Here is a 65,355-nt window from a genome sequence, read left to right on the forward strand (position 1 = left end):
TGCCAACCACATTTGAGGAATTTTCTAGGGTCAATCTAATTGGCGCATAGTGATCTAAAAATCTTTAGTATATGATTTTAGGTCTATTACACTTAGGAATATAGAATTTATGGCAAAATGATCAAAATTATCAAAAATGGCAACTAAGGCTAGAATTAGGTATTTTCTATACCTTTATATGCTATTTGCCTTATATTTTTTGTCATATGCCATGTCATGACATCATATTTATTTTATTATCATTTGAAATGTCATGATAATACTTAGGTTAGTTATATGTCATGTCTTATTTAAGTTTCATACTTTATGACATGACATCATGACATTGGCACATGTTTTCACTTATGATATTATTTTATGTCATGTCATCATCTCTTGCATTTATGATCAATTAAATTGATTTAAGGATAAAAACTCAATTTGATATGGAAATCAAATTGTTGTCTAGAAAATGCATGAGAACTTAGCTTAAGATGACCTAAACTCATATCTCACATCAAAATTGACTTGGATGTGTTTGATACACCTTAGATGTGTGTGAGATATTAGGATTATGAGTTAGGATCAAGGTGCATAGCTCTTGTACCTAGATGAGCCTAATTCTAAATTGAGGATCATAGGGAAAACTTGTGTACAAGTCATGTACATTTAGCCCTAAGATTGTGATCCTAAATTGAATGGTTTAAAATCATTTCAAAATTGATTTGAAAAACCTTGATGAAGCTTTTCTAGTGATAGCATTCATCATTGAGCAAGTTGATACAAAGATGGATTAACCTTGAACTATTTCAAAGTCTTTCGAACTTTGTATCAAGATTTAAAAATGGAAGTTATTTTCATAGAAAACTATTTTTCCATGATAATATATGTTATGAGGAATGTATCCTCAAAATTTTATAATTTTTGGAATTTTCTGTGATTTTTTAGGGGTTTCTGAATTTCGGGAGAAAAATCAGAAATTCCTATCAGAGCTTTGTGGACCGATCAGAGGGGATGCTGATCGGTCTGGATCGGTCACTGGACCGATCTAGGGAAGTGTGGATCGGTCTGGTGACCGATCCAGTAAAGGGCTGAGCGTGCCAAAATGCTGATTTTCGACTGATTGTTTGAAATTTCAGCTGGAAGTTGGTATTTTAGATTTCTAAAGGATTGAAACTCTCCAAGACATTGTTGGTGCAATGGTCAAGGGGGAGTTGACCTTTAGGGGGAGTTTTACCTATTGGTCAAGCGGGAGTTGACTTTTAGGGGAAGTTTTTACTCGTCAAGATTAGTGATATGGGGATTGTCACTATGTTGATTGTTGTATTTAGTATCAAGGGGGAAATTAAGGGTTTCAATGAAAGGTATGGGACTTTCATTAGGAAGAAACTCTTGACCTTGATTCACTCTTTTTGATGTGTGTCAAAAAGAGGGAGAATGTCTAGAGAATGTTCAAGGAAGAACATTGGAATTTGGGGAGAATGCTCAACGAAGAGCATTGGAGAACTATTGGAAAATCTAAGTTAGGTTATCGGGTTAACCTAACTTGATTATGGTTTTTGTCAAACATCAAAAAGGGGGAGATTGTTGGTGCAACCTTAGGTCAAGGTTGACCTGGTTGACCCGACTCGAGTTGACCTGACTCGAGGTGTATTTTGATATTTGACGAGAATAGAAAAGTTGTATCTTGATGTTTGACAAGAATACAAACTTGGGAGATTGTGGGTGCAATCTTTGGTCAAGGTTGACCTGGTTGACCCAACTTGAGTTGACCTGATTCGGGTAAAGTCCAAGTATGGAGACTTGGCACGGGAAAAGTCCAAGTATGGAGACTTGGCACGGAAAAGTCCAAGCAGGGAGCTTGGCACGGAAAAGTCAAAGTATGGAGACTTGGCACGGAAAAGTCCAAGTATGGAGACTTGGCACGGGAGAAGTCCAAGCAGGGAGCTTGGCACGGGAGAAGTCCAAGTATGGAAGCTTGGCATGCGAAGTCGGAGAGGGCTCGGTAGCTCGTTCTCCGGACTAGGTCAGAGAGGGCTCGGGAGCTCGTTCTCTGGACCGGACGAAGTCGGAGAGGGCTCGGTAGCTCGTTCTCCGGACTAGGTCAAAGAGGGCTCGGGAGCTCGTTCTCTGGACCAGACAGAGTTGGAGAGGGCTCGGTAGCTCGTTCTCCGGACTAGGTCAGAGAGGGTTCGGGAGCTCTCTGGACCGCATGAGTTGGAGAGGGCTCAGCTGCCTCCTGACTAGGTCGAGAGGGTTCGGAGCCTGCTCGGACCGCACGGGAGAGGGCTCAGCTCGTTCTCCTGACTAGGCCGAGAGGGCCTGGAGCCTGCCTCTGGACCGCATGAGCTGGAGAGGGCCTGGCTCGTTCTCCGGACTAGGTCAGAGAGGGCTCGGTAGCTCGTTCTCTGGACCGGATGAGGAAGTCGGAGAGGGCTCGGTAGCTCGTTCTTCGGACTAGGTCAGAGAGGGCTCGGTAGCTCGTTCTCTAGACCGGGAAGGCTTTAGGGTTTAGGGCTGGGAAGTTCTAAACCTACATAGGCATTGGATCGGTCTGTTGACCGATCCAGTGATACTTTGGTTTATCTGATCGGTCTGGTGACCGATCAGTAACCAAACAGAAGGTTACTGTGGGTTATCTGATCGGTCTGTAGACCGATCAGGAAGCGAAGGAATTCAGAGGGCAATAGGAGGGGATCGGTCTGTGGACCGATCCACCTACAGTCTGATACCAATTGTTGGTTGCAACTCGGAAAACCTATAGGTTCCACTGTACAAAAATTTTGTACAAAGGTCTGAACCTTTTCCTAGCTACCATGTGTTCTTTTAAATTAAATTTTGGATCGCCTGCGGAACTTAACACGTTTGATCCAAAACTTAATCTATTTGTTCTTTTAGGTTTTGACTTGGATCTCCTGCGGAACTTAACACGTTCGACCCAAGTCTCCTTAAGTTATTAATTCCATTAAATATTAATTTCCATAAAAGGTTCCCAGTACTGACGTGGCGAGGCACATGGCCTTCTTGGATATGGGAGCAACCACCACCGACTAGACAAAACCTTTAATAGAAAGCTAATATTTAATTTCCTAAAATAACTTTAGGTTAACCAAAGAGAACAATCAAATCACAAGGAAAAGAAAGAAACAAAAGAACACAACTTGAAAAACATATTCGAAATTCTAGAACGTAAGCCTCTTGTATTTGGTATTATTTCCATAAATAACTAGCATGATGCGGAAATAAAATTTACTAGCTATACCTTGTAGAAAAACCTCTTGATCTTCTACCGTATTCCTCTTCTAACCTCGGACGTTGTGTGGGCAACGATCTTCCGAGACGAGAAACCACCAATCACCTTCTTCTCCTCCTAGCTAGGTTCGGCCAACAAAGAGGAAGCTTCACCAAGGAAGAAAACAAAATACTAACCAAGCTCCAAGAGATGCTAGCTTTCTCCTTCTTCTTCTTCTTCTCCGAGTAGTATCCGCCACCACAAGAGCTCCAATATAAGGGTAGGGTTCGCCACCACAAGAGGAAGAGAGGAGAGGTTGGCCGCCACACCAAGGAACAAAAGAGGAGAGAAATAATAGATGTTGTGTCTTGTGAAGGCACCTCACCCCTTCTTTTATATTCTTGGCCTAGGCAAATTAGGAAATTTAATTACAATAAAATTTCCTTAATTTCCTTGACATGATTTAATTGAGAAAATTAAATAAAATTTCCCAATTTAATCTCTAATGGCCGGCCACTTCTTGAGGAAATAAATTAGACAAGTTTTAATCAACAAATTAAAACTTCCTAATTTGTTTCGGAAATTTTAAAATAAAATTTCTCTTTAAAAATCTCTTCATGGTTGATAAAGGAAATTTCTATAATTTTAATTTTATCAACATGTGGATAATTTTTAAAGAGAAAATAAAATAACTCATCAATCTACAAATAAGGAAAGAGATCTAATCTCTTTCTTTAATCTTTTGTAGATCTTTTACAAGAGAGATATTTTAATTTTAATTCTCTTTAAAAAATTATTTCTTCCACATAATAAAAACTAAAATTAAAATCCCTTTTTAATTTAATTTGGCCGGCCCCACTAGCTTGGGTTCAAGCTAGGGCCGGCCACCCAATAATATACCTAGGTCGGCCCTAGCTTGGTTCCCAAGCTAGCTTGGCCAGCCCCTTATTAGTGGGTATAGAAGGTGGGTATAGGTGGGTATAAAACTTCTACAAATAAGAGGCTACGATAGGGACCGAGAGGAGGAATTAGTTTTGGTCTCCCGATAAAATTAAGCATCCCGTGTTCGCCCCGAACACATAACTTAATTTTATCAATGATAATTCATTCCACTAGAGAATTATCATTGAACTACCGCACCAATCCCAAATTACATTTTTGGGCTCCTTCTTATTATGAGTGTGTTAGTCTCCCTGTGTTTAAGATATCAAATGTCCACTAATTAAGTGAGTTACTGACAACTCATTTAATTAATATCTAAGTCCAAGAGTAGTACCACTCAACCTTATTATCATGTCGGACTAAGTCCACCTGCAGGGTTTAACATGACAATCTTTATGAGCTCCTCTTGAGGACATTATCAACCTAGTATCTCTAGGACACAGTTTCCTTCTATAATCAACAACACACACTATAAGTGATACCATTTCCCAACTTATCGGGTTTATTGATTCAACGAACTAAATCTCACCCATTGATAAATTAAAGAAATAAATATCAAATATATGTGCTTGTTATTACATTAGGATTAAGAGCACACACTTCCATAATAACCGAGGTCTTTGTTTCTTTATAAAGTCAGTATAAAAGAAACGACCTCAAATGGTCCTACTCAATACACTCTGAGTGTACTAGTGTAATTATATAGTCAAGATAAACTAATACCTAATTACACTACGACCTTCCAATGGTTTGTTCCTTTCCATCATGGTCGTGAGCTACTGTTTATAATTTATAAGCTACTGATAACATGATCTTCTGTGTGTGACACCACACACCATGTCATCTACAATATAAATTAATTGAACAACTACATTTATCATAAATGTAGACATTCGACCAATGTGATTCTTATTTCTAGATAAATGTTTATACCAAAAGCTAGGCTTTTAGTATACACTCCAACAATCGGTCCACAGACCGATCAGGCTTCGAAGCCAACTCTCACAGAGAGTTGGTTGATCGGTCTGTGGACCGATCAGCCTAGGGCCTGATCGGTCCACAGACCGATCAGGAGACTCCCAGACCGATCAGGTTGGAGCCTGATCGGTCCAGGCCTAGCCGTTACGACACAACGGCTAGATTTCTGTGTTGCTCTTTGTCTTCTTCGCAGGTGCAGGATATAAGGCTGCTACAGGAGAAGAAATAAATCACTCGATACAACTCTTCTTCTAGTTCCTCACTCTTGCGATCTGAGCTTTGCTGAGCTCCCTATTCCTGAAGCTTCGTGTGAGCTTCCCTCGACTGGGTGATCAGCTGCTGTTGACATCGTGAAGTTGCTGCTTCATCGAACTCCAGTCGACGAGAAGGCAAGCAAAGTGTTTTTACATTTATATTGTTCTTGTTTTCTTTCTCTATTGGTTGTACTCCATTCTTGCTGTTGCAAGAGAGATTGTGGCGAGGTTTCTCCACCCAGAAGGAGTTCATATTAGCCGGTTATCCGGGGTCTCATCCACCGACGGATTGATAGGCTTCGTCCACCTTACGGACACGCCGAGGAGTAGGAGTATCATCTCCGAACCTCGTTACATCATCGTGTTTGAGGTTTGATTTTCTCCACTTTCGTTTCTACATTGTATTTCCGCTGCGCTAACCTAAATTATAGGAAGAAACGATAATTTGAGGTCGGCTATTCACACACCCAACTCTCTAGCCGCATCCGAAGGTCCTAACATGTAGGAGCGTTATTTAGAAAGACAACCTACTTGCCTAGAGATCTTTCTCAAGACTCATCAGATAAAGGATGACACATATGTTGATATTCGATCGAAGAACATTGGAGTTTGAATTATTAACTTTATTACATTTAATCATTGATAATGATTAATTAGCTATAGTAATTGTGTACAAGATATAAATTGTATATTTTTTTCTACACAAGAGGAAATGACAAGTAGGGTTGCTCAGACATCTCAACCACTAGTAGAAGGGGGGGGGGAGTCACAGATATATCCATCCAGCAAATAAATGAAATTTATTATGATGTTGTGGGTGAAAGGATTAAGAACTCCTCCCTATACGGTCTTGGCTTACAGGCCAAGATGATATTGTAGGACCGTTAGATTCGATAGATGGGGGGGGTGAATATCGATTCGAAAATATCGAGTATAAGCGCAGCGGAAAAGTAAAGTAGACACAAGGTTTTTTACTTCGTTCGGAGCCTGTGACGACTCCTACTCGAAGGCCCGTACTCCTTGAGTACTTTCGTTGGGCAATTCACTAGCAATTCGGATAATTACAATTTAAGTACAAAAAGATGCTAATGAAAAGAAAAACAAAGCTGTACCGACAGACAAGGAATTTAAAAGAGCGGGATCGTGTCGTCGGAGCTTTGTGAGCGTCGTTGGAGCGCAGAGCAGCAGAGCGAGTAATCTCAGAGTTCTCAGATGTGAAAGGTTGATTCTGAAGCTCCTGCCTGGGGCTTCTTTTATATGTTGCTCCGGGCGCCTGGAATGTGACGTAGCTGCTCAAACCGAGATGCTCCACGTGGCGACGACTTGACCTGGATATAATTTGCTTTCCGGGCGCCTGGACCTCCGGGCCCGGACCACCTTGTTCCAGAAAACTCCCTTTTCCTGCAAAATAAAGTTAGTCCGAGACAATATATATCCTGCAAAATAGATTGTTAGCACATTTTATAATAGTATGAATTAGCACAGATAGTATGACTTAGATTCCGTCTTTCCGAGATCGAAATCTAGTCACGATCTCGACTTAGACATCCGAAATGGATCTAAGCCGGATCGACGCCTAATGTTCCCTTCCCGGGAACGCGTCCTCGCAGTCACTCCCCTCTAGTGACTTACCTCACTTACCTGCCAGACGTCCGGTCAGCCCTTCGACCCGTCTGGACTTCTCGCCAGCTATCCGGTCAGCTCGCCGACCTAGCTGGACTTCTCGCCAGCTATCCGGTCAATCCGTCGACCTAGCTGGACTTCGTGCCAGACATCCGGTCAGCCCGTCGACCTGTCTGGACATATCCTGCACACTCGATCAGAGTGTTAGATCAACAATAAACCTAACTTAACCTATTTGTCATTCATCAAAACCTGGGTTAAATCGTTAGTGCTAACCGCACCAACAATCTCCCACTTTTTGATGGAATGACAACCTGGTTAAGTTAGTGAAGACATTTGCAAGAAAAAAAACAGATAACATCATTATGTGGAGGTTTTTAAGTTGGTTTTAGTGTTTTCAATTTGATTTAGCTAACTTAACCACCTAACCCTCCCCCTTTGGCATTCATCAAAAATAGGCAAGGGTAAACAAGCATAGTGTAGAGTTACTGTAAGAAACAGCTAATTTTGGAAAATATCTAAGTTTGATTCAAAATTCAAAGATACTGATAAAAGTACAAATTTTTAAACCAAGTTAAAAAAATAGTCAAGTTGACTTGGGGGAGTCAAGTTGAATTAAAATGGTAAAAGTTTAAAGTTAATCAAGTTTAATTTTTCAAACGTGTAAAGTTTTCAAATCGGGTTTTTCAAATTAAGATTTTAAGTAACATTTACTTTTCAAAAGGTAAATTATAATTTTCAAGTTCCAATACTAGGTTAATTTTAACTTTTTGAAGACTTTGTTCAAAAATAAGTTAATTTTAAAATAGATGTACAAAAATATACAAAATTAATTTCTCCCCCTGAACTTGACACTTAAAATTAAACAGCTGTCTAACCAATTATTTACTAACTAACTATCAGAAGATAGTAGCTTTCACTTGGTTAGTCAGATTAAGTTGATTATAAGCAGTCAGTGTTTGACTTGACTGATTAACTTAATCTGATTAATGTCTGATTTGTATTTAACGTCCAGACTTATGCTGATGCACTGAAATAAGCATCTTAAGTCCAGACAGTTGGCCTATGCATCTCACCGCTTTCTATGTTTGTCAAACACAAACAAGGTAAACCTAAGGTGTTGGTGAGATGCTCAAAAACTAGTCCTATGGGTACATGCTTTCTAAGGATTCAAAACTAGTCTAAGGCCAAAATTATTTTTGAAAATCTAAAAATAGGGAGGTTTTAAAAGCTGACACATGTTTGAACCTATGAGTTAAAAACAATCATCTTTGAAAATATTTTTGAAATTCAAAATTCCTAGGCTACCAAGATAGAACATAATCAATGCAAGTCTGAAATATCACTAGATAGATCAAAAGTATTTTACAGGTAGTGTAGCTACAGAAGTGAGTCATAACTAGAACTACTGAGATGATGAAGGGGGTGGTCCAGATCCCAAGGATCGGAGAAGCGCCATCAGCTCAGTGTGTCGGGTCTCCCAGGCAGCTCGTAACTCGGCAACCTCTCGCCGTATGTCCCGATGAAAAACAGAGTTCTCCTGCTGGAGACTCGCCATAGCTCTCTCTAGTCCGGTCATACGGTCGGCTAGAGTGCGGGGAGCGTGACGTGGTGCTCGAGCTGGGGGTGGTGGTGGAGCTGGTGCGGCTTCCTCTGGAAACAGTGCAAGCATGAACTCGTCCCCCTCTGCGTCTGGATCGGGCTGGTGCTGTGCCCCCCTCCGCCAAGACATAGTCCCGTTATCCCTATCTACGTGGATACCAGCTAGGGAGAAGTTCCTAGCTGCTATGACATCGAACTCGGTCATATAGGCAATGTCTCCTCTAGTGACATCAATGTGCAACGAGGACATATATGCTGTCAAAATGTGACAGAACGACATGTGGACTCGTCTATCAGTCACGTATCCAGCCGAGTAGATAATGGTGGAGAAGATATGTAGGCTGATGTCAATCTCTAACCGATGGCTCAGGGCATAGAGTAAAAATGAATGGAATGGGCTCATCACAGCGATGTCCCGAGTAGTCAGTGGTAAAATGTAACAGACTAAGACCCTATAAAGAGCGTAGTCCTGGACTCGAAGTTCTACCGACCTAAATTGGGTCACAGTGGGATCTCGCTCTCCCCAAAAAAAATACGAATAAATCGTATCGAGAGTAATATGTGAGTAGGGATCTCCGAATGGTAGATCCCTGGGAGGATAGCACAAGAAAGAACAAGTAGATGGACGTAACTCTAAAAACTCTCGAATAGTCGTAGGGGAAAACATGATATCAGTATCCGCTGCCCTAGTGGTATAGGTGAGATCGTCTACTTTCACTAGGTTATTGCAAAATTCAGCACACAGACTTATGTTTACTGGACTGGTACATTCGACAAGGTTCCTTAAGTTATAGTGGTTTATAACCTCTATAACGGAGGCACACGAACCTAGAAAGAACAATCTATTTATACATTTAGTCCTAATGACCTTATAAATGGTTGACTCAAACTTAAGCCTTAGTTCATCTGTGGGAAATCTAGGGTCAGTGCTAGCATTAGAGGGTCCAGCACCAGTATTTGTTCGTTTCCTACTGTATATAAAAAAAATATTCTAAGAAAAAATGAGAAGACAAATTTAATAAATTTTCAGATAGGGGAAGAAGATTTACCGAGGAGCCATCGACAAAATATAGATCTGACGACCTCGGTTGAATCGCAACAGCGTCTTCACCGCAAGAAAATTTGATTTAAAATACTCTCGCACTGAGGTTCGGAGTGAACCTTGGCAAAAGTGAAGTTTTTGTGGGGCAAGGATTGGGGGCGCCTGCTGCCCCTTATTTATAGGGAACTACGGGCGCCCGGAGCCTTTCCGGGCGCCCGGGGTTGATTTTGGGCGGGGCGCCCGGATCCCCTCCCGGGCGCCCCGGAGGGGAATACCAGGGGCGCCCGCCCCTGGTGTTTAACCTTTTTTTTTTTTTTTTTACATTAAGATTTAGAGAAAAAAAATTTTAAGTTTAAATTAAAATTTTGAAATTAAGTTTTAAAAATTCTAAATTAATTTTTAAGTTCAAAATTTTGAAATTAATTTTTAAGTTTGAAAATTAAACTTTTGAAATTAATTTTTTAAGTTTAAAATTTTGAAATTAATTTTTAAGTTTAAAGTTAAAATTTTGAAATTAATTTTTAAGTTTAAAATTAGAATTTTGAAATTAATTTTTAGGTTTAAAATTAGAATTTTGAAATTAATTTTTAAAATTAAAATTAAAATTTTGAAATTAATTTTTTAAGTTTAGAATTAAAATTTTGAAATTAATTTTTAAGTAAAAAATTAAAATTTTGAAATTAATTTTTAAGTTTGAAATTTTTAAGTTTGAAAATTAAAATTTTGAAATTAATTTTTTGAGTTTTAAAATTAAAATTTTGAAATTAATTTTATAGTTTAAAATTAAAATTTTGAAATTAATTTTTAAGTTTAAAATTAAAATTTTGAAATTAATTTTTAAGTTTAAAAAATTTTGAAATTAATTTTTAAGTTTTAAAAAAATTTTGAAATTAATTTTTAAGTTTAAAAAATTTTGAAATTAATTTTTAAGTTTTAAAAAAATTTGAAATTAATTTTTAAGTTTAAAATTAAAATTTTGAAATTAATTTTTAAGTTTAAAAAATTTTGAAATTAATTTTTAAGTTTAAAATTAGAAATTTAAAATTAATTTTTAGGTTTAAAATTAGAATTTTGAAATTAATTTTTAAAATTAAAATTAAAAATTTGAAATTAATTTTTTGAGTTTAGAATTAAAATTTTGAAATTAATTTTTAAGTTTAAAATTAAAATTTTGAAATTAATTTTTAAGTTTGAAAATTTAAATTTTGAAATTAATTTTTTTAGTTTTAAAATTAAATTTTTAAATTAATTTTTAAGTTTAAAATTAAAATTTTGAAATTAATTTTTAAGTTTAAAAAAATTGAAATTAATTTTTAAGTTTTAAAAAAAAATTGAAATTAATTTTTAAGTTTAAAATTAAAATTTTGAAATTAATTTTTAAGTTTAAAATTTTGAAATTAATTTTTTGAGTTTTAAAATTAAAATTTTGAAATTAATTTTTAAGTTTAAAATTAAAATTTTTAGATTAATTTTTGAGTTTAAAAAATTTTGAAATTAATTTTTAAGTTTTAAAAAAATTTGAAATTAATTTTTAAGTTTAAAATTAAAATTTTGAAATTAATTTTTAAGTTTAAAAAATTTTGAAATTAATTTTTAAGTTTTAAAAAAAATTGAAATTAATTTTTAAGTTTAAAATTAAAAAATTTTAAAAAATTAAAATTTATTTTTGAGTTTTGAAATTAATTTTTAAGTAAATTTAAGCCTTATTCATCTTACCCGATCTATATTATCAATCAGGGAATCCTATGATTTTGTGAGATGAAATTGGATTTTTTTTTTTTTTTTAATTATGGAGTTTTGGTTTAACTTGTGTTAGATTCAGATTTAGCTTTGGTCTCCACAAATAGGCAATTTTTGGATAAACTTCTAAGCTTGGTGAGTCACATGGACGTCATTAGTAGTAACCAACCTTTCGAGGTTTTCCGAATAGTCCTATCCACGGAGCTTAGTACTAAATCTTGGTCTAACTGGTTAGGATTCATTTAAGGGTAGCTTCGGTCAGTTCCACTTGGCCAAATGCACCAGATCGAAACCATATCTTTCTAGACATGCGATGCCCAAGTTTCCCTAACGTACTATCATCCAAAAACTTCACTAGTACCATGATTCAAGTTAAACTTGGTCTCTAATCCTAATTACCCTGCCCAATTAGTTTGTTTTAGGTTACCCTGTCGGGTAAGTTAGTTTTGGAGGTGCCAGCTATTATGGAGCCTCCCCCTGAATTATTGGCCATTAATTTAAATTTTGGATTTAGGTTTGTGTCGATTCCTTTTATAGTTATGGTTAACTTGGTGATAATTTTGTTGATTTTTAAAGTGTTTAAATTTTGAATTTGATTTAGGTTTGTATTTTGGATTTTGGTTTGGTTTATTCGATTTTATATAATGTATTTTTTCTTTAGGTATATAATATTGATTAAGTCCTATTTGCGTGGTTAAGCACGCTTTCGGAACCCAAGCTAGATTGGTTGATTTGTATTGGGTTATTAATGATTTGAAGGTTTTATTTGAATTCGACTTATATCCTAGTCCGGTTTTATTATAGCATGCTTTTTGATTATTTAGGATTAAGTCTAGATTTTTTGATCTTGTTGTGAATTTTTCTAACATTTCTTTTAAATTGTTAATCTCATTTTTTAATGATAAATTCTCCTCCTCAAGTGTTAGATCTTGAGTTGGATTTGTATTTTCTTTTTGTTCCTTGAGGTTTTGATTTTCCTCAAGAAGTGATTTGTTTTCATTTTCTAGTTTAATCAATTTACTATTTAAACAGGAAATAATTCTAAAAAAAAATTTGTTTAAATTAAAATCTACCTCATTCGGGCCTTCGGAAACGAGTACGGGCTCGTGGCTTGTTTCAGGTTCAGACCCGTTTTCATCTTCCGACTCGTCTTCTGTTTCAGCTTCGCGGGCCATCAGTGCGAGGTGGCTCTGATGTTTCTGCTCTTCTTCCTCCGATTCGTCCGAGGAATCGTCCCACGTTGCTTTGAGGGCCTTCTTTTTGGTTGACTTCGGATTGTCGAACTTCAGTTTTGGGCATTCGTTCTTGTAGTGTCCCTTTTTATTGCAGCCGAAGCAAGTCACGTTCTTTTGTTCTGAGGGAGAGCTGATCTTTTGAAGGTCCTTTTTGCTGAAGCTCCTTTTTCTCCTGGTGAACATTTTTCTTACCAAGTTCACCAGGTGTTCTTCGTCTTCGGAGTCTTGGTCGGAATCTTCTTCATATTCAGGCTTGCTCTTCTTTTCCTTGGACGAACCTGTAAATAAAGCTATACCTTTCTCGGCTCCAGCATTAGTTTGTTCATGTAATTCTAATTCACAGAAAAGCTCGTCTAATTTTAACTTAGAAAGATTTTTAGAAATTTTGTAGGCATCTACGATTGATGCCCACAAACTATTACGTGGAAAAGCATTTAATGCGTACCTTATTAAGTCTCTATTTTCCATCTGGTGGCCTATCGCATGAAGCCCGTTGAGGATGTCCTTGATCCTCGCGTGGAGCTGATTTGCCGTTTCGCCTTCCTGCATTTTTATATTAAGAATTTTATTTAAAAACAGGTCTCGTTTTGTTACCTTGGCGTCGCTCGTTCTCTCGTGCAGCTCGATCAATTTGTCCCACAACTCTTTAGCGTTTTTGTGTGGACCGACTCTGTTCAGCTATTTAAAAGAAAGTCTTCTGCTGCTTGCTCTGCTGCTCTGATACCACTTGTTGGATAGTGAAACGTCGATAGAGGGGGGGTGAATATCGATTCGAAAATACAGCATTAAAAAGAGTTAAGCGCAGCGGAATAAAAAAAACTTAAACAAATGAACACGATGTTTTTTACTTCATTCGAAGCCTGTGACGACTCCTACTCGAAGGCCCGTACTCCGTGAGTACTTTCGTTGGGCAATTACTAGCAGTTCGAAAATGATTACAATTTAAGGTACAGTAATGCTAGCAAAATAAAGAAAATACCGACAAGAATTAAAGAACAGGAAAGGAGTATATCGTCGGATCTCTTGTTAATCCGCACTGTAGAGTGTTGATCGCTTTATTTTCTGTTGACGCCTTTTTCTTCAAATCTGCTGTCCAGTCTTCAGGATCCAGTATATTCCCGGAAGTGTCCGCTGGAATTTTATAGGGTCTCATAACGCTCATCCACTGGTCGAAGTCTGTTTTGAGGTAAACCTCCATGCGCTTCTTCCAGTACGGAAAATCGTCCCCGTTGAAGAGTGGAGGTCGTACTGTGCTGAAGCCTTCTTGTTGGGACATCCTGTACACAAGTAAATAACCAAAAAAAATATCCCAAGACTTGGTCTTGGATTAGTAGTGCGGGAAGAAAAAAATAGTAGAAAAATCTATATTGGTGTTGCACCAATTTAGATTTAATTGCAAAAAAATATTCAAAAAAAATGATAAACCAGTTTGGAATAAAGTGTAAAAGTGAAGACCGAAAAAAAAAAAAAGGTTTCACCCCCAGTCTGATTGGTGGTTGCACCAAATCAGAGCGGTACCTGCTCTGATACCACTTGTAGGACCGTTAGATTCGATAGAGGGGGGGGGGGGTGAATATCAAGTATAAGCGCAGCGGAAAAGTAAAGTAGACACAAGGTTTTTTACTTCGTTCGGAGCCTGTGACGACTCCTACTCGAGGGTCCGTACTCCTTGAGTACTTTCGTTGGGCAATTCACTAGCAATTCGGATAATTACAATTTAAGTACAAAAAGATGCTAATGAAAAGAAAAACAAAGCTGTACCGACAGACAAGGAATTTAAAAGAGCGGGATCGTGTCGTCGGAGCTTTGTGAGCGTCGTTGGAGCGCAGAGCAGCAGAGCGAGTAATCTCAGAGTTCTCAGATGTGAAAGGTTGATTCTGAAGCTCCTGCCTGGGGCTTCTTTTATATGCTGCTCCGGGTGCTTGGATTCCTTCCGGGCGCCTGGAATGTGACGTAATTGCTCAAACCGAGATGCTCCACGTGGCGACGACTTGGCCTGGATATAATTTGCTTTCCGGGCGCCCGGATCCCCTCCGGGCGCACGAACCACCTTGTTCCAGAAAACTCCCTTTTCCTGCAAAACAAAGTTAGTCCGAGACAATATATATCCTGCAAAATAGATTGTTAGCACATTTTGTAATAGTATGAATTAGCACAGATAGTATGACTTAGATTCCGTCTTTCCGAGACCGAAATCTAGTCACGATCTCGACTTAGACATCCGAAATGGATCTAAGCCGGATCAACGCCTAATGTTCCCTTCCCGGGAACGCGTCCTCGCAGTCACTCCCCTCTAGCGACTTACCTCACTTATCTGCCAGACGTCCGGTCAGCCCTTCGACCCGTCTGGACTTCTCGCCAGCTATCCGGTCAGCCCGTCGACCTAGCTGGACTTCTCGCCAGCTATCCGGTCAGTCCGTCGACCTAGCTGGACTTCGTGCCAGACATCCGGTCAGCCCGTCGACCTGTCTGGACTTATCCTGCACACTCGATCAGAGTGTTAGATCAACAATAAACCTAACTTAACATATTTGTCATTCATCAAAACCTGGGTTAAATTGTTAGTGCTAACCGCACCAACAGATATTTGATCGCTTGAGGATTCCTAGGAGTCGTGCTAGTTCCTCTTCTTCTTCTTCAACTGAGGTGGAGCCATTAAGAAAAGAAAATCAAGAATTGAAGACTCAGATGACTACCATGGATCAGAGGTGGGAGGAGAGATGAGCTGCTCAGGAGCAGACATTGTCCCAGATGCGAGCAGCCATTGCTAGATGGGACTGATCACAGCAACCCCAGTCATAGGATCCCCAGTCACAGCATGGTATTGAGTCACAGGAGACTCGAGACCCATCAGACCCTACTGATAATTAGATTTTTTTGAGGTATATTCAATTACATTTTTTTTAAATTTATCATACATTAATTAAGTCAAATATAATTATTCTATTCAAATATTCTTAGATATTTATCTTAAATTGTATTATATTTTTCAGGAGTCCATATTGATACATTTATCATCGTACTATCATTGAATATCTAAAATATAATTTAGGTATTTTTTACATGTAAAATTAGTTATATATTACAATTTTTGAGTTATATATTACATTTGTATCGATTCATTCTGATTATAATATCTTATATTTGACTTTTACAGGATTATATTTGGATATATGTGTAGGTGATATATCATATGGTAAGTATTTTGGATATTTTGTATTTGACTTTCACTTGTCAGTCACTTTTGGAAGCTTATGATTGTGAGTACTTGATATTTGGATAGTTATGCTTTATTTTGTATTGAATTTTGGAGATATGACCACTTATTACTATGTTTTGTATTGTATTTTAGATAATTTTGTCATTTGTTTGTTGTGAGCTTATTGTATTGTATGTTGTGAGTTGGTTGTATAGATTATGATTGATGTATGAATTGTGTTTGTGTTACCGACGGAAACTAAAAGCAGGTATTTCAAATTTTTATTGAATATTACCGACGGAATGTTTAATTCCGTCGGTAATATAACTACAACAGGGAATTGCGATACAATGCCGACGGAAGTTGTACTTTTGTCGGTAATTACCGACGGAAGTTTTGATTCCGTCGGTAACATCTGTTTCCTTCCGTTTGTCCTCTGCCGACAGGATAAATTTTCTATCGTTAAAATATACCGACGGAATGAAATATTCCGTCAGTAATTACCACTACAAAAAAAACCAGCATTACCGACAGAAATATCCGTCGGAATTCCGTCACTATAGACATATAGCGACGGAATTCCGACGGAATAATTTCTGTTGGTAAAATATCCGCCAGCTTCTATTCCCGACAGAAACAGAATTCTGACGGTATTTTATACCGACGAAAATTAAGTTTCTGTCGGTAAACGTACCGACAGAAAATACATTCCGTCGGTATAATTACAATATTCTACATCACCGATTGAGGTGACAATCTCCGACGGAACAGCATTTTCCGTCGGTATCTACCGACGGAACAGCCTGTTCCGTCGGTAATTACCGACGGAAAATGATGTTCCGTCGGTAGATACCGACGGAAAATTATGTTCCGTCGGTAATTACCGACGGATCAGCCTGTTCCGTCGGTGGTCCCGAAGGTGCTCTATCGAACTAAAAGTTCGATACTTACCGACGGAATGGATTCCGTCGGTAATCCGTCGGAATTTCAAAAAAAAATTTGCCAGATTGTTTACATTTACATGTTGTTCCCATATACATTTTCCACATATATAAACAAACCATCACAATCGATGGTTTCATACAATCCACACAACAAATACAATCCACAACAAATATAATCTACATCAAATATAATCTACACACATATATCTATCATATGATAATCACAAACTAATAAAATCCACAAAAAAAACCATATTCCATATAATCCAGCTAACTAAATCTACAGAATATATATTCTACACATATCCATATCTAAAATCAAGTTTACATAACACATACCGAACTAAAATGTAGTCCCAATAATACAAGAACGGGAAATCATAGAGAAAATCCTGTAAAAAGGCAAATACAAAATGATGTTTAAATAAACAGTTTGCATATTTATATATTAAGAATTTTATATGAAATAATACCTAAACAAAAAGTGAGCAAATGATGTAGTGAAGAGCCAATATGTATATATGACTGAACGTGACTCCTGAAACATATAGTAATAAAACCTTTAGAAATAAACATGTTATAATATCAAAACAGGCTCACGTTCTATATAATAAATAAAAAACTAAAGTATAGCTGAACAAACCTCAAAAAGCTAACGACCACCGTCTGATAGATCTTGAGTCTCCTGTGACTCAGATCCCTGTGATGCTTGGGTGAAAGAAGCCACGATTGCCCGCATTTGGGCCATGAGATCTTCATTACTCTTGTCACATTCAGCTCTCTTCTTCTCCTCATCAGCTCTCCACTGATCCATATCGGCCATCCTCTGATCCATTGATTTCAGTTGAGACCGCAGTTCTTGATTTTCATGTCTTAAAGACTGCATCTCACCAGAAGAAGAGGAACTAGCACGGCCTACTGGATTCCTCAAAAGATCAAATGCCACTTTGGCCTGAGAGCCAAGGCCGTAGAGGGTGGAGTTTTTTGTCCTTCCACCGACAACATCATAATATATCTCATTTAGATCGTCGGTGGATAAAGACTGTGACTCTCCACCCTCTGCTGATGGCTGAGATGCCTGAGCCACCCGTTCTGTCATTTCTTGCTGCATAAAAAATAATATAATATCCAATTTGATATGTATTACTAATTACTAATCAAGATATAAATGAACAAATGTAATAAAGTTAATTATCTTACATGTAGAGTTTGAGATCGAGAATCAACAAATGACCCATCCTTCTTCTTGTGGGTCTTCAGAAAAATCTCCATACATGTAGGCTGTCGGGCAAGCTCACGTTCCTACATTTATAAATTAAGGAAAAAATTAGTATGCTCAACAATACAAGGTTGGTAATAAATACAAAATTTGTTATAAAGTATAATTTTAAATTATACTCACCAGATCAATGGTATGCTCAACAATAGATCTGGATCCTGACGTATGCCGAGCGGTTCCGGTGCTCGGGCCACCTGGCTCTGTATTCCTATTTGCTTTTGCCTTTTCGGCATTAGCTTGCCACCTTTCTGCAGCCCAGGTGGCCGTCCATGCACTCCATATCGCCTCCGAAACATACGCAGGCCTAGTGCCCTTCTTTCTCATGTAATACATATGATCTCTGTAGAGTTTGGCACAATAAGTATTCCATGTAGCTTTAAATTGATCTTCTTGCCCGTCCACCCATGTATATCTTTTCTATAATTATAAGTTAAACATTTAGTTTAAATGATATAAATGATAACTATATTATAGAATGTGAATTAAATATATTAAATTTATTTACCACAAATTCATTATAATAAAATAGCTTCATCTCCTGGTCTACATGCCTCCATGTAGTACCAGACGCGCTCCTTAAATTTTACAGTGATATATGTGGCAACTCTGCGCCCATCCGGAGTGAACCTGCACAAAAATAGACCTTTAGGTTATGAGAAATATATTATAACTAATGTTATATATAAACTTGAATAATTAATAAGACAATATACTTACGAGTCCCCGACAACGGTAAGGACTTTGTAGCCACGGGGTGCCACAGCTTGCTGCTCTGCCATGATAATATCTGCAAAATAACATTGCAACACATCATAAAAAGGTCTAAAAACCTGATAATATAAATACAAAACATTAAGGAAATCTACTTACTGACGGAAATAATAATGTTAATATTTAATCATCATTAACATCTGACTAGTCAACATTAACAGTTTCTATGTCCTCATTGCTAGATGAGCTTAGTTCAACTTCATCCTCACTGTTGGACATCTCCCCATCATCCATCTCTTCGTAAATGTCATTAGCATCTACAAGCAATTGAGAAGTAGATTGGTGTTGTAAATCAACTGAATATATCTCCACTTCATTATTCTGAAATGCATCATGGTTTTGAGCAGTGATTGTATTCGGCATCTCTATGGTCGAGCGAGGCTTGATTCGACAAACAGACAACCATTCACTAGATCTTCTTCTCTTCGTAGGGTATTCAAGATAGAAACTTGACCCGCTTGTATTCCGAAAATAAAGGCTCAAACTTGTTGAATCTTTTATTTGCATTAACCTCAACTAAATTATAATTTGGATGAATTCGAGTACCTATTCTTGGGGTCGGATCATACCATGAACATTTGAACAACACACACTTCTTTATTGGTAATGCAGGATATTCAATCTCTATGATTTCATCAAGTCTACCATAATAATCAAATTCAGTGTTATTGTTGTCCACATATCCTTTGACGCAAACACCATAATTATAAGTTAATCTTCGTGAATCTCGTTGTGCCACGTGGAATTTAATACCATTAACATAGTAACCAGGATACACCTTTATTTTACGAAGGGGTCATGATGCAATATTCATTATCCTATCATCTTGCACATTTGATATTCTACGATCTTTCACCTATAAAAATAAGTAACATATATCTTAGTACACTTCTTAATAAACATGAACTTAAAAATTTCACAAATTTTCTAACTTACATATATTTGAAACCACAGTGCAAATTCGGTCTCTAACTTTGTAGCTACCTCACTTGCACCAATTGATGGGTTTTGGAGATATAATTGTTGTTCGTATAAGCTGAGAAAATAAGTAATTATATTAAAATTGGGATATCAAGCAAAATAATTAAACAAAGGATAATTGTTTGATTTAAGAAGTTTACTTACTTTATGTATGGTTTGACCTCTTCACAATTTAAGAGTATATATGTTCTTGCAACATGATATTCTTCCTCGGTTAACCATCTAGCAAACGATGCACCCATTAACTTACCAGGAAACTTAAAAATAGAAAGCATAGATGGATCTATCGACTGACAAGCATCATCAGAATTTCTAGGACACCTGCGATGTCTTGTTTGCACACTATCAACAAAATAATATGAGCAGAAAGAAGATGCTTCTTCTACTAGATAAGCATTGCATATTGACCCTTCAACTCTTGCTTTGTTACGAACATTATTTTTTAATTTCCTCAAAAACCGTTCAAATGGATACATCCATCTGTACTGCACAGGACCTGCTATTTGTGCCTCGTATGGTAAATGTACTGGTAGATGTTCCATTGAATCAAAAAAACTTGGTGGAAATATGCGCTCCAGTTTACATAATATGAGTGGAATGTCTGTTTCTAGCTGAAGCATATCATCTATCGTAATACACCTTGATGTCAAATCTCTAAAAAATAGACTCAATTCAGTGAGTGCTTGCCAAACATTTTGAGAAAGTAAGTCATGGAAAGCTACTGGAATAAGTCTTTGCATAAATACATGACAGCCATGACTTTTCATTCCAAACATCTTTAATCTATTCATATCCACGCATCGACCCATATTTGATGCATAACCATCTGGAAATTTGATTTCTTTCAACCAATTACATAAAGCTTGCTTGCCATCTTTGTCCAATGTATAACAAGCCTTTGGAAATCTATTAGTTATTTCATCTTGATGCAACTCTGGTCTATTGACTAGGTCTTTTAATTTCTCGCGTGATTTTGCAGTGTCTTTAGTTCTTCCAGGCATATTCATCACAGTGTTAAAGATATTATCGAAGAAATTTTTCTCAATATGCATAACATTTAAATTATGTCGACTAAGCAGATACTTCCAATACGGTAACTCCCAAAAAATACTCCTTTTCTTCCAACCACACTTGCACATCCTAACAATATATTTATTTTTCTCATCAGAACTAGATTGTGATACTGGTAGAAATCCATAACTATCAATTTGCTCAATGATTTGTTCACCTGAAGCATGGAGTGGCAGGAATTTTCTGACTACAACATTTTTTAAGAAATTTTTCTTATTTCGCCTAAAAGAGTGATCAAGTGGTAAAAATTTACGGTGATTATCAAACCAAGACACCTTCCCACTGTAAGGTAATGAAAATGCATCAGAATCAGTCATGCAGTGTGGACATGCTAATTTTCCAGCTGTGCTCCAACCCGATAACATTGAGTATGCTGGAAAATCACTGATCGTCCATAATAATGCAGCATGCAATCTAAAATTAGTTTTGCTTCCAACATCATAAATCACCGACCCTACATTCCATAATTCATTTAACTCTGCAATAAGAGGTTGTAAGAAAACATCTATCTTCTCTTTGGGATTGGTTGGACCAGGAATAAGTACTGTAAGGAACATAAATTCATCTTTCATACACATCCATGGCGGTAAATTGTAAGGTGTTAATATAACCGGCCAAGATGAATATTGTTGTCCTGACTGTCCAAATGGTTGAAATCCATCTGCAGAAAGTCTCAATCTCACATTACATGGTTCCATTGCAAATGAAGGAAATACAGCATCTAGATGTTTCCATGCAGGTGAATCAGAAGGATGACACATTATATCTCCATCGTGCTCATGCTCATGATGCCACGTCATATGGCAAGCTGTAGCAGCAGATGCATACAAACGTTGAAGTCTAGCAGTTAACGGAAAATAATACATCACTTTCCAAGCTATTTTTTTCTTCTTCTGCCCAGGTATGCGAGTACCATGCTTATAACGAGGGTGTGTACAGATTTTGCATTCACGCAGATCATTGTCTTCATTCCAAAATATCATGCAGTTATTTATACAACAATCAATCTTCTCCACAGGCAAACCTAAACCTCTGATCAATTTTTTTGTACTGTAAAAACTATCCGTCATTATGTTATCAGCAGGAAGCAATTCTGACATCAACTGACAAATGTCGTCGTAACATCTTTCTGAAAAATGATGTTCTGGTTTCATATTTAATAACCTTGCAGTAGCTGATAATTGAGAATGACCTGAGGGAATGTCTTTCCACACTTCTCTTTCACTAGGCTTTAACATTTCATATAGTTGCTGATATTCAGGTGTTGGTGTTTCATCTATATTAGAATAATCAACTGTAGCATTTATCGTATCATGAACCATTGATTGCATTGCGATATCAATATTAATTGATGCTTCAGGAGCAGTAACTGTTGCCCTGGATGACGAACCACCAGAAGGTCCAATTGGTTCATATAAATAAGGTTCTCCGTGACAGTACCAATTGTAGTAATTTGACACAAAATCATTTCTACATATATGCATTTTTACAATATCCTCATCACGGAAAGCTCTATTTTGACATTTTTTATGATTGCATGGACACCGTAACTCAGCACCGTTCATACATTCAGGGTGACTTTTAGCAAAGTTCACAAACTGTTCAACTTCAGCAATAAAATCATCTCTGATAAATCCTTTTTCTAATCGATTGTACATCCAAGCTTTGTTCATAGACATTTTCACCTAAAACTAATATATTGAGAACTAAAAATTAACATACATTAAGATACTAACACAAAACAAACAAACGGACTATATTATGCTATAAATTAACATACTAACATAACCTATTTCTAACTTTAATCATGTTAAATGACATACAGTATAATTTAGTAAATTTTACCTGAATATGTGTAGGTCAACTGGAGAAGAGCAGCAAATGCTACCTGTTTACAAAATAAAAATAATTTAGCTAAAAAATTAAGACAAAATATTTTTCAAATTTCTCGTGGCACCAGCAGCCAGCTGCCGGCTGGCACAGCAACCAGATGTCGGCTGGCACAGCCGCCAGCAGCCAACTGGCGTCCGACAACAGCCGGCACACCTGCAGGTAGGCGCAGGCGCCCGCTGGCCGGCGCAGAAGGCCGCAGCCGGCCACTGGCGGGCGCAGAAGGCCGCAGGCAGCCGCCGCCGACCACTGGCGGGCCCAGCAGGCTGGAGGCGGCCGCCGCCGGCCCCTGCCGGGCGCTGGCGGCAGCAGTAGGCCGGAGGCGGCCGCCGCCGGCCCCTGCCGGGCGCAGAAGGCCGCAGGCGGCCGCCGGCCGCTGGCAGGCGCAGATGCTCGCAGGCGGCCGCCGCCGGCTGGCGCAGATGGCCGCTGGCGGCCGAAGCCGAACGCCGCCAGCCGATGGCGGGCGCAGAAACCCGCTGCGGGCGAGGAAGCCCACTGCGGGCACGCGCCGCCGCGTGTGGGCGAAGGCCGGCGGCAACTGCCGCTCGCCGGAAAAAAAAACCAAAAACTAACCTGCGATCGGGAACGGGAGAACGAAGCCGTCGGCCGCGCGCGCGTGAGGGAAACAGGAGGTTAGGGTTTTTTTAGGGGAACTTGCCGACGGAATTCATATTCCGTCGGTACACTTTAGGTTTTACCGACGGAATTACTAACGGAATGGATTATTCCGTCGGTAATATCGTTAGTTCACCGACGGAATTAATATTCCGTCGGTATCACACGGTTATACCGACGGAATGATTTATTCCGTCGGTAAAAAGTAGAGTTTACCGACAGCATATTAATTCCGTCGGTAGTCCCGTCGAAAACACTGGTTTTTTTTGTGGTGTACCGACTGAATATAGTTTCTATCGGTAAATTGAGCGCCGACTTAATCCATCCCGATATCATAAATTCCGTCGGTATTCTATCGAAAACCGCAACTGCCGACAGAAAATTCAGTCGTTATTCTTGACTATTTTTGTAGTGCGAGGAATCGACACATGATCAACCGAAACGCCACGTCCCAGCTTCTATCACCTCAACTATAAGATAAGAGAAGAAATTATTTGGACTTTGGAATAATTCCGGCTTTAACAATTTTACATATTCGATCTAATTAAATAATAGCGGAAGCGATTACGCAATTTTATATATCATAATCACCCATATAAATATAAACTGATATGAAATTAAATTTATAAAATAAATAATTTGTAGAAAACTAACCTCTTGTAGTTTTCTTCCCTTTTGTGAATCTGAAGTGCGTAGAAACCACACTCTTCCAGTATAATCCTTCATCCCTATGGCAGTGTGTGGCATTCCAAAATACAATCACTAGAAATCAAAATGTGTTTCCTCTACGTAAATTTCAATACATGAAAACATTGATACTATATATATATATATATATATATATATATATATATATATATATATATATATATATATATATATATATATATATATATATATATATATAGCAGATGGATTTTTTATGGTTATATGGTATAGGATTTTTTTTTATACTTACTTCAGGTTCGAGAATTTTTTCATCAATTTCATAAAAACGTTTAAGTACAAGTATATGAAATATATTAATTTCCCTCAATCCTTACTTTACATTACACGAATTTATAAACATATATTTCTCTAAAATTTTTATTTTAGATATTAAATAACGTATAATATATTCTCAATATATTATGAAATTATTAATATCTATTTGGATATTACCATACTAATTCAAATTTATAATTATTTCATAATTATGATTTAGATTAGGATATTATTAATATCTATTAAGATATTACCATAATAATCCAAATTTATAATTACCTCATAATTATGATTTAAATTAACATATTAGTAATATATATTTGGATATTACCATAATAATCCAAATTTATAATTATCTCATAATTATGATTTAGATTAGGATATTATTAATATCTATTTAGATATTACTCTAATAATCCAAATTTATAATTATCTCATAATTATAATTTAGATTAGGATATTATTAATATCTATATGGGACATTATCATAATAATCCAAATTTATAATTATTTCATAATTATAATTTATAATATGATATTATTAATATTTATTTGGATATTACCATAATAATCTAAATTTATAATTATCTCATAATTATAATTTAGATCTAATCATATTTAATTATAGTTATCTACAAGCCTTGACATATGGAAACATTTTTCCATTTTCATATTTGATTTCTAAATAGTATTTCTAATCCATCAATTATTAAGAAGGTTTACTGGAGACCATTGACCCATAATTAAAAGATCCAATAAATTAGATAAATAATTAAACTCTTTGGTTAATTTACCTAACTTATTAATTCCATTATCACTCCACTAAAAATATGGAATTGCACTTTTTCTCATTATGAAATATTTTACTCTACTAAAAGAACAGTCCATTAATTTAATCATTATATATGGATTAATCTTTTTATAAACTTCTAAAACAACTTATAAGTTGTACGAGTTTATAAGCTATTTTTAATAAATTTAGCTAAACACCCTCTTAGAGCTAATAATATTCCGTTTACCTCTCCAATTACTTTTTATCCTCATCTACTATTAATTCACTAGTGAGTGGTTTAATTTTTAATATAATTATAAATTAGTTTGGCCTAACCCTTAATTACAGAATTAACAAATAAGGGAATCGTCCTTCTATCTCCCATGGGAAGGAGTGAACTCCATGTATATGAATTCATATTTTTAGCCAATTATTTTAAATATAAATCTAAAATGCAAGGGTTTGAGAATGCATAATTTCAAACTTTAAACAAGTAAATTAAAAATCATATTAGAATCAATAGGAGTATATAATTATGATCATCTTATGATTTAATTAAAATTTCACATTAATAACAATTTATTATGAAATAAATAATTAAATCAGTCCAAGTCCTATATAATATCATTATATATAAATATATCCCTAGAGTATAACACAGACGGTAAATACATGATATCTTTTATGTAATGGTAAGGAATCGATTCTCATGAACTGACGATTTGAGATTTATTCCATCATATGTCTAATGCTTGTGTACTTACATTTACTTCCCTCCATATTTGTGGGGCTGACATTAGGGGACCATTAAGATAACGAATTTACTTTTTTTTTTCATTATATATAAATGCTCCGATCTAGATGTCTCCACATCAACATTTTGGATAAGACGATCGCATTCATAATATTCATGGGCCGCATTAGTGATGTTTTAATTAAAAACATTAATTTCATCACAAACTCGATTTAAGTTTATTATCCATAATTTTAACCTACTTGTATATATGACTCTTATATATACTAAAATTATAGTTACATTCAATAAACTAGGGATTTTGCTATGATATTCAAGATAATGAATTTCAAGTAAAATTGTTTGATAATAAGCGTCACATTTATTAAAAATATAAACATAGTATGTTTACAATGTTTTAAGGGCATTATGCCCAACACCTCATATATTATTCATCCAAGACGTCCTCGCTCTATTGGAGACACCTTTAATCCGACGGTTGGCAAAAGCGATTTTGCTCATCCGAGATGCCTCTACACATATGAGGCGCCTCGGATCTTGAAGACTCCAAGACTCAACTTTAGAGTTGACTTTTTCCGACTTTCTTCTCGTGGGTGATGCTCCATCCGTCTAGAGTTGAGATCATCTGAATTCAACTCCGATCTTCTCCTCGAGTAGGTTTCCTCCTAGTTTCTCATCCCTTGAACGCTTCGCGCGTGTCTTTCTTGTCCACCCAATTTTTCGTCTCTCAGATGCACCAAGCTCGTCAACTCGTTTCTCATGCCACCCTTCTCCATCACTACGTCTTCCGTTCAACTTCTCATGTTCATAAGTTCCTAAACACTTAAACACAGGACATCAAAATAACAACACTTAGCTCAGTTGATCATATTAAAAATTACTTGAGGTACTTACAATGCGAGTCCGATCTGAATTAGAATAAACTCGTGGTAGTGCAAACTCAGACAATAGTTATTGCATATATGCAAAAAAGAGAAAAGAAAAAAGAAAAAAGAAAAAAGAAAAAAGAAAAAAGAAAAGAGAAGATAGAGAAGATATGTTGTATTGAAGAGAAAAATTAAGATTTGGTAGATGAGTAAAATGGATAAAAGATGCTTGGCAATTCTCGTTGTAAATATAATAATATCTTAATAAATAAAATTTAAAAGTAAAATAACATCGTTAATTCGAACTCGATTACGTGCCTAACGAGTTAGTTTAACAATCTAAAAATGATATGTTAACGAATTGAGATCGAACTAAACTCGTTTAATTTTTAATCAAGTTATTTTCGAATTGAGCACAAGCTGTTGACGAACTATTTAATTTCATTACAAACAAAACTCGAGCTTAAGAATTAAAGTTTAAATCAAACTTAATCCGAGCTCGAAGATAGGAAAATACCAACCAAACCATGTTCAAACCTCTTTTTGTTCGGATTCGATTACACCTCTAGCCATGTGCAAATATTACTTGAGCTTAAAAAACAAACCAAAGAAGCTTTTTTTGCAACAACGATATTCTCTTATAGCCTTATAACCATATCTATTATATATAAGCCCCTTTTATTTCTAATAATTGACCCACTAATTCTAGAAGAGACGGCTTCCCCTAACTAATCTTAGAGATAACAGTTTGTCCTAGATTCACTCATGGAGTAAATTTAGAAAACAATTTTATACACATTCAAAAGTCGATCAATAAAATATTTCCTAGTGTTTAGAAAACAATTTTATACACATTCACAAGTCGATCAATAAAATATTTCCTAGTGTTTTATCATGCACCGCACCAATCGAGTACTATATGTCCAACTTGAAATCTTACATCACACAATTGTTGAAATTTTAGTTTATGACTTAGGTTCGTATCCAATATTTGCACTGCACAGCAGATAATTTTAGTGTCCATCATTGATCACAAATCATTATACTCACTAAAATAATTGTCCATTACTAAAAACTTGAGGAGACATGTTTTTTATATAAAAACACGGAGTAGATAATCGAATATACAAACTATTCAACCTTTTTTGGGAGTCCTTTTGTCAGAAACAAGTAAATGCCATTGAAAAAACAGGCAACAATTTGAGGGAAGATCGCTGTTTCGAGTCACTGCAGAGTAAGCGTGTATTCATGATAACACGAGTAAGAGAACTAAGCGTCGGTATGGTCACAGGACTCTGAGCTGGGCAAGAAGGTCAGCACACAAGTCCAGAAACAGAAGCTGCGGACCACTGACCCTTTGCAAGTCGAGGAGATATTTCTCTTCCCTTGTCTTGTAAAGCTGAGCACAAGATGATATATATGTCATGTTAAGGCATTTTGCTTCGTTGTTGACTTGTATTATAGTTTCACTAGAGATAGAGTGGTTCTAACCTGAATTTCAAACTTCACTACAGCAGATCCTCTTCCAGCTTGGTCAGTTTCAACAATGGCTGACTCGTCGATGAAGCTATCGTTGGATCGAGGAGAGCTGTTAAGCATGCTTTCGGTATTGGGCAAGCCACGACAATAACGACATTTCATGTTGTAGTGTCCAATCTTTTTCCAGCAAACGTTTAGGTCTTGTAGAGCTTTGAGGACCTCAATCATGATTTCACGAGGATGAGCTCGGGACTGTTGATCAAAAAGGAAAAGGATTAAGTGAATGATTAATAAAGACAAGGAAGATAAATATGCAAGCACCTGAAGGCCGAGAGCCCATTTTCTTTCGCCAGAGAAATTTTCTCTTGAACTGATTACTTGTTGCTCCATATAGCCTGGTTGGCGATGTGGTGCTGGAATGTTACTTGAACTCCTATGCAACAAATTATAATCCTACAAAAGGCACATTTAATACCAAAAACAGTCTGAGACCAAACAATCTGGAGTTCATATAATTCATAAATTTCCAAAAAGAAATTTTACATTGAAAAGAAAGTAGTTAGAAAGTTTTGAAATTTCACTTGTATGAAGATATAGTTATGTATCAATGAGAACGATCCAGAATAAACCAGTGCTTACCATAGTTTCTTGAAAATCACCGCCAAGGTAGCCACTAGTAGATCGGAACCGATTGTCCAGAAGTAAGTAGTATGAAACAGTAGCCTAGATATTAACACTAGCAAATTAGCTATTGCTCCAGAAAGTAAAATTGTAACTCAAGATTTTTTTGATTGCATGAGATACCTCATTCTGAATCCTGTTATGAAGAGATTCAACCAACTGGTTCTTGTCAAAACCCATTTTAGTCACCTCCTGAAGGATGTCTTCATCGATCTGCAATAATGATAGACTGTGAGGCCAATTATAGGATCCTCAAGGTATCGAACAAAGATCAGGATTGAAATTATAAGATTATATGGAAATATCTAGAACACCAAAACAACATGTATCAGCGCCTAGAATTATATTTATCTAAAACATATAATGTTTGAAAACCTAAAGACTATCTGGAGATTGTATCTGAAGGGATCTGATATATCATCACTGAATAAGTGTAATAGAATGCTGATTTGGACACATTTCCCCAATCAAAATTTGTTCTCAGTTGTCAATTACAAATAGACCGAACAATCTAATACTAGTTAATAAGAAACTTATAGAAGTATGTTTAAAAAAAGAGTACGACTTAACAATTGCTGAAATTGTACACCTTTTTAGCTTGCTGCGAAGTGTCTGGTGGAGGGACAGCAAGATATCGAGGAAGACGTGTTTTGAACCATGCATGTTCACGGATCTCTCGAATAGTTATTCTCTTCATAGGATCAACAATCAGCATTCTTGGAATCAAATCTCGTGCATGAGCAGGCAAATGGCTTGGAAGGGTATATATCCCACCCTAAATTGTTGACCACCAAACTATTTTATTTGTTTATGAATTTGGAATACAAATTTTGAATGTAAAAGATACTTGCTTTTATTTTCTTAAATAAATTTGGGATGTTCTCATCATCAAAGGGAAGGGTCCCACAAAGAAGGGCATAGAGAATGACACCGCAACTCCACACATCTACCTCAGGTCCTGCATAAAGTTTTCCAGAAATTACCTGCAATGAAGAACAAAACATTTCAATAAAAATCATTGGAAAATAAAGCATCAGAAAAGCAGAGCATATAAATACCTCAGGAGCAGCATAATTTGGGCTTCCGCAGCTAGTCTTCAGAAAATGACCATCACGCATGACGTTACTTAAGCCAAAGTCAGCAATTTTAACATTACACTTTGAATCCAACAACAAGTTCTCTGGTTTCAAGTCCCGATGAACAACCATGTTTCTATGGCAATATTCAACGCCAGATATGATCTATTTGGCAAACACATGGATATTAGACCAAAAATGAAGGAAAGAAAGTCAGAAATGATTAGAGAATATAGAAACATGTCATACAAGAATTAATTGGTACATTCATCAGAACATCATTTAAAGCAGAGATCAAGATCAGTATGATTCACATAACAAAACATTCTTGATGAATCACTAAAATCAGGCACAATAAACCAAATATTTAGCTGAGGATAACTCTTGGAATGGTATGGAATAAACAAATTGAGTTTTTAGCCATTGAACTCACTTGACCAAGGCATGGATAAAACTTTAGAAAATAGAAATAATCACCGTCACTGAGAAAAATTCATAGTCCATGGGCTTCAGTAAGAATTTTTCAAGTACCTGTTGGAAGAAATGACGGGCTTCATCCTCTTGTAGCCTTCCCTTTTCAACAATATAATCAAATAGCTCTCCCGACTTAACATACTCCATAACAACATAAATATCTGACAGAGTCTCAATCACCTCATAAAGACGGATGATATGAGGATGCATAAATAGTCTTAATATTTTGATCTCTCGTCTCACTGCAGTACATAGAAATTACATTTAGGAAATATTAAAAATACTAAAGAGATAATTATGAGATCTATTGTGTTTAACAAGCGATTTCCTTCAATTCTTTTGAATAGATTACAGGGGTCTCTTTACTTCTGGTCAAAATACATGGATATGCATCAAATATTGCCATATGGAGTAGTTATAAATACAGTAAGGATAGCTGTGATAGACGAAGAAAGGCACAAATTAAAAATGAAAAAATCATTTGAAAGTGGTCTATAATCTGGATAGCTGTGATAGATCAAGAAGGGCACAAATTAACAATGAAAAGATCACTTGGAAGTGGTCTATAATCACATAATCTGAAGATAGTTTCTTATATTCCCTTGAATAATGAGAGCCACATGACTCCCTCAATGGAATCTTGGAATTGGAGTTCCTTAGCATGTAGATGATAGACAGAAAAGTGGACATCTCCTAGTAATTCAACAGTTAGGCAACGTCATTCAGTTAGGCCATACCTTTTTCTTCCATTTCCATGTTCTTTATTTTACGACGGTTAAGAATCTTGATAGCCACCTTGTGCCCTGTCAACAAATGCTCTGCAATCTTAACTTTGCCAAATGATCCAATGCCAAGAGTCTTTCCTAGTTTATAATTTTGCAATACCACATCAGCACTGCCACCTCCTCTACCAGGTCCTTCCATTTTGACTGAAATATTGATAGAAGGAAATTTAGGGCGCTTTCTTCCCATATGTAGTTATGTAGAGAGGAAAACTCTTAAAATTAGAAATTCTGGAATATACAATCTAGAAACATGTCATGTGGATTATAGATCTTGAAAACTGAATATTTAGGATAAATAAGTTTACAGAAGTTTGAACAAGTAGAAACTCTAAACAGCAAACATACTGATCTCCATGTCAAAATGAAATTGCAGGGTTGTAATACGTTTATTCAAGAATCAATAGCAATATTAACTATTATATCAACCAAAAAATGCTCCAGCGATTAAATATTCACTATGAGGTTGTTATCGAGATCAGACACTCAAAAGCTGAGCTTTATGTATTCGAACTTTATTAGTTAAAATTTATGAACTGTCACAAAAAAAAGACTACACATATCTTCATCTATGCTTCATTGCTCTTAGTGAAATGTCAAATACCGATAAATTTCTTGATGGGAGAAGAAAGCTAGAGAAGAAGTCATCAAAGCTTTCCACGGTAAAACTTGTATACTCATTCCAGATTAAAACTTATGAAGCATTCAAAATCTAGAAAATAGCGTGTCTAGAACTCCTAGGTCATCAGCACGAGAAGCCTCTGAAATTTTGAAGGCAAACAGAACTGTAAGTAAAATCTGAAATTGTGTTGAACTACTAACAATTGCACGGCAGTAGCTATTACCAGAACAGGACCATAGAAATACCGCAAACAACAACAACGACGACAACTAAAATGAAATACTGATCGAAAAAATTAAGACAGAGTTATACCATGTAACTAAACTAGCTGGCCTCTTAAAGTAAGAAGCCACAAAAACAATTTATAGGAACCAAGATAATGTAAAATTAATGAACTTTCCGAACCCAAATAATTTGTGTAAACAATAATTTGTTCATTCCCAAACAAATTTCCCCAGAAAGGATAAGACGGCACGGAACCCGAGACCTCAGATTTTTCGCAGTTTTTTTTTTTCAGCAATCGGAGTGAACACGCAAAATAAAAAGGGGAAAAAACAAAAAGAAATCCCAGTGCTGAAACCCAACACACGAGATCCGAACACCGACCTGAATTTGCAGAGGCTCGCGGCGGCCGGCGACAAAGTGGATTGAGGTCCTGAGCTACGTTTCGTAACACAGCGGAGAAGAGGAAGAGGAAGGGAGAAAGGGGATCGAGCTCTCGAAGAGTGTGGAAAGGGAGCCCCGACGACGACGACCGGTGCAGGAATAAAAAAAAAAAGTGGGAATCCAGTCACGGACACGACACCCTAACCTGGCAGCATCGATCGATTCCCCCAACAAGATGACCGGCGCCGAGCACCGTTGCTGGTTTTTATAGACTTGCTTTATGACAACGAGATGGCGATGGAAATATTAAAAAAATTTGGTATAATATAAAATTTTGATATATTGACTAATTTAATATATTTCCATACTGTATATAAGGTATTTTTATTTTTCAATATTTTTTTCCATCCTGTAAAAAATAATCAGCTTTTATTACGTTCAATAGCACGTTGTAAGAAAGATCTTATTTTATAGAATTACCTCTCGTCTTAACCAATACCATTATTGGTATCTTCTCGTCCACGTATAAGTGAGTCACCCTTTTATTGGACTTATCGTTCCGAGTCAAAAAAAAAAAAAAATCTGTAAATTACGATGTGTGGGTGATACATGTCGACATCCTCAAAGCGGGCAGTAAATTTCCATTTAACAGCTCCCAAAATTCACATTTATACTCCCGCTTATTATTTACGATGTGTGGGTGAGTTTTTAAAATTGAATTCAAATATTAATATTTTCATATTATTCGATTCGATTTTTTATTCGTTTACATTCTTAATTTTATCCTTATACGTGATGGTTGGCGACTTCACTTGTAGATGCAATTTTTTTTTTCTTTTCTATATATTTTTTTTGTTTTTGGTTCCTTCTCCATCTCTTCACAGAGAAAGGAGAATAAGATAGAAGCAATTGTGAAAGGTGACTTATTAGTTAACCATACATGGAAATTTTCAAATCACATGAAGGATAAGTAGTAGTGTTATTTGAATTTATCATCTACATTTACATCTAAAGGACATATTCAAATATGAGATTACAGAAACCGGCTATTCACTCCTTTTAGGAGGCTGATCATTTAATCGAAATAACATATCTCCATATAATTAAAGCTTTTTATGCGCATCTCTACATTTTTTTTACTGATAAGTTTTTAAAAATCAATGCTTAAATAATAATTATCCAAAATTAGTATTTTTTTTAAATAAATACTATATATATATATATATATTACAAAATCCATAAAAATAGAAAAAAAATCTCCAAATATATTCATTTAGATCTTTATGGTTACTTTTACTATTTTAGAAGAAAATAGACCAAAATTTCTTAAACTAATTAACTTTATATAATTAAAACTTTTTATGCGCATCTCTACTTTTTTTTAAAAAAAAATAAATACTATATATATATATATATATATTACAAAATCCATAAAAATAGAAAAATATCATCAAAGATATTCATTTAGATTTTTATGGTTACTTTTACAATTTTAGAAGAAAATAGACCAAAATATCTTAAACTAATTAACTTTATTTAAAATAGGAGAATATTAGTAATTTTTATCCCTTTTTTATCGTTATAATCATCCTTTCCTTTATTTACGCTGCGGGCCCGAGCAGAGGGACCCGTTTTATACCACCAAGTGTTCAATACCTTTTCGCAAACACTTCACCACTCGACAATGCACCCGTTTCCCGCGACGCGTGCCCCACGTCAGCGGACGTGGTAGTTAAACCAATCGGATGATCTCTACGTGGGCCCGCTGTCGGACCCGTCAAAACCTTTAGGTATTGGACGTGTCGGCATCTGGTGCATCTCGTCTCGAGAATAAATTGAAGACTCCACGTCCTCCTTTTTCGCGTGGTGTCGTTTTCCTTTCTCAGGTGAAACAGAGAAGGGGAAAGAGTAGTTCCCAACGCAGCGGACGGCGACGACGTGCGGCTCTCTTCCATCAGATTTGGTTTTCTGATTAAGGTATACTGGTTTCCTGTACCCCCTTGTTCAATTGCTCACCGGATCGCTGTGAGATCGCCTTCGATTTATGTTTTCTGGTAGTGTTTTGATGCCGATCCCGATCTTGTAGCTTGGTATTAATTCCTGATACAGTCTGTGCTTGTTTGGTTGATTTCAGCCGACTTTCTTTTTCCTATTTGGTTTGATCTTTGGTTTTTTGTTGGCTGGTTCGTCGGCTGTTATCAGAGACCGCGTTTTTTAAGGCTAAATTTCAGGATATTTATTGCGTTGTCTTGTGTAATTTCACTTTCGAGTTATATTAGCGGTTTCGTCGTAAGAAGACATGTTGTCGTGCATTACAATTTTCCTGGCGTCGGATCATGGTTTAATTGCGAAGCTTCTGAAGGTTTGGGGAATAGACTGCTATCTGATTTTATTTTATTTTATTGTTTGATTTTCGGGATGAACCGGAGCTTTAGATGCATCTGATTTGATTTTTGGATCCTTTTGTCTATTGATTTTACTTCAGTTTTTGACGCTTTATCTTCTTACATTGATTATTTTCTTAACTTCTTAATTTGATTTTGTAGTGATATGATTTAGTGAACTTAGGATTTCTACCCATTGATTATGTCGTGGTTTTGTTATTTTGGAACGGTGTCAATACTAACCTGTTTCTCAATTGCGCTATGTAATTTTCTCTCTTTTTCGGTAATAAAATTAGAGATGATTTGTGTTCAACTGCTACGTGGCATGGCTGCCATATCATTTTGGCATCAACGCCACATTAATTTTCCAAGTATTTAATTGGTCTCATATACATCATAATGCCTGTCCTTCTATCTTAACTCTAATCTTTTATCTGCACATAAGTTCCACTTATGTTATTAATATAAATATTATATAACTTAAGTTTTCTCATATCCATCTTTTAGTTTTATTCTTAAATCTCATGTAGTATTCACAAATCACATTAAAATATAGCACAAGAATTGTTCATCTGACCTATATAGGCTACCCATGTAGGCTGTAGCACCTGTTGGAGCAAAAGGTGATCGCCAGCTAGGGCAAAATGCCCTTGCCCTTGTGATTTACTTGCCCTATCTTGTCCTAGGGAGGTTAGACACACAATGACATTTTGCATCCGCTGTTAATTAACCCCAAGATCTATTGGAGCAAGCATCCAAGTAGTTACCAACTTCTGTAGCACCTGCGGACCATGACATGATACCAACTCAATAAAATATCAACATCAAGGTCTGCTTAGGTTAACAGTTTGTCTACCAAGTTACACCTTTATTACCCACCTTCTTCTTTGGTGCTAGTGCTAGAACAGCTCGAACCTGTCCCTTTCTACTACTCCTTAATCATGGTAACAACCCAATGAATGGGATGAAAGGCAAAAGTAGTGTAGGATTCTGTTGCAATTTTGTGGTGGCAGGGATTGGGCCACAATGTCTTTGTCTCTTTGACATGAAGCCAATAGAGGTGGCTAGTGGTGAACAAAGATGTGGATTGACCTAGAAAGTGGCTCATGAGCTGTGTAATACTTTGATGAAGAAGTTGGATGTCGAAGACCGGTAGGAGGAGTTCTATAGCAGCAATTTGGTGGATCAAAGAAGAGGGGTCTATGTCTGTTGTTGCATCAATGTCTGCTCTCGTTGGCTGATGCTTGGAGAATGAAGAAAGTATGGCTGATCTTGGAGATGGTGATTTGGTTAGACTTTAGACTTTAGAGGACTGGGTTGCAGTTTGTGGCTGTGGATGCTAGCTATATGTTATCGAAAAGAGGAAGTTTGGAAGGTGGGTGAAACTGCAATCTTCCTCCTCTGATGAATAAGAATACCTTTTTCTCTTAAAAAAGATAACTATTGGTCTTTGAATGAAGAAGAGGGACGGTGCTAGAAGGGAAGAAGTGCGTTGTGCATGTTTTATCTTGGGTGTAGAAGGTGTAAATGAATTTGGGATTTGGGTATTAGAGATGTAAATGGGTAGACGGCTTATTAGGCCAGAAGACATTCTAGTTCGCATTTTGCTAAGTTGAGATGCTAGACTGATACTCTTTGGAAATGTTATGCTAGATTTTTTTTTTTTTAGATTTGAAAAAATAACAAAAAATTGTACTATATTTATTGTTTCTTCTTTTGTTAAGTGTTTGGAAGGGGAACCTTGGCGAACGGTAAAATTGTTGCCATTTGACTTGGAGGTATCCTGCATTGGCAAGAGCTTCATGCATCGGGCTATCTTTGTTAAGTGTTTTGCATGCTTTCCATGATATTGGTATTTGGCACAGACCTTATTCCTAGTTGTCTGAGGTCAAATCGCGTCAAAAACCAAGGCCAACCAAAAAGTTACTTGACTTGATATATTTCAGCTTGTGGCTATCTGGTTTTGAAAATAAGCTCTTATTTTTCAATTTGTGCAGCTGACAACATGCTGAGGAGTCACCAGACTGAAAATGTTTGGAAACATCAAGTGACTGGTGTTCGAAAAGGACGAACTGTGCCCCAGTATCCAACTGAAAGGCCTTCAGATGTTCAACAACAAGGACACTATGCTGAATGTGAACAGGATCAGTATTCTCAGCAAGGTCGTGGTGACAAGGGTTATTATCAGCGTAAATTTGGTGGGAAATCACATGTAAGTTCATCAGAACAGCCCGATGGTCCTGCACCAGGAAATGGAAGAAGTGGTTTGCCCCATCCAAGTGGTGGAAAGTCATCCAAGCAAAGGTATTTAGTCAAAGGAAGTAGTGCTATTCCTGGTGGGCATGGGGCTGGTTTGTCAGTTGCAGGTGCATCAAGGCCACCGGCTCCCGATCTGCACCAAGCATCAGTAGAGACAAGTTTATTACATCAATCAGTGGACTCTCTTGCACAACATTTTCAGCAAGTGACTGTTGAGGGTAGAACAATAAGTGAAACAATTCATCCTGCGGTTCCTGCTTCTAGCAAGTCTTTAAGTTTTCCATTGCGTCCTGGAAAAGGTAGCATTGGCATCCGTTGTGTGGTGAAGGCGAACCACTTCTTGGCCGAGTTACCTGATAAAGTCCTTCACCATTATGATGTTAGTTTTAACTGCCTAGTACTGATCTCTTTTTCTTATATTTTTTATTCAGTATCCTAATAATTGATTCTGTTTATTTTTCACACTCATCCACAGGTTTCAATTATGCCTGAAGATAAATCTCGAGCTGTCAATCGAGCTGTAATTCACCAGCTAGTGAGTTTGTACAGGGGTTCTCACTTGGGTGGACGATTACCGGTCTATGATGGTCGAAAAAGTCTCTACACTGCGGGACCACTTCCATTCACTTCTACAGAATTTCAGATCATTTTATCTAACGAGGATGATGGTTCAGGCAAACAGAGGTCAATTTCTGAAGTTTTGCAATTCTTTTCAAACTTACCGTAAAAAGGTTCCTGAAGGATATCTATTTGTTTGCAGGAAGTCAAAATCATTTGGAGTTGTTATTAAGCTGGTTGCCAAGGTGGATCTTCATCACCTGAAAATGTTTTTATCTGGACAAATAGCTGATGCTCCTCATGAAGCTCTACAAGTTCTTGATATTGTGCTTCGAGAATTGCCGACCACAAGGTAAGGATTGACGCACAGACAAAGCTTTTACATTTTTAGATTTTCTCAGAGAATAATTTCCTGATATTGATTGTAGATATTCTCCAATTGGCCGGTCCTTTTATTCACCAAGTTTAGGCAGGAGGCAACGACTTGGTGAAGGATTAGAAAGCTGGCCAGGTTTTTACCAAAGCATTCGTCCTACACAGATGGGTCTCTCACTAAATATTGGTATTAAGATACCTTCTTCCAAACATCTGTTCTATTCTATTCAAAGTTACCCTCTTTGCTAAGTTTATTACTAAATGTAAAGAAGTGGAACTTAAATTATGAAATATCTATCTTCTTTGCTTCATTTAGTTTTAAGAACTTTCCTCGACAAATTATTGGAACATTGTTTGTTGATTTAATATTAACATGTCTGTATCGGTTCCATGTTTATATACACCTTTGTATATTTGTCACATGCTCATAATTTCTCTTTATGTAGACTTGTCTTCTACTGCTTTCATTGAGCCCCTTCTAGTGGTTGATTTTGTCGCTCAGTTGTTGAAGAAAGACATCAGAGCAAGACTCCATGATGCTGATCGAGTAAAGGTAGATTTTCAGAGTTGTTTATCCTCATTTTGCTTGCCTTTTCATTCAATTATAATAGAATTTTGTCATTCTCTGTTCTTGTAAGCGTGTTCCTTGTTAAAAAGACAATTCTCTGGAAGATTGTTATTTTTGGTATTCATTTGCACAAGTAGATGCACATAATCATTTATCTCTGTGATTATCTCCTATATGTATCCTCCAGATCAAGAAAGCACTAAGAGGAGTGAGGATAGAGGTAACCCATCGGGGAAATATGCGCAGGAAATATCGCATTTTTGATTTAACATCGCAACCAACTAGTGAGCTGACGTATGTGCCTTCTCTGGTATATTTTCTTTGTTTTTTTCTCGAGTTTTACTAATATTTTTCATCCTCTTATATGATTTGTCATGTAGTTTCCCCGTGGATGAAAGAGGAAATTTGAAGTCTGTTGTTCAGTATTTTCGAGAAACTTATGGTTTTACAATCCAACATACCCATTTACCTTGCTTGCAAGTCGGTAACAAGCAGAAGCCTAATTATTTACCTATGGAGGTGATTACTTCTTTTAAATACCACTTGTTTAGTTGGTTGACTACAGGAATTTAGAATCTCTCTCCCTCTTTTTCTTGTCATGCTTCTTTCCATCCTTTAGGTTTGTAAAATCGTTGAAGGTCAGAGATATTCAAAAAGATTAAATCAGGATCAAATAACTGCTCTTCTAAAGGGTACTTGTCAGGTTCCTTATGATCGGGAATATAACATTTTGCAGGTATACACTATTTGGACCTCAGATTACTATGTTCTTTGATTGCTTGAATGTTTTGAGTTATTGTCAAACACCTTCTATATATTGAATTTAGTTTATTTTCTTGATGGGTTATATTTACTTTTAATTGGTTAGATTTAGCTTTGATGAGTTTCTTTTTCCATTTTTTTCAAATTATATAAATTATGGTTCTTATCTAATCTTATTGGATCACATTGAATCATATACCTTGTTTTTTATTTCTGGTTTATATCTATACATATGAATTGTAATGCATTGCATGATGCCACCTAAAAATCTGACAATTATGCAGATATGTCACTTGTGCTAAAAGTTTAACAAAAAGAAACTGTGCTATCCAAAAATTGATGTACCATAGAAATTTGTCTGCATGAGTCTTTCTTTCTTCTCTTAGTTTGTGTTTATCAAGCCCTACTCTCTTATGCATGGTGCCCATTCTTTTCAATCTTAGATACACTACTCCATCTTACATATATTTTTGCAAAAATTATCAGACAGTTCAACACAATGCTTACGAATCTGACCAATATGCCAAAGAATTTGGCATCAAAATTAGCAACAAACTTGCGTCAGTAGAGGCACGCATTTTACCGGCTCCACGGGTATGCAGCATTTGATTAATCTTAGTGTTCAATGACATTTTCATGTCTAATTGTCAATAATCTGATGATTATCTAATTCTTTGTGACATTTTCGTGTCTAATTGTCAATATGCTGATGATTATCTAATTCTTTGTGTAGCTTAAATACCATGATACTGGCAGGGAGAAAGATTGCTTGCCGAGAGTTGGCCAGTGGAATATGATGAATAAGGTTTGCATATATTCTAACACATGTTTGCTTATATTTGCGATTGGTAAAATGGATATTTGCTGAAGTTGTATTTACATGGTGGTGAAGTTGTATTTACGATCTGGCTTTTAGCATTGCATAGTCTCTGAGCAATTCATTTTGCTTCCCTGATTTAAATTTTTGTGCAATTTTCAATTTGTTAATCCAGAAAATGGTGAATGGTGGAAAAGTAAATTGCTGGACCTGTATCAATTTTTCACCGAATGTCCCAGAACATATTGCAGGACAGTTTTGCTATCAGCTTGCATTGATGTGTCAGACATCTGGGATGGTATATAATGCTTTTGCTTTGTGTTTATTTTTCTGTAAATTTACCTTTTGCTAACGTGATATATGGTATACCTATAACCAAATCAACTTTATTGCTACAGGAATTTTCACTTAATCCGATTTTTCCTCCATCAAGTGCAAGGCCAAATCAAATGGAACGATCTTTAAATGCTCTGTATTTTAATGCAATGAATATTCTCCGTCCACAAAAGAAACAACTTGATTTGCTCATTGTTATTCTGCCAGATAATAATGGTTCCCTTTACGGTAGGTTATCTTGTGAACTCCTGTAGGCCCAATGTCTTATTGAATTTTCATTATTTTTTGCTCAAGTACATGTTTTGCAACTCAATGCATAATTGTTTTTGATTATTTTAGCTTGACTACATGTTCTGCAACTCTTTTTTCTGAGCTTCTAATAAACATCCATTGTCTTGTGTAGGTGATTTAAAGAGGATTTGTGAGACGGAGCTTGGAGTGATCTCACAATGCTGTTTAACGAAACATGTTTTCAAAATGAGCAAGCACTATCTGGCCAATGTTTCCCTCAAAATAAATGTCAAGGTTAGTTTGTATAATTTGTCAGTGCAACTCTGCAGCCTATCATTATATTGATTGATATCAGTTGATATGATTGAAACATATTTATTCTGCTTGTCAAATCGTTAATGGTACAATGTTTGTAAGGGTAAATGTTATTGCACCGCTCATGCCAACAACATTTTCAGTGGTACTAACCAACATAAGGTCTATCTCAGCTGATAGAGTTCAGAACCAGAGGAGGCAAGAGCCTATCATTATACTGATTGATATCAGTCGATATGATTGAAACATATTTATTCTGCTTGTCAAATCGTTAATGGTACAATGTTTGTAAGGGTAATGTTATTGCACCGCCCATGCCAACAACATTTTCAGTGGTACTAACCAACATAAGGTCTATCTCAGCTGATAGAGTTCAGAACCAGAGGAGGCAAGATTTTGTTTTATGGTGTGTCCTTCAATTTCATTTTGTGGGCACGAAGAGGATAAAAAACACTAAAAAAAAGAGGGGAAGCACCAACAACAAAGAGAAGTGGCATTCATATATCCAGATTTTTTTACTTGTGCTTGTTCTAATTCTAATTGTGTAAATTCAACTCCAACTTGTGTGAAGAAATGAATTCTAATAACAATTATCCTAGAAGCAAGTACTATTTATTAGTATTGTACGAGTACTCCTATTTGATGCGTGACACTTGTTTTATTAGTAGGCAAATATAATCATTAATTGACACGGCATGATATTGTGACATACTATTCCAACTAGAGACTGAAACTCTAGCATTGGAAATGCTACTTTTACTTGACAATTGATACTTCTAATTCAATATCACCAACTAATACATCTTACTATGGATATACAATTCTCTCTGTCCTGTTTTGACTAGATCCTTTTTATATTTTATATTCTTTATTCAATTGAGCAGGCTGGTGGAAGAAATACTGTACTTATGGATGCTGTGAATAAGTCCATACCAATTGTTTGTGATGCACCTACAATTATATTTGGTGCTGACGTAACACACCCCCATCCTGGAGAAGACTCTAGCCCATCAATTGCAGCAGTAAGATAAAAATGCTATCTGAATGATAAATGTCATTCTCCTATTTTATGCTCAACTTTTGTGTTTAAATTATTGTCAGGTTGTTGCTTCTCAAGATTGGCCTGAGATAACAAATTATGCCGGTTTGGTTTCTGCTCAAGCACACCGTCAAGAATTGATTACAGATCTTTTCAAAGAGCGATCAGACCCTCAGGGGGGAACTGTTGTGAGCGGAATGATTAGGTATCTTTTGTGTCCCATCTTGTTCTAGTTCAGATGCAATATTATGCTCATTTGCATCATAATTTGTACGTGTGTGACATGTTTTTTCAGAGATCTTATTCTTTCCTTCCAAGAAGCTACTAATTTAAGACCTGAGCGAATTATATTTTATCGGTAAGCGTTTTGAAATTGTTTTCCATTGTCAATTTTCAAGTCATCATGGTCACTATGATCAACGCAGGGATGGAGTGAGTGAGGGACAATTCTATCAAGTTTTATTTCACGAACTCAACGCAATTAGAAAGGTATTAAGCATCTATATCTCAGTGCAGATTATGTTTTTTTTTGGGTAATTTATCAAGTACGCACTTAACTTTCAATAATATCTCAACTTTTGTATTTATGAAAGGGTGTACTTATATCCCAAAATACGTTTCTCTTTAAAAAAGAAAATAAAACAAACTCTGATATAGTGATACTAGTGCGGACCAGCGCAATGGATGAAAACAATGATCTGTCATGGACTTTGGCCACGAAGTCATGGTCTATGGCTTCGAAATCACGGCCAGACTAGTCCTGGCGCCTCTGACGGTGGAGACTGACCTGGCTGTGATTGGCAACCGTGATCGACTTAGCGTGACCAATCTGGTCATGACCGACAGCCGTGACAGTCATTGCTATTGTAGTTGCGCTCTGAGGTTTTTTTTTTTTAATTATTTTATTAATTAGAAGGGTATTTTAGGAAATTAGTGCACCCTTTTTATAAATATAGAAGTTTTCAGGTATTATTGAAAGTTAATGCATCCTTTGTTTGATTGTCATTTTTTCCCCTGCATATTTATCTTCCCTAATCATTTTTCTTCAATAAATATTCTCAGGCGTGCGCCTCTCTGGCAAATTTTCATCCACGAATAACCTTTATAGTTGTTCAGAAAAGACATCATACTAGGCTTTTTGCGAATAATCACGATGATCGCCGTTCTGTCGATAAGAGTGGAAATATACTACCTGGTTAGTCCCCCCTTTTCCGATTTTACTGCTGCATCGATATGCAGCTTTTGATCTCAGTCTTCCAGAAGTTATAAGTTTGTTTTGTGTCGGAATTTAGGTACTGTTGTGGATTCTAAGATTTGTCATCCTACCGAGTTTGACTTCTACTTGTGCAGTCATGCCGGCATTCAAGTAATTTTTGTTCGTTGGTTTTTGTACTCAAATTTATAACTTCGGCGTGCAATGTTTTTGAACACGGTGTTTCCTATGATAGGGCACTAGTCGACCGGCTCATTATCATGTCTTGTGGGACGAGAACAACTTCACTGCTGACCAATTGCAAAGCTTAACCAACAACCTGTGTTACACGTAATTTTCTTATCTTCTACCGTTATTTCAATTAAGATATAGCTCTACTCATTCTGCCTTTAATGTTCTCGCAGCTATGCTAGGTGCACGCGATCAGTTTCGATAGGTAAGTTATTTGTTAGTTTGGGATTCACCTATACTTCTCTCCTCTTCTAGGCATCTGACTAGACTCGTTTCTTGTTTCACGTAGTTCCTCCTGCATACTATGCTCATCTGGCTGCATTCCGTGCCCGATTTTACATGGAACCTCAAACATCTGACAGTAGTTCGACGGCTACTGGAGCGGTTGGTCAGGGTACACAGAAAAGCTCGCGTCCTGACGATGTTTTTGTTAAACCCCTTCCAGCGATAAAAGATAATGTGAAGAAGGTCATGTTTTATTGTTAAACCAATCCTATTCCGAACTAAAGTACAGTACTGATACTGTTAGTTTGCGGTTGCTATTCGATATGTTTACTTACACTTTTATGTTATCTTCGCGTCCTGAGAGTTTGTTTCCTTGATCGACCATAGTCTATTATTTTTATATTCCTTCAAATTAAACATTAAAAAGTCAAATGGTTGATCACTCTATTAATGGAATTCACAAGTAATCAAACTTTAATTGCGTGTATTAAAGTGTTTTTAAAACTAAGAAAAAAGTTGACGTATATTTTTGAAATAAGATTAAAAAAAGGTTTGACTATTGATAAATTATTTATACATTTTGATATTAAAAAACGTAAAATAAATTAAGTCTATCCTAGTAAAACTTATCAGAGGAAATCGGTAAGGTAAACAGGAAAGAGTTTTAAAATCGGCGCTCTCCTCTTCTATCCCTTCCACGGGAGTAAACACATCAGGAGGGTCGAACTGGAATTTTCCTTTTCATGACTCGTTCATTGCTACTGTTGCAATTCATCGCGGCGGTGGTCGTCTTCTCTTCGTTCGATCTGACGACCCTCCGCCTCCTCCCCCTCTCAATGCATCCTCCGATCTGATTCCACCGCCATGGCCTCCTTCCAACCTCTCGGCGGTAGCTCCCGCTCCGGCCGCATCCTCGCCCCCGCCCTCGACAAGATCATCAAGAACGCCGCCTGGCGCAAGCACTCCAACCTCGTCTCCGCCTGCAAGGCCGCCCTCGACCGCCTGGAGACCTTCTCAGACTCCCCCGACCACTCCTCCCCCCTCCTCGGCATCCCTCCTCCAGACGCCGACTTCGTCCTCCACCCCCTCGTCCTCGCCATCGAGTCCGCCTATCCCAAGGTCACCGAGACCGCCCTCGAGTGTGCCCAGAAGCTTTTCTCCCACGGCCTCCTCCGCGGCGACATCAACCTCCCTGCCGACGCCGATAATACGCTCGGCTCTTCCGCCTCTCGCCTCCTCACGTCCGTCTGCTCCTGCTGTGGGATCGGCGATGAAGCCCTAGAGCTCTCCATGCTCAGGGTCTTTATTGCCTCCGTCCGTTCGCCCTTCGTGCTGATCCGCGACGAGTGCTTGGCCCAGATCATCCGGAGCTGCTACAACGTGTACCTTGGCAGCCAGAGCGGAGCCAATCAGTTGTGTGCCAAATTGGTCCTAGCTCAGATCGTCGTCATCATGTTTACTAGAGTGGAGGCTGATTCCCCGGATGTCAGGATCCGGATTGTTTCTATTGCCGACATGATGGATCTATCAGATAGGAACTTGAATGATTCCAGTCTGGTACAGTCCGCGCAGAATTTTATTAATGAGGTAATGGCAGGAAGAGACGCAGACCCCCTGCCTTCTAAATCGAACAAGGAGGTTTCTCTGCTCCGCGATGCAGAAGGAGAGGCGGTTGCAAATGGCGGTGGATTGAGCAAGATCAGAGAGGATGGTTTGTTTCTTTTCAAAAACTTGTGCAAGCTCTCAATGAAGTTCTCCACGCAAGAGAATCCTGAGGACCCTCTCTTAATGAGGGGGAAGGTTTTGTCGCTGGAGCTTCTAAAGATAGGAATAGAGACTGCTGGGCCTCTTTGGCGGGCAAATGAGTGGCAAGTGTTTTTCATTCCTTATGTGCCTTCAACTTTCTGCTTTTGATACACCATATAATCATAAGCGAAGCTTGGTTTCTTATTCATGGCATAATCCAGCATAATCCTATGCATACCATTAACTGATATTATCTGACCTGAAATAGTGGATTATCAAACAGAAGTTGTAATAAAAAAGGTGGTTCAAGAAGAATAATAGGATGACTGTGTTTTGTTTTGGGTAAGCAGAAAACAGTTTTTTAATTCACTCATAAGCCCATTTGAGCACCATTTAATGAACTGAATATGAGCCACAAGGTGAGTCAGGATGATTAAATGTTCTAATAGAAAAACAATCCACATTAAGCTTTAGTCACTATACAATTATTTCTGGTAGTTTTCATTATCCATGCCTCATGAATGCAAAGGGCAGTCAATGTGATTGAATCACTGAGCTACACATTGAATCTAATGGAGAACAATTGGTTGCAATTCAGAACACTGGAGTCAATGCTTCATAGGTACTTGATGTGCTTAAGGATTATGTAATTGTTGGAATGTTTTGATGAGTTATAGTTCATGTGAATAGAGAGAGAAATAGAGTTGCTGGTTGTGCTAATTAAAATATTATGTGTTTTGATGAGTTTGTAATTTCATGCCCATAGAGGGAAAGATAGCTGGGCAACTCCACTCATGGAAAAGTTGCCCTTTGATTTCAGAGTTTAAGATGTTATACCTTTAATTAATAAAGTACTCTTTCCTGCATTAAAAAAAAATACCGCTGCGGGTTTTGGTTTTAAAATTGACACGAGTATCTAGTGCTTATGTAGAATATGATAAAAGGCTTGTAATGTATATAGTGTTGCAATTGTTGAGAGTGTCTTACTGTATTGCATATGCTGGTAAATTTACATGAATGGTCAATTATAGATTTTATCTCTTAAGATTAATATTGTTTTATGCAAATCTTAATAGTGTATGTTATTTGCATGTGATATTATGCTAATCGACTAGAATTTTATTAGAATAAATGTGAAACAATCGAATCTAAGGAATGTAACTACAACAGCGATAAAGAAAAAAAAAACTGAAGGATGAATATCGATGGAGAAGAAATTCTTCTAGAAGAAGACCTTTAGATATTTCTGATTCTCTTATTTAATAGAGGCAACATACTCAAATTATTATTCATAGTGGTTTGTTAAAATCGACTTATTGACCACTTATTTGAAAAACTCAAGCAATTTAGAAAGACCATTTATTCATTTATATTCTAAATGCCTTCCTGCATCTGTAGGCAAGCATGCTGGATTAGGCTACCTGATGTTCAGGACTGACTCGACCTAAGAACCATTATTGTCGATATGCATCTACTATGATAATCTGTCTGATCACTTATTAGTTATCACTGAAGTTCACACTATTAGGAAATGTATCAGCCTGTACATTTGTGCTTTGTTTACTTCGAATCGCAGATGGAGGGAAAGGAATCAATGATGAAAGAAGAGAAAAGAGGAGAAACAAGAGAAAGAAAGTAAACATGAAAGGGAAAGAGGGAAAAGATTCTCCAGAGGCCATGACTAACCAGGCGAGCTCGAGCTTGTGACCGTGCAGCCAGGTCGCTAGCTCGTGCTGTAACTTCAGTGTTCAGGGTCGGTTCACAGTTGGAGTTCATCATTCTCACAACTGAAAATTTTTGAGGGAGGATGAAAAGTTTGTCCTGCTGATTTTGTGCAAATGAAAAAATGGATAAAAAATAGTTCGCTGATGGATTTAGAATTGATCATTCTATTATTTTTATCAATAATTAAATTGAGGAATGTGTCTCAACTCTCATGCAATCCATCCTTTCTCTCATCCGCACTTTGGAGTAAAGAAGACATTTAACATGGTTGAATGGATGGAGAGCTTTTTCTTAAGCTTTCATAAGTGAAAATTCTCAATTGGACAAAAAACTTGTGGTTTCTTTTGTTCTTATTGTTGTTGTTGTTGTTGCGGCTGCAATTGCATAAATTATGATCGATTACATGCCTTCTGAACATAAGCTCACTTTCGATGTGCTAACTTTTTAGAATCAGGAGGATTGTAAATACATTTCAAATGGTACGTAAATCAATTGTTAACAATAAAAGAAGATGGAGAACATTACCAAACATTTGAAAGGATTGTGGTTAATATATCGATTTATTTATTTGTAAAGTCTACCATGATAAGGTCTAAATATGATTTCTCTATGTAAAATTACTAGGTTTTGCTTCAAACTACTGTGTTCATCCCAAAAAGTGGGCACTTTTAAGGTATCTATTTTATTCTGTTGTCGTCGTCATCTTGTGGTTGTTGTCTTAAATTGATTTTTTAATGAATTTTTAACTGTTGCTCCTTTAGTGTCTTTAATTTGATAGAATTAAATAGTTATAAATGCATATATTTTCCAAATGAAGTTGAATTTAATCTACCTTACTTTGCAGTAATGTATGATCAAGTGATCTGGCCTATCAATAAATCAATCTCTTGAATCTGTTTTAAGATTTATTGAAAAATAAGCTGGGTAAAGAGTTCTGAGATTTTTCATTTGTAGCTTCAGTGGATAATGTATTTTTCAGTGGATAATGTATTTTTCTCTTGCAAGATAGTCTATAGCTATAATCTAACTCTCAGTAATTTAGTCTCAGGCAGTCGGGGTAACAATTTTTTGAGGGTATTTTGCACAAAAAATATTTCTTGTTCTCCAATTTGGCATTGATTATAAATTTTCAGATTTTTGTTTTATGCAGGTTTCTTGGAGCTATCAAACAATACCTTTGTTTATCCTTGTTGAAGAACAGTGCACTATCAGTGATGAGTATTTTTCAGCTTCTTTGCTCTATTTTCATGGGCTTATTGTCAAAATTTAGATCAGGGCTGAAGGAGGAAGTTGGAATTTTCTTTCCTATGCTTATCCTGCGTATCCTTGAAAACATTCTTCAGCCTAGCTTTTTACAGAAAATGATTGTTCTCGACCTATTGGAAAAGATCTGCCAGGTTTCGCAGATTATGGTTGACATTTTTGTGAATTATGATTGTGATGTGAATTCACCAAATATCTTTGAAAGGTAGATCAATCATTCAACACTTGTAAAACTTTGCTCTGCTTTACTAGCGATCCCAAACCTTTTTCTTTTTAGCTGGTAACCAAAATATGATTTGTAACTTCAAAGTGGTATGATGATGACATTTCTTCTATTAGTACACTTTTAAATTTTAATTCCATCAGATAATTGCAGGGTTGTTAATGGTCTTCTGAAGACAGCTCTAGGTGTTCCTCCTGGATCAGCAACATCGCTATCCCCAGCGCAGGATACCACATTACGGATTGAGTCAGTGAAGTGCCTCAATTGTATCATTAAATCAATGGGTGTATGGATGGACCAGCAGCTGAGATTGGGTGATTTTGCTCCAGAGAGTCATGAAAATGAGCATTCTTCAGAGAATCTTACTTCTTTGAATGGTGAGGAAGGAAGTGTGACTGACCATGATCTGCATTCGGATGCAAACCACGAGCCCTCTGATACAGCTTCACTGGAACAACGCAGGGCATATAAGTTGGAGTTTCAGGTAAAGATTTTTCTCTTTTTTTTTCTAGGATGGGCACATTGATGTTTTTTCTTCAACTTTTGTTAGTTTGATTTGTGAGCAATGAATCATATTAGTTTTTGGCTTATGTTTGCAGAAAGGTGTCGCATTGTTTAATAAAAAACCTTCAAAGGGTATTGATTTTCTAATCAAAATCAAGAAAATAGGCGCGTCTCCTGAAGAAGTAGCTTCCTTCTTGAAGAATGCTTCTGGTCTAAATCCATCTGTGGTTGGAGACTATTTGGGTGAAAGGGAAGACTTCTCTTTGAAAGTAATGCATGCATATGTTGACTCAATAAATTTTGAGGGTATGAATTTTGGTGAAGCTATTAGGTTCTTCTTAAAAGGTTTCAGATTGCCTGGAGAAGCACAGAAAATTGACCGCATAATGGAAAAGTTTGCAGAACGTTACAGTAAATGCAACCCGAGTTCTTTTACCAGTGCAGATACTGCTTATGTTCTTGCTTATTCTGTGATTATGTTGAACACTGATGCACACAACAACATGGTCAAAGATAAGGTGTGTTACTAATGATGTTCTTTGGAAGTTAAATGCAGCTGTGCTAAAATGTCATTTCTCATTAACTTTGCAGATGTCGAAATCTGAGTTCATTCGCAACAATCGAGGAATAGATGATGGAAAGGATTTACCAGAAGAATATCTTGGTTCTTTGTATGATCAAATTGTGAAAAGTGAAATAAAAATCAGTGCTGATATTTCTACTCCACAAAATAAACAGACAAACGGCATCAACAAGCTTTTGGGATTTGACAACATTTTCAATTTGGTCAATTGGAAGCAATCTGAAGAGAAGGCATTAGGAGCAAGTGATCATCTTATTAAGCACATCCAAGAGCAATTTAAAGCAAAAAGTGGAAAATCAGAGTAAGGATGATAATTAAATCTTCAGGTTATTTGCACGCAGTTTTTCTTCTTTTTTTTTTCATTTCTTAGTGGTGGTTAGGTCTATGTTCTATATTGTCACGGATACAGCGATCCTAAGATTCATGATGGAGGCTTGCTGGGCTCCCTTGATGGCTGCTTTCAGTATGACACTCGACCAAAGCGATGACATGTCTGCCACAGCACAGTGTTTGCAAGGCTTCCGATATGCAGTGCATGTCACCTCAGTGATGCATATGCAGACACAAAGAGATGCTTTTGTTACGTCAGTTGCTAAATTCACATACCTCCATTGTGCTGCTGATATGAAGCAGAAGAATGTTGATGCTGTTAAGGTGAATAATTTTGTAACATGAATCATATGTTTGTATTTCCATGAATGTCCCCTTTTTTTATCTTGACCACGGGTGTTCACGCACCACATAGTATGGAAAACTATTTTCCATTTGGGGCAGGAGTGACAAGGCTGAACGCTTTCCCAACAATTCCTTTGTACGGATTTGACCTTTGGCATATAGCTCTCTGGATCTAGCTCATTTATTACTGGACCAAACAACTGTTGGTTCCATGAATGTTCTTTTCATCCTCTTATCATTCTGTTTGATACAATGCATATCTACACTTTCTTGCCACAAGTTTATTGCTTCATTGAGGCTTGGACACTGACTCATCCGATAAAACAGATTAAATCCCAAGAGTTTTTTTATTCTCTTCTTAGGAAAAATTCATCTTAGCTTCATTCTTTTTCCTTGGGGATCTTTTACTTGATCTCTTCCTTTTTACCTCATTAAGTAGAAGAACAAAAATGTGTTTATGCTTTTGCTGCATGCTATGAAGCAATAGACAGAACTATACAAATTAAATCTGGACCTGAGCATCTGGATGTTTAAACTATTTGAATCTTAGCAATAGACAGACTATACACATCAAATCTAGATCTGAACATCCAGATGTTTATACTATTTGAATCTTTCTCATAATGCATTCTATCTACTATGGTAATATCAGTATAAGTCTTAATTGTATATCATGTTAGTTATTTAGTAAGTTTCTTTGTCAACAGGCTATAATATCAATTGCCATTGGAGATGGTAATTATCTACAAGAATCCTGGGAGCACATATTTACATGTCTTTCACGGTTTGAGCATTTGCACCTACTAGGAGAGGGTGCACCACCCGATTCTTCATTCTTTACAGCACCACTCACTGAAGCAGAAGACAGAGCACAGAAAATAACATCCGTGAAGAAGAAAGGAAATGCTCTTCAAAATCCAGCAGTGATGGCAGTGGTTCGAGGGGGTTCTTATGATAGCGCATCCATGGGAAATAAGGTTTCTGCTTTAGTTACATCAGATCAGATGAATAACTTCATTTCCAATTTAAATCTGTTGGACCAGATTGGTACTTTTGAGCTAAACCACATATTTGCTCATAGCCAAAGATTGAATGGTGATGCAATTGTAGCTTTTGTGAGGGCCCTGTGTAAGGTTTCAATGACAGAATTGCAATCTCCAACAGATCCTCGTGTTTTCAGCCTCACAAAAATAGTTGAAATTGCGTAAGATTTATTTAATAATTGTCTCAAAACATGTCTGTTATTAAGCTGTTTTCTTAACAAGTGAAACTATTTAATCCGACCTCACCTTTTGTCCATGCAGGCATTACAATATGAATCATATACGATTGGTTTGGTCCTGCATCTGGAATGTTCTTTCTGAATTTTTTGTTTCAGTTGGGTTGTCAGAAAATCTTTCAGTCGCAATCTTTGTAATGGATTCACTAAGGCAATTAGCGATGAAATTTTTGGAGCGAGAAGAACTTGCTAATTATAACTTCCAGAATGAATTCTTGAAACCTTTTGTGGTCATCATGCAGAAAAGTAATTCTTCTGAAATTCGTGAGCTTATTGTTCGATGTGTTTCTCAGATGGTTTTGAGTTGTGTTAATCATGTGAAGTCTGGGTGGAAAAGTGTTTTCATGGTATGCTTGAATTATCTTATTGTTTTTCTATATTTTTTCCCACATTCTCAAGCAGTACCTTAAATTATGTTTGCTTTCATGGTGATTATGTTGGGTTAGAATTTTGTAAACTTTTGTGTAGATGATATTAATGCTTCTCCTATGTTTAGGTTTTCACAACTGCTGCCGCCGATGAACGTAAGAGTATTGTACTGTTAGCTTTTGAGACCATGGAGAAAATAGTTAGAGATTACTTTCCTTACATAACTGAGACTGAGACCACAGCATTCACTGACTGTGTGAAGTGTCTGATTGCATTTACAAATAGCAGATTCAATAGTGATGCTAGCCTCAATGCCATTGCATTTCTCCGGTTTTGTGCTGTTAAACTCGCAGAAGGAGGCCTAGTGTGCTATGATAACATTTCCGAGGGCCATTTAGGGAACAGAGATGGTTCTGATGGAAATTTGACTGAAAAAGATGATCTTGCTTTCTTTTGGCTACCGTTACTAAAAGGTACTCGTTTGTTTTTTTGTGCTTTTCTTGCTATGCTATAGTCTAATCAATCCATACGATGCATTTTCAGGTTTATCTAAGTTGACCTCCGATACTCGGCCAACTATCAGAAAAGGTGCTCTGGAAGTACTCTTCGATATTCTGAATGACCATGGTCACCTTTTTACTGACACCTTCTGGATCAATATCCTGAAGCTTGTGATTTACCCCATTTTTAGCAACACACGGAATATAACTGTTGGTCAAGTTCTATCAGTTCATGATTCTCTGTTTCCTGACAATGATTCTGCAAAATCTGAAACTGATACTTTGGCAGCAAAATGTTTGATTGACCTATTTGTCAATTTTTTTGAGGTATTGCAGTCACATCTTGGAAATGTTGTAGGTATTGTTACAAGTTTTGTGAGCAGTCCCTACAAGCAATACGCTAATGCAGGAATGGCTGCCCTACTCCATTTAACTACCCATCTGGGAAGCAAGCTATCAGAAGAAGAATGGAAAGATATTTTGGTACCCTTGAAAAAGTCGGCTGCTTCGATGCTGCCTGTTTTTTCTAGTATCATACGGGTCATGCAAGATATTGAAATTCCGGATAGAAGCCATTCTGATGAAGAACGATATTCTGATCATGAATACATTAACGAGGATGAAGAGGAGGCTAATATGGAAACAGCATCTTACGCAATTGTCAGAATGAAGAATCACATAAGCGTTCAGCTCCAGATTGTACAGGTACCATTCCTTTTCTAATGGTGATGCCCTCATTAGTTTATTTTCGTCACTCTTTCTTCAATATGTATTTCTAGTGCCAGCGTGTTGTTAAATCTTTCAAATAAGAACAATTGCTCTTAAGTCCCTAGGTGCTCTAGTTTGCCTGACTGGTTATTATGAATCCCATGAAATTAACTCTGACAAATGCGTATCATATTTCTATTTTAGAACATCAATGTGATTTAAAAAGGAAAATTCAAATGCTTCAAATCTGATATGTTGTTCCCCTGATGACAAGTTTTTTATTATTTTCTGCTGTGGTAGGTTGTGAAGAAACTTTATGAAGTTCATCGAAAGTGCTTTTCGGCTGCTCATGTTAGCATCCTACTGGACATACTTACATCCATCGCTTCACATTCAAGCGAAGTGAGCAGCGAAACCACCACACATCAGAAGTTGCAGAAAGCTTGCTCCCTCCTGGAAATTCCTGATCCACCAGTTGTTCATTTTGAGAATGAATCTTACCGGAACCTGCTCAAGTTCTTGCAAACCATACTCACCGAAGACCCTGCTCTGTCCGATGAGCTAAAAATAGAATCGCTTGTTGTGTTCGTTTGCCAGAAAATATTCAAGATCTATTTAAATTGTGCCGGACGGCAACCAACCGATTGTGAGATTTCAGATGCCGTCCCAACCGTTCATGGGATACTCCATTTGGGCAGTGCTAAGAAAGAGGAACTAGCTGCGCGGACATCATTACTGGTGCTGGCCTTGCAAGTCCTAGGTGGCTTGAGGCAGGATTCATTCCGAAGGAGCTTGCGTATTGTTTTCCCATCGATGGTTAGCCTTGTAAGCTGCGAGCACAGTTCCAATGCAGTGCAGGACGAGCTACATGATATCTTTCATACATCGATAGGACCACTATTGATGAACATATGATGTACACATATGATTATCGCATTTTTTTTTTCTTTTTGAATAGCCTTTTAATTAATTTTTACTACTGCGGCCTCTGTGATATAGTCATTGTTTATGCCTCCCCCTGTGTTCATAAACAACTTTTAGCACCACAAAGGTTTTTGCCATCCAAAGCAATGCAACTCCGAAGAGACTTAAACATGCATCATTTTTTTTTTTCTTATTGCAGATGCCAAACTGATTGTGTTAATGTAGAAAGTGCACTTTTTTTTAAAAAAAAATATTCAATTGGAATTATTCTATGTATTTACTTTATATTTCTTATTTGTTTGTGTTAACGTAGAAAGTATTTAAAAAAATAAAAATAAACGGGCAAAAATTAGAAGAGTATTCCTTTTTATTGTTGTAGTTGTTATAATAAAAGTAATCATTTTATTTTAATCAAAATTTATACATAAAATATTATTATATTGAAATATTTTTTTATTAATTTAATAAAATTAACTAAACTTAGTAAATAACCTTTTTTTTTTTTTGGTTGGATTGTGCTTGAGTTAATCTTAATTTAGGAGGGAGAAGTGGAGCTTGTAATTTTGTGATACTTTATCTTGAAGATTTTTTATCACAGATTTTAATAGAATATTTATTTTGGGAAATATTTAATTTTTTAAATACTTATGTTTTTTTTTGGAGTAATTATTAGGTTAGATAATTAAATTTTTAATTTGAATATTTAAATTCATAAAATATGATTATTATTTAGACAGTAAAGAAATAGTTTGGTCGAGTTATTCGAATTGCTCAAGTTCAGGTTTATAGTTTTTAGATTATGTCAGGATCAAATTTGAATTAGAATTATTTTTTATATTATTATACCATAGCTATTATAATATTATAATAGTATTATACTAGTTATTATAGTGTTGTAATAATTACATAATAACTATTGATCCGGTGATAAGAGTTCATCCCTCATAAGGTCGTTGCCATAGGCGGTCAACACTCTTGTATCGTTGGCCGGTCAGATAACCCATTTGTCCGACCGGGGCGAAGGATAGCCAGGTCGATATCAACCCAATGTTATCACAGCTTGGTCACATACAGAGCTTTCGACGTTCAGAAAATCATGTGCCGGCGAGGCACACGCCGAGCGACCAGCTCGCTTGGACTTAAGTCGAACCTCAGAACCGGAGAAACGGGAGTGCAACCGAGCGAGCAGTCACATTCAGATATATCTTGGCACAACAGTGAAGCTCGGATAGTGGAATGTTGGCCGAGCGACCACTCCGCTCGGCCCAAAGGCCAGACACCCGGACGGCTGAGGGCTGGCCGAGCGACCATCCCACTCGACCCACTAATAGACAAAAGGAGGATCAACCGATATCCTTATGGGAACTCGTGCCACCGACAGACGGCATAGTTGCGGCATGGTCGAGCAGAGGATCGTACGACGGAAGCCTCCACTGTCATGTCAGAGATATGCTCGGGTCATTAAGATATAGTGTCAGAGACACTTTCCTGACATATCTTTTCAGGGAAAGCTTTGAGAAATGTGTATACCTCGAAAAGCGTACACATGCGCCCTCGGTAGCCCTATATAAGGAGCACCAAGCTTCAACGGAGGTATGCATAATTTCTACTGTAGCTACAATATTACTCTACTTCTCTGCTTCCTTACTTACATATCGCCGGAGATTGACTTGAGCGTTGGAGGGTCATCGCAGGAGAACCCCTACCTGGCTCAACACTAACGCTAATGTGATTATAGGATCCTCCAGCGTGGAGTCCACCAATGATCAATAGGAACGATACGTCTCCCAATATTCATTACCTCAACTCTAAGATAGGATGAACTATAATTACTAGCTCGTATATTCTATAAATAATAGAATACAACTTTCATTTTTTTTAACAAAGTCTTTTGATCATTTACCTGATTTTAAAGTGTCATTTTAATCATTACCTAAAATAAATATTATTTTTTATCATCCAACGTAACTATAGTTTTGGTGCGATGGTGAAAGATCCAACCATGAGAATTTGAGTTTTATATATGATGAAACGGTAAACGGAGCCCACCAAATTAAGTTAAAAGTGGAAATAATAGTTGATGTGGAGGTCAAAGTCAAGATAATAAAAGGTAAGAAATTGTCTAGATATCAAAGTTGGCCGAGCGAGTGGCAACGGGTCAAGCGGACCTGAAAGGTCCGTTCGGGCCTGCTCTGCCTGGAGGCTTATCTGAGTAGATTGCTCATCCGATCAGGACGACTATAGAGAGGGTATTAGATGCTCACAACTGTGATAACCCTATAAGGGCTAGTCCGACCGGATGGCTAGTCTGACCGGATCGGATGTCCGATCGTGCGAGGAACAACCTACTGAGTCGAGTAACCACAGAGAAGAACAACTGAGATCGATTGGGCGGAGAATCCTGGCCTAGCGGCTCCTCTACTCGGGCAAACAGTTGGATCCCTTTCTTAGCTCATTGTATTATTCTGGGAGTTGGTGCACTGATAGCAGGGCATGACCAACATGCAAATAGTACGACGAAAACTTCCATTGTCATGTCATGGATTTGCACACCTTGTTAAGGAATAGTGTCAGAGAGACTTTCCTGATGTGTCTTTTCATATAATAGTTGAGAAAATGTGGACACGCCTTGAGAAGCGTGCACATCTACTACTCAAGTACTATATAAAGGGGGGTCCATGCACAAGCGGAGGTATGTGTTATTTATGATAGACTCTTGTTGCTGCTACACTTCTCTTTACCATCTTTCTACTATTTCAGTAACTGACTTGAGCGTCGAAGGACCAACACCGGGGACCCCTTCCCGGTGTTGGTTGCTACTCGGAATATCGTACTGATTCCCCTGTACAAAAAATTTTGTACAAGTCTCGAACTTTTTCTAACAACCTATTGTGTTATTTAGAAATTAAATTTGGAATCGCAAACAGAACTTAACATTATTGATTCCAAATTCAACTTATCTGTTCTTAGAGGTTTAGACTTGGATCGCAAACGATGCTTAACATTATTGATCCAAATCCACCCATGTTACAAAGTTGTTTAAATATTTATTTCAAAGATCGGCTTCCAGGTTAAACATGATGAGACACTAGGTCTTCTTGGGTATGGGATCATCCACCACTTCCTAGACAAAGCCTTTCAACGAAATTCAATATTTAATCTCCGTACAGTAACCCTAGGTTTAACCACCAAGAACAATCGAATTACAAGATCGAAAAAACAAAAGAAACACAAAATCGAAACATAAAATTGATTGCCTAGAATTGTTAGCCTCTTGTGTTTGGTAATTCAAAATCCGTACAAAGAAAACTAGTATGATGCGGAATAAGACAACTAGTTATACCTTTTTTTGTTAACAAAAACCTCTTGATCTTCTATTGTATTCCTCTCCTTCTCTTGGATGTCGTGTGGGCGACAAGAAGAAATCCACCAAAGCCTTCTTCTCTTCCTCCAAGCTCCGGCCACCAAAGGGATCTAGATAAGAGGGTCTCCTTTCTCTTCTTCTTCTCCTCCTAGTAACCGGCCACCAAAGCTCCTAGTAGACTTGATGCCGCCGGCCACAATGTGGAAAACAAAAGGAGAAGAGAGAAAGGAAGAGGGTCGACCACCAAAGGAAAAAAGAGAGGAACAATAGAATAGAAGTTGTGTTCCATGAAGGCATCATTTACCTCTCTTTTATCATCCTTGGTGAATCCAAAAAATGAAAGTTTTATAACAAAAAATAAAACTTCCTTTTCTATTCATGACATGGTCGGCCACCTCTTACAAAACAAACAAGGAAAGATTTAAAAAAAAATTAAAATCTCTCTTTTAAAATATCCCTTTTGTGGTTAGCTATAAAGGGAATGTTTTATAAATTAAAACCTCTCTCTTTTAAACCCTTTAATGGATATCTATAAAAGATAAAATTAAAAATAAAACTCCTTTTATATCATGGTTACAGAAAGGAAAGTTTTCTTAAAAATTAAAATCTTTCTTTTAACATTATAGATATTTACAAATAAGGAAAGATATCTAATATCTCTTTTAATCTTTTGTAGAAAATCTATAAAAGGAAAGATTTTAAAATTAAAACTCTCTTTTAAACCCATGTGGATAAAAACATAAAAGGAAAGATTTTATCAAAATTTTATTTTTAATAAAATTCCCTTTCCTTTCCTTACTTGGCCGGCCACTTGCTTGGGCACCATGCAAGGCTTGGCCGACCCTAACTTGAGCTCCAAGCTTGGCTTGGTCGGCCCCTTGCTTGGGCTCCAAGAAAGGATAGGGGTCGACCCCTAGCATGGGCTAAGAGGCTAGGCTTTGGGTGGATATAAGACTATATATAAGAGGCTACATTAAGGACCGAGAGGTGGAATTGGTTTTGGTCTCCCAATGATCTTGAATTTCCCATGTTCACCCCGAACACCCAACTCAAGTTCATCAATAATAACTCATACCACTAAAGAGCTACTATTGAACTACCACACAATCCCAAATTACATTATGGGCTCCTTTTTATTATGAGTGTGTTAATCTCCCTATGTTTAAGATATCGAATGCCCACTAATTAAATAAGTTACTGACAACTCACTTAATTAATATCTAGCTCCAAGAGTAGTACCACTCAACCTTATTATCATGTCGGACTAAGTCCACCTGTAGGGTTTACATGACAATCCTTATGAGCTCCTCAAGGGGACATCATCAACCTAGATTACTAGGACACAGTTTCATTCTATAATCAACAACACACCATATAAATAATATCATTTCCCAACTTATCGGCTGATCTTGTCCGAACGCTGAGTCGATGGACGTTGGGCACGTGGCGCTCTCCGAACTAGTGACGTGGATGTCTGACCGGCCGTATGGATCTCCGGCGAACCTGCAAAGAAGTCGGGCCGGGAAGGGGTTCCCGGCGACGACCCTCCGATGCTCAAGTCAGGCAAAAGGAAAATGGTGAAGTGGCTCCAAAGATGAGAAATCACGTGATTGCGTACCTCCGGCGAAGTCTGAGGGCCCTTATATAGAGTTGTGGGGAGGCTTATGCACACCTACCGAGGCGTACATGCGTCCTTTACCATACCGTAGTATGGGCTTACCATAGGAGCATGTCTGACATCATACTGCTACAGTCCGAGCACCTCTCTGATGGGACATCAGAACCTTCTGTCACAGGATTCTGTGCATGGCTTGGTCGTAGAACATGCCTGTTGTCAAAAGATGTTCCCCAATGTCCCCTTGTCCTTGTCCCTTCTTTCCTCGAGCCGACCGTCCATCCGCTCGGCCGTTAGTGGTCCGACCGGTCGTAGGAATCGATCCGACCGGGAAGATTTCACTCCATCGCGTGCTCGGCTGAGACTGTTCCTTCACAGTCTTGATGCTTTACGCCTCGGCCGAGCGGACTGCCCGCTCGGCCCGGCGACCCTATTCGCCATGAGCGTCGGAAACCCGACTCCCCGTCGGGTTGTCTTTGATTTCGCTCGGACTCGCTAGGCCGGTCGGCCGATCGGCCAGACCTTAGGTTGACCATTTCGCCCTTTGACCTCCACGTGGCGTTGACTCCCCTCAAAGGGGGTCCTCCGTCCTTACCGTCGGATCACTTGCCTCCCCTTCAAGTCTAGTTGAAGGAGGCGATTAGTCCGACTGACTGGACCGCTAGTCACGCCGAGCGGCGTCTCTGTGGAACTATCCTCCGCTCTACCCCCACGGGGGTAGCTATAACGTCAGTCAACGCTAACATTCCTCGGATCTCTTCGGAATTTGCGCCAATCTTCGACATTAAGGTCGGGCATGCGCTCATTAAATGCACTCCAGTGGCTGAATGCCACATGGCGCCACTACCGTCATCGTACGGCGGCGGCGTCGCGGGCGACGAGACCGAGGTTGTTTGAAATGGACGGCCCGATGCGTGCTCCGGTTCCCGTGACCTGCATCCGACGGTGGAGGCCACTCGGGCTCAACCCTATAAAGCCTTTGCCTTCTCCCCCTCCTCGCATTTCTGCTTTCGCGTGCCCTGAAGTTTCCTCTGGCGTTCCAGTGCTCCGGCGGCTTCGGTTCTCCTCTTTCCGGCAATTCCGTGTTCCTCGTCGATCTTCATTCTTCTCTGTAAGGTTCTTCTTCTTTTCTATCTTTGGTTCTTGTGTTCTCTTTGCATTTCTTTCACGAGTTTTGGTCCTCTGGGCACTATTTCGTTTGTCATCTTCTTCTTTCTATCATCTGCCTTTCTTCGCCTTTTGTGGTTTCGTCCGTTCGGACAATGGCCAGTTCTTCTCAACCTCAAGACCCAGCCCTCGGCCCGTGGTATACCACCATGGAGTCGCGCTTCGATCGGAGCGACGCCGATGTTCTGATGGACAATTTTGACATCCCATCTGACTTTGAATCATATTACCCTCACCCTCCGCTCGACCGCACAAACCACCGTGCGGAGTTTTCTGTGTTTTCCGCGACCAGTTCATAGCCGGTATGCGCTTTCCAATCCATCCCTTCATCGTAGAAGTTTGTAATTTTTTCGGCATTATGCTCGGAAGCTTAGTCCCTAACACTTTCCGCCTTCTATGCGGTGTCGTCATCTTGTTCAAAATCCACAACATTCCCCTCCAACCGGAGGTCTTCTACTATTTTTATTACCCTAAACAGTCCGAGCTAGGTACTTACATGTTCCAGGCTCGGCCCGGTTTAGTCTTCTTTAATAAACTGCCCTCTTCCAATAAACATTGGAAAGAGTACTACTTCTATCTTCGTCTTCCCGAACGGGTCTCCTTCCGAACCCAGTGGCAGATCGGACCGCCAACCTCCCCTGAGCTAAAGAGGTTCAAGACCCGACCGGACTATCTTCACGCTGCCAACATGCTAGTCGGTCTGAAGTTCGACATCAACAAATTCTTACCTGAAGGGGTGATGTACATATTCGGCCTGAGTCCGATCCGGACTTCCATTGCGAGCGGCTTCGGTAAGAATTTTACTTGTACATTCGCCTTGATTGCTAACTGATTTTCTTCTTTTTCCTTTGCAACGGACATTGTCATGGAGTCCGTGATGGCCGGCATTTTGAAGAGGAAAGCGGCGGCGCTCGAGGCCGCAGCTGCCAAGGAGATGGAGGCGCTTGGCATTGAGCTGGTCGGCTCACACGAAGGGGAGAGCGGGACGAATGCGGGGGAGTCGGCCGCTCAGGCTTCTCTCCCGGAGCCAGCGGGTGACGCAACTTCTGGCCGAGGGCCTTCCGTCCGGGAAGAAGGCTCCGCTCAGGAGGAAGAGCGCCCTCTCCGACAAAAGAGGCGCCGCACGGAGACACCACTTCGCTCGGCTACTTCCGCGGTCCAGCCGTCCGAGCAAACCACCGCCGATTCTCGCGGCAAAGCCCCAGCGGTGGAGGCGATCTCATCCGATCGGACCCCATCCCAGCTAGAAGCGTCCGCGGACCCCCTCGAGGCCATTCCGATCAGCGCCCTTCCGCTCGAACGTTCGGCCATTTTGTCCCAGCTTTTTGCGCCGGCCTTCGATCCTTCCCCAGCCTCTGCTCAGACAACTCCCGGTCGGCACCGTACCATCAGGGTCTCACTACACCTCCCCACCGAAGAATTGATGCCCGAGTCTGATCGGCCAACCACGCCCGAGCACATGATCACAATGAAGGGGCCTCTAGCTGAAATGTGGGCCGACGCTCGGACACGTGTCGCTATGATTCCACTCAGCAATTTGGCCAACAGTCATATGCAGCAGGCCACTGGGGTAAGTATGTTTTCTCAAGTCCTTTACGCATTCTTTCCGATCGGCTATTAACAATCTTGCTTATGTCAGAGATGGGTAGAAGAGATCGCCGTCTCCAACCGCCTGGCCATGGTGGACGCAGAGTTAAAAAGGTTAAGGAGTTCGTGTGGCGCGCCCTCCCAGGGTCCTTCATACGACGAGCTGCAGAAAGAGCTCAAGAAGACCCAAGATCTACTGGCGGTTGAGCAAAAGAAGACGGCCGATCAGGCCTATACTCTGGGAGAACTTGAGAGACAAGTGAAGACGCTCAATCGGAAGATAAGTCTAGCAACCGAGCGGAAGAAGACGGCCATCTCCGACCTGGAGAAGAAGAACGTCGAGGTGCGGGGCCTGGAGCAACGGGTTAAGGAGCTGATGGATCAGCTGGACGACGAGAAGGTGAGCCGCTCGGCCGAGGCAACTAAACACAAAGATGAACTGAAGACGTTGCAAGAATCTCTCGAAGCTTCCCAAGTCACCTTCAAGGAATATCAAGAGGCGGAACCTGGCCGAGTCGTAACCCTGAGGTTGAATCACATCCGCTCGACAGAATTTTCTAAAAAAGTGTGCGAGCGGATGTATAATGCCTTTGAGCTTGCCATCACTGCCACAACGGACTACCTGAAGTTCAAGGCTCAACTTCCCGACTCCACAACTATCCCGGCCGAAAACTATGTGGCGCTTCTCTCCTCCATCCCGAAGACCATTTATGAATTTCTCGAGTAGTGCTCCTTGTAACCCTTTCGATCGGCCATAAGGGCCTAAATTGTAATGAAGATATGCCGTATTTTTAGCAACTTAATCTTTTTCTTCTTCTCTTTTTTATTCAATGCTTGTGTCTTCCGATCGGCTTGCAAAATACTGTCATTCGCGTCTCCCCCTTCTTTCTTCTTCGTTAATCGTTTCACGAAGTATTCTACATAACCGGGCCGCTCGTCTGAACGCCCCCCGCTTCTTTAAATGGGATTCCTGATAAATGTTCACGAAGTACCTTTGGTTACTTGGTCGATCGGCCAAACGACTCACAAGCCGACTTCTTTATTGTCTTCGTCCGGCCGGAGGGTTTATAGTCGCCGGTTCGACTCTAGCGTTTAACGTCGCCGCTCGACGGTCTTCCGACCGGAGAGTTTATAGTCGCCGGTTCGACTCTCGATATTTAACGTCGGAGCTCGACGGTCTTCCGGCCGGAGGGTTTATAGTCGCCGGTTCGACTCTCGATTTTTAACGTCGGAGCTCGACGGTCTTCCGACCGGAGGGTTTATAGTTGCCGGTTTGACTCTCGATATTTAACGTCGGAGCTCGACGGTCTTCCGGCCGGAGGGTTTATAGTTGCCGGTTCGACTCTCGATTTTTAACGTCGGATCTCGACGGTCTTCCGGCCGGAGGGTTTATAGTCGCCGGTTCGACTCTCGATATTTAACGTCGGAGCTCGACAGTCTTCCGGCTGGAGGGTTTATGTCGCTAGTTCGACTCTCGATTTTTAACGTCGGAGCTCGATGGTCTTCCGGCCGGAGGGTTTATAGTCGCCGGTTCGACTCTCGATTTTTAACGTCGGAGCTCGACGGTCTTCCGGCCGGAGGGTTTATAGTCGCCTGCGCGACTCTCGATTTTTAACGTCGGAGCTCGATGGTCTTCCGGCCGGAGGGTTTATAGTCGTCGGTTCGACTCTCGATTTTTAACGTCGGAGCTCGACGGTCTTCCGACCGGAGGGTTTATAGTCGCCGGTTCGACTCTCGATTTTTAACGTCGGAGCTCGACGGTCTTCCGACCGGAGGGTTTATAGTCGCCGGTTTGACTCTCGATTTTTAACTTCGGAGCTCGACGGTCTTCCGATCGAAGGGTTTATAGTCGCCGATTCGACTCTCGATTTTTAATGTCGGAGCTCGACGGTCTTCCGATTCGGCTGACGATGCCCTATACTTGCGCTAATTTTCTGATTTTTTACTCCTGCATTTCAAGTATACAGCCGAACGGAAAGTATACAGCATATATTACATTGGCGCACCTTTCAACCCGCTCGGTAAGGCTGGAGGTGGTTCGCGCTCCATGGTCGATTCAGCTACCGTTCGTCTTCATCCTCCAAATAATAGGCACCCGAGCGGAGCTTTTCGATGACCTTGAAGGGGCCCGCCCAAGGAGCTTCCAGCTTGCCAACGTCCCCGACAGGCTTTACTTTCTTCCATACAAGGTCGCCGACTTGGAATGCTCTAGGGATCACGCGCCGATTGTAGTTCTGCTTCATTCTCTGCCGGTACGCCATCAGTCGGACGGACGCCTTGGCTCGCTCTTCGTCGATCAAGTCCAACTCCATATTCCTCCGCTCGGCATTGTCACCGTCATAGTTCTGGATCTGGACGGACTCTACGCCGACTTCAACTAGGATAACTGCTTCGCCGCCGTACACTAAGTGGAACGGCGTGACACCCGTTCCTTCCTTCGGGGTCGTGCGGATAGCCCATAGGACGCTCGGCAGCTCATCCACCCAGCTTCCTCCCATGCGGACGGCCTAGGCCGCTCCTTGGATACCCGGGGATTGTCCTCGTGCCCTTGAGGATGATACCACTCGGGAGATTTTCTGGATATCTGCCGATCGGCTTCTTGGTGTCGCTGTCGCCTGTCGGATGATGGCGATCGACGACGGCCACTCTGGGGAGCGGGGTGGGCGATTAGGGGAAGGCTTCGGCAATCTCGTGTGTTATGTGTGTCGGTCCGGTGGAACGAGCAAAACATGGGGGTCCATACCTTCTTTTTTGGTTTAGGCCGCTCGGCGGTTACCTCTTAGATGGCGTGGGACTTTGCGTGGTGAGGGCGGACTGATTCGGCTCGCGGTCCCCTGGGCGGCTGATGGCCAGTGAGTGGCTTCCGCTCGGCAGGGGCTAGCCGCTTAGTTGGAGCTTCTTTCATTCGGGCCGCCTGTGCTTCCTCCACATTAATGTACTCATTGGCCCGGTGTAACATATGATCATAGTCTCGGGGCGGCTTTCAAATAAGTGAACGGAAGAAGTCACCGTCCACGAGGCCTTACGTGAACGCATTCATCATTGTTTCTGAGGTGGCCGTTGGAATATCCATGGCCACCCGGTTGAATCGTTGGATGTAAGCTCGGAGCAGCTCCTTGGGCTCTTGCTTGATGGCGAACAGACTGACACTGGTCTTTTGGTAACGCCGACTGCTCGCAAAATGATGGAGAAAAGCGATGCGGAACTCTTTAAAGCTGGTGATGGATCCGTCCGGCAGCCTCCGGAACCATCGTTGCGCCGATCCCGAGAAGGTGGTAAGGAACACCCGGCATTTCACTCCATCTGTGTATTGATGTAGTATAGCGGTGTTGTC

At 38.5% G+C, this 65,355-nt stretch overlaps 4 protein-coding genes and 1 long non-coding RNA gene across 7 annotated transcripts; 2 read left to right on the forward strand and 3 right to left on the reverse strand.

The window, feature by feature from the left end:
- Positions 1 to 17,732: 17,732 nt before the first annotated feature.
- LOC122022653 lies at positions 17,733 to 18,277 on the reverse strand. The gene is made up of 3 exons (XR_006123053.1): positions 18,173 to 18,277; positions 17,971 to 18,072; positions 17,733 to 17,875 (listed from the first exon to the last, which is right to left on the reverse strand). It is a non-coding gene; the product is annotated as an uncharacterized LOC122022653 (long non-coding RNA).
- A 4,534-nt stretch (positions 18,278 to 22,811) lies between these two features.
- LOC122022921 (ventral anterior homeobox 1-like) lies at positions 22,812 to 24,106 on the reverse strand. The gene is made up of 2 exons (XM_042581027.1): positions 24,035 to 24,106; positions 22,812 to 23,303 (listed from the first exon to the last, which is right to left on the reverse strand). The coding sequence occupies exons 1-2, from the start codon at positions 24,104 to 24,106 to the stop codon at positions 22,812 to 22,814; spliced, it is 564 nt and encodes a 187-aa protein (XP_042436961.1).
- Positions 24,107 to 27,796: 3,690 nt separating this feature from the next.
- Positions 27,797 to 32,741, reverse strand: LOC122024167 (SNF1-related protein kinase catalytic subunit alpha KIN10-like). 2 transcript variants are annotated; one of them, XM_042582726.1, is made up of 12 exons: positions 32,477 to 32,741; positions 31,352 to 31,395; positions 31,204 to 31,269; positions 30,524 to 30,708; positions 29,975 to 30,157; positions 29,768 to 29,899; positions 29,506 to 29,691; positions 29,040 to 29,129; positions 28,875 to 28,958; positions 28,557 to 28,688; positions 28,248 to 28,487; positions 27,797 to 28,155 (listed from the first exon to the last, which is right to left on the reverse strand). In XM_042582726.1, exons 3-12 carry the CDS (start codon positions 31,220 to 31,222, stop codon positions 28,042 to 28,044), a joined length of 1,365 nt encoding a protein of 454 aa, XP_042438660.1. In that variant the 5' UTR covers positions 31,223 to 31,269; positions 31,352 to 31,395; positions 32,477 to 32,741; the 3' UTR covers positions 27,797 to 28,041. The 2 variants fall into 2 exon arrangements, with proteins under 2 accessions (XP_042438660.1, XP_042438659.1); XM_042582725.1 differs by having other exon boundaries at positions 31,204 to 31,395.
- A 1,562-nt stretch (positions 32,742 to 34,303) lies between these two features.
- LOC122022717 (protein argonaute 1C-like) lies at positions 34,304 to 44,136 on the forward strand. The gene is made up of 23 exons (XM_042580789.1): positions 34,304 to 34,453; positions 36,858 to 37,498; positions 37,595 to 37,803; positions 37,880 to 38,029; positions 38,106 to 38,239; positions 38,499 to 38,605; positions 38,808 to 38,914; positions 39,001 to 39,139; positions 39,240 to 39,356; positions 39,869 to 39,976; positions 40,116 to 40,187; positions 40,375 to 40,497; positions 40,598 to 40,763; positions 40,939 to 41,060; positions 41,966 to 42,103; positions 42,183 to 42,325; positions 42,416 to 42,478; positions 42,546 to 42,609; positions 43,183 to 43,315; positions 43,413 to 43,486; positions 43,569 to 43,663; positions 43,738 to 43,769; positions 43,854 to 44,136. Exons 2-23 carry the CDS (start codon positions 36,866 to 36,868, stop codon positions 44,048 to 44,050), a joined length of 3,126 nt encoding a protein of 1,041 aa, XP_042436723.1. The 5' UTR covers positions 34,304 to 34,453; positions 36,858 to 36,865; the 3' UTR covers positions 44,051 to 44,136.
- Positions 44,137 to 44,474: 338 nt separating this feature from the next.
- LOC122025579 (brefeldin A-inhibited guanine nucleotide-exchange protein 1-like) lies at positions 44,475 to 54,459 on the forward strand. 2 transcript variants are annotated; one of them, XM_042584407.1, is made up of 11 exons: positions 44,475 to 45,657; positions 48,411 to 48,728; positions 48,900 to 49,230; positions 49,346 to 49,768; positions 49,842 to 50,134; positions 50,214 to 50,487; positions 51,216 to 51,712; positions 51,813 to 52,134; positions 52,284 to 52,629; positions 52,700 to 53,361; positions 53,665 to 54,459. In XM_042584407.1, exons 1-11 carry the CDS (start codon positions 44,654 to 44,656, stop codon positions 54,277 to 54,279), a joined length of 5,085 nt encoding a protein of 1,694 aa, XP_042440341.1. In that variant the 5' UTR covers positions 44,475 to 44,653; the 3' UTR covers positions 54,280 to 54,459. The 2 variants fall into 2 exon arrangements, with proteins under 2 accessions (XP_042440341.1, XP_042440342.1); XM_042584408.1 differs by lacking the exon at positions 53,665 to 54,459 and having other exon boundaries at positions 52,700 to 52,983; positions 53,066 to 53,139.
- The last annotated feature ends 10,896 nt before the right edge of the window (positions 54,460 to 65,355 follow it).

The sequence above is a fragment of the Zingiber officinale genome, chromosome 9B, assembly GCF_018446385.1.
Source record: "Zingiber officinale cultivar Zhangliang chromosome 9B, Zo_v1.1, whole genome shotgun sequence".
NCBI classification, from domain to species: Eukaryota; Viridiplantae; Streptophyta; class Magnoliopsida; order Zingiberales; family Zingiberaceae; genus Zingiber; species Zingiber officinale.

Coding starts and splice junctions, on each gene's coding strand:
- LOC122024167 (XM_042582725.1), bottom strand. CDS start 31,390: ATGGAAGGACCTGGTAGAGGAGGTGGCAGTGCTGATGTGGTATTGCAA. Junction 29,130..29,505: donor CTTCGCAGCAAGCTAAAAAG/GTGTACAATTTC, acceptor TCATTATTGCAG/ATCGATGAAGACATCCTTCA. Junction 28,959..29,039: donor ATAACAGGATTCAGAATGAG/GTATCTCATGCA, acceptor GTTAATATCTAG/GCTACTGTTTCATACTACTT.
- LOC122022717 (XM_042580789.1), top strand. CDS start 36,866: ATGCTGAGGAGTCACCAGACTGAAAATGTTTGGAAACATCAAGTGACT. Junction 38,606..38,807: donor ATGATGCTGATCGAGTAAAG/GTAGATTTTCAG, acceptor TGTATCCTCCAG/ATCAAGAAAGCACTAAGAGG. Junction 40,764..40,938: donor TAATAATGGTTCCCTTTACG/GTAGGTTATCTT, acceptor TGTCTTGTGTAG/GTGATTTAAAGAGGATTTGT.
- LOC122022921 (XM_042581027.1), bottom strand. CDS start 24,106: ATGAAGGATTATACTGGAAGAGTGTGGTTTCTACGCACTTCAGATTCA. Junction 23,304..24,034: donor AGGGAAGAAAACTACAAGAG/GTTAGTTTTCTA, acceptor GGCGAGCGGCAG/TTGCCGCCGGCCTTCGCCCA.
- LOC122025579 (XM_042584407.1), top strand. CDS start 44,654: ATGGCCTCCTTCCAACCTCTCGGCGGTAGCTCCCGCTCCGGCCGCATC. Junction 50,135..50,213: donor GCAAAAAGTGGAAAATCAGA/GTAAGGATGATA, acceptor AGTGGTGGTTAG/GTCTATGTTCTATATTGTCA. Junction 52,630..52,699: donor TTGGCTACCGTTACTAAAAG/GTACTCGTTTGT, acceptor ATGCATTTTCAG/GTTTATCTAAGTTGACCTCC.